The sequence below is a fragment of the Castanea sativa genome, chromosome 3 (assembly GCF_040712315.1).
Source record: "Castanea sativa cultivar Marrone di Chiusa Pesio chromosome 3, ASM4071231v1".
NCBI classification, from domain to species: domain Eukaryota; kingdom Viridiplantae; phylum Streptophyta; class Magnoliopsida; order Fagales; family Fagaceae; genus Castanea; species Castanea sativa.
In genome coordinates, this window is record NC_134015.1 from 679,217 (window position 1) to 751,305 (window position 72,089).

General features: G+C 35.3%; 2 protein-coding genes and 1 long non-coding RNA gene across 3 annotated transcripts; all 3 read left to right on the plus strand.

Moving 5' to 3' along the window:
* The first annotated feature begins 6,674 nt into the window (after positions 1-6,674).
* LOC142626785 (uncharacterized) lies at positions 6,675-10,805 on the plus strand. The gene is made up of 3 exons (XR_012842661.1): positions 6,675-6,899; positions 9,252-9,330; positions 10,491-10,805. It is a non-coding gene; the product is annotated as an uncharacterized LOC142626785 (long non-coding RNA).
* An 11,414-nt stretch (positions 10,806-22,219) lies between these two features.
* Positions 22,220-26,969, plus strand: LOC142627827 (receptor-like protein 7). Its single transcript, XM_075801723.1, has 3 exons — positions 22,220-22,435; positions 26,164-26,228; positions 26,318-26,969. The coding sequence occupies exons 1-3, from the start codon at positions 22,220-22,222 to the stop codon at positions 26,967-26,969; spliced, it is 933 nt and encodes a 310-aa protein (XP_075657838.1).
* Positions 26,970-63,219: 36,250 nt separating this feature from the next.
* On the plus strand, positions 63,220-65,031 carry LOC142627831 (uncharacterized). Its single transcript, XM_075801727.1, has 3 exons — positions 63,220-63,975; positions 64,057-64,615; positions 64,751-65,031. The coding sequence occupies exons 1-3, from the start codon at positions 63,220-63,222 to the stop codon at positions 65,029-65,031; spliced, it is 1,596 nt and encodes a 531-aa protein (XP_075657842.1).
* Positions 65,032-72,089: the final 7,058 nt, after the last annotated feature.

Consider the following 72,089-nt stretch of genomic DNA (forward strand, 5'->3'; position numbering starts at 1 on the left):
TAACTAGAATTACTCATCTTCACTGTACCAAAGTCTCTTGCTTTATTCGTGGTAAACCCCTTCGTATGGATAACATGGTGGGGGCTGCAGTATCAATAACCCACTCAACATCATTATTAGTAGCACGCTCACACTTTTACTCTTCAATAGAGAGCACTACAACATCCTCAGCAATCACAGTAGCTGTAGTATTTTTCTCACTATCATTCTTTTCATATTTTCCTTTATTTTGGTCTTTATCCCAATGCTAACAACTCTGCCTAAGTGACCAATTTTCCCACAATGAAAGTATTCTCTAGTTTCCTTGAACTGAGATCTATTTCTTGATTGTGACCTACCATTGAATTTTCGATCATTAGGTCCTCTACTTCTACCTATGCTCTTATTCTCCATGACAAAAGCTTGATCTTGTGCATTGTCTATATTCGCATCTCTCCTGTGAACCTCTTCACTTAAGATTAAATTTCGAATATCATCATATTTTAGTTTGCTTTTCCCTGCAGAATTACTCACCGCCATTCTCGTGGCTTCCTAACTGTTTGGTAAAGAAGCCAAAAGAATCAATGTACGAACCTCATTATCAAATTCAATTTCCACCGTGGATAATTGATTGTGATTGTATTGAACTCATTCAGATGTTGCACTATAGGATTGCCTTCTTTTTTCTTCAAATTAAATAACTTTTTCATTAGATACACCTTATTGTTAGTCGATGACTTTTCATACATGCTAGACAAAGCCTTCATCAAATACATTGTGGTTAGGGGTGTGTCAATTCAGTTTCGGTCGATTTTCTAAGTGTTGGCCAACCAAAACTGAAATTTTGGTTTGTGAAATTTTCAACCGAAACCAATTGAACTAATTGGAATAAAATCGGTTTCGGTCGGTTTTGGTGGGTTTTTTTCGGTTTCCTTATCATTTATTTTCTAAGAAAGCAAACAAAGAAAAAAACAATTAAACAAACCCAGAATATAAAAAAGAGAGGAAATTGAAAAAATAAACAAACCCAGAATATAAACAACCAAGCACATGGGTTTTTTCAAAACCCTAACTTTATTTGCACATAAAAATTGAAAAACAGCATTGATTCCATATTAAACAAACCCAGAATATAGAAAAGAGAGAGGAAATTATGGAGAAATTAAAGAGAAAGAGAGGGTCACCGTGGCTCGTGGATGTCGCCGATGACGTCATCAAAGACTGGACTCCTCGTCGGGCTAACACATTTGAGAAGCTCTGTCTGTCTGTGGGTTCACCATGCTTTTTTTACTTCAACTTTGCATATTACAGAGCCACGGACTGAGAGAGAGAGAGAGAGAGAGAGAGAGAGAGAGAGAGAGAGAGAGCGTCGGGGCAGAGAGAGGCATGGAAGATGGAAATCAGAGAAAAGAAAAGAAAAGAATGAGGGTAAGGGCGTGAGGCACTGAAGGTTGAGGCGGCTGAAGTGAAATGTAGGGAGTACGGTAATTTTTTTTTATTTTTATGTTTTAAGTTGGTATAAAACAACGTAGTTTTGTGTTATAAGGAAGAAAAAATAAAATTTTTTTTAGCAAGGATCGAACTTGGGCCAAATATAGTCACACGCGTGTCTTACCACTAGACTAGCAGTACATATCTTGAAATATTTTGTACATAGTTATATTTAATACATATCGGTTGGTTTCAGTTCAGTTGGGACTTTTATTTTCTAAACCGAAATCAAAACTAAAAATTTTGGTTTTCATTTTTGCAAACTGAAACCGAACCGCACCAAAATCGAACCGAAATTTTGGACACAGTTCGGTCGGTTTCGGCCGGTTTGTTCGGTTCCTCGGTTTTTTGCACACCCCTAATTGTAGTCCTTTCTTTTACAACATTGTGTGCAACTGATCTTGACAGAATTCTTTGAATAACTCCCAATACCTGTCCATCAAGAAGGTTCCGATCTTCATCCTTTATAGTTTCAGGTTTCATCCTTAAAAGAGGCAGATGCAATTTCTTTATATAGAGATAACCTTCAATCTGCATCCTCCAATACCTGAAGTCTGTTCTATCAAACTTCTTAATTCTTGAAACCTTGCCTTCTTCCCCGGCCATCGCTTCCACTCTAACCTTAGCTTTGATACTAGTTGTTGGGTCCCAAATAATATTATCAACAATATTAAAAATTCAAAATAACAATCACACACAAGAACACAATATTTATGTGGAAAACCCTTTCTTTTTGAAGAGAAAAACCATGAGACAAACTTTGAATAATTTCACTATTATAAAATCAATTACAATAATTCTTGTGTATGTCTCATAGTTAAAGAAAAAAATCTCTCTTATTTTCTTTACTCTCACACACACTAATTATCTTTCTCAAATTGCGACAACACTTTGCTCTCTCTTTTTTATTTTCTTCTCCATGCACAACTCTTTTTCTTGGTTGTCTTCTTTCTCTAAGTGGCTCCCTCTTGGCTTTTTTTTTTTGGTTCGGCACCTTTTTCTTTTTTCTTCACTATAATATGCGGCATACAAAACCTAATAAACCTTATCTATATAAAATTTTGCCGTCTCACGCTCCTTGAAACATATGGATTCCTAAATCAACTTATATAAATGACTTCTTATAGAAATAGAATTCTATTCGTGTCCAACAAGCTGATTACATGGGCTATTATAAAATTTGTGGGCTGTATTTAATTGGTGCCTTGCACCTAACATTAGGCACTCCACAACAATGCGTTGGTTTAATTTATTCATTATTTCCTTGATGTGGATAGAGTAATGAGACTCATGACACACTTGTTAAATATCAGCCATATATAATTTCAATCTAATTTTCACATTTTTTTGACGCATGCCATTTCCTTTCAAGTCAATTAAGATCAATGTGTGGTTGCAAAGACTATCTTATTATTCTCCATTTGTTTTAAAGTATCTCATTTTTAGGTGTTTGTTTGCAGGTAAAATATAGCCAAACTTGTAAAATATTTTCCATTGACCGTAAAATCCTTTATAAAAAAGCTGTAAAATATTTTACTTTAAACAATTTGGTAAAATATTTTTCAAAAACACAAAGTGGCTCCCCTTCTCCCATCTAGTCGATAGGTCATCGGTTTGGTAGTAGAAGACACCACTCTAATGACCGGTGCTGACGGTCCGGTGGCTGGAGACTCCCCTACAGCAATTGGTGTATTTGCATGTAATTTCTATCTTTATTATGTAACTAAAGTATAAAAGTCTAAATGTTGTCATTTTTCTCTAAATTGTAACTAGGATAAAAGCAAGCTTTTATCGTCTAAAACAATGTAATTTGGTTTTTATTCTAATAAAATGTTTTTTTAATATATATTATATTAAATTGTAGTTTTTTCATTTTCTCCATAAGTGATTCCAATATAAAACCATCAATCAAAGGGCTAGTAATTAAACACAGTCAATTGAGTATCCATTTTGATACCCATATTCTGAGCTAGCAATCTTGCCCTAGACCATGATTCTCACAGTGGTGAGTCCATTGAGAATGTTGAGGGCTAAGCTTCAATTAGGAATAAATGATCAAGTTATATTATGTTAGATGCACTTGTTTCATATATACTTTCCACAAATGTCATCCTTCATATATATGCTCATGCATGGAAGCGTATGCTTAATTATTTGGTTTGATTGGCCAGAAGCTCAATAGTAGTAGATCTAAAAGAGTTGGGCATCGATAGGTTGGCACATATTGAAATTTTGTACCGAGTTGACAAGGTCGATATTCCAGATTCTGGAACTGAGGCACACTACTACAAGGGCTTGTCCAGAAAAATATTAGTGTGCGACTTGGTACCTGGCACATTAGAGAACAAAGTTGAAAGCGGATTTTTATTGTTCTGACGGGAAGCGGCAAGATTGCTCTAGTTTTCATTACAGGCCGAATCGTACCTGAATGCTCACATCAGACCTGGACAGGCTACCTGGAGTGTAACATACTCGAAACTGAACTCAGATTCAATTTCTTCTGCGACCGATGAGAGACTTATCAACAGTACTAGTGCTGGTGTCATCGCTCATCATGTTGCCTTCAACAATGTCAAGCCTCTTCCATGAAAGAGGGCATGGGTGCAGGATTTTTAGCAAAGATTTTTGTGTATTCAACGGAAGTGAAAGAGTTGGGTTTTCTCACAAAATAACACTGTTTAGTAATTCTGTCAAGTAGCCATGTCTTAATTAATTTTAAAAGGAGAATCTAAGATACAATATATAAGGTATTGTATTTAAGTTTTATCCATTGTCCTACTCATAATAAACTAAAAAGAGTAGCCATGTCTTAATGTTAGTACATTTTAAATTAAATATGTTGAATCTCAAAATAACTGAAGATGAATAAAGAGATGAGTTATAAAATTTGTTAAAGAAAGAGTTACTTATATGTAAGTTAGATTAAATAAATTTAAGGAAGTTTTCTAAGTTAATAAATAACATGTAGGTTATGTGAAGGGTTGGAAGACTATATATATGGCTATGCTATGGACTAATTTCATATCAAGAGTGAATGAAGAGAAAAAGTTAAAAGTTAAAAGTATTGTGTGAGAGAGTGAATTCAATAATATTCCTTAATACTTGAGAGATTTCGGGTAAAAAAAATGTGTTCTTCTGGTGGAGCTTGGGGCTTGAACACTTTGTGCAGAAGTTGTTCTAGCCATACAACATTTGTTGGGCTGTTGTAGCGTAGGGGAGACAAGTCAGAGAAGGTCTGCACCGGTTACAAAGATTAGCCAACCAAGGGCTTAAATCTCCTTAAAGAGAGCGAGTGCAGCGCCTCAGTCCAAATAATGTTGTGTTTATCTCTTCAATTTAATAATATTCAGCGTATTATTCAGTTTCTCTTTGTGTTGTTTATATTATTATTGTATTTGCATCAACACTTAATTAATTTTAAAAGGAGAATCTAAGGTACAATATATAAGTCACTGTATCTAAATTTTACCCATCATCCTACTCATAATAAACTAAAAAGAGATATCATTGACAGATGGATGTTATGGGTGCATAATAACTTCCTACACAACCAAAATTCTAATTAAACTTGCCATTTTGGTTCAATACTTAGTTTATAATATTTACCAAGAAAAAGAACATCAAAACTTTTCCATTTTCTTTAAGTTTGGTTTTAAAATCAAAATAAATGTAAGTGACCAATCATACCTTAGAATCCTAGTGGTTAGTGACAACTCCAAATTTTTTTTTTTGGGTGCATAAATCCTCATTTTGCCAACTCACTTCCTTTAACGTGCACAAAGCATATACAGAGATCACATATATACACTTTTATCACCTGTTTAACAATCTTTCACCTACAAATTCATATTATTATTATTATTATTATTATTATTATTATTATTATTATTTTGCATCACCGTAGCAAGTGGTCAAAAAATGTCCACAATACATATTTAAATATTATCATTAGTCCCAAATAAGTGTTTCATGTCCTTTGTGTGTGTGCATGCTCGCGTATTATTCTTCTATTCAAATAATTGTTTGCATGTAAAATTGTAAAACAAATGTAATATATTTCAATTTACAATATATGTGACCTGCGTCCAATAAGTTATAAGTTAAAATAAAATACATTTAACTTACATTTATTAGTTATAGAGTTATAATTCAGTCATATGAGAGAGAGATAAGTTGCTAGCCACCTCTTAATCCCATTCAGCCATCGTCTTCTACCCACCTCACCGGGATTTAAAAGGAACTCCTCCCTAGGTTGGAGTCCCTTTTCAATTTTCAATGTGAATTTTAAAATGATTTGTTCTCTAAACTAAATTTTTATGAATATATTATTATTTTTAATAAAGAATTTATGGAATTTTGAGAAGATTTAGTGTTAAAAACAATTGAGTAATAAGTGCAAGGGTTTGATAAATCTCAAACTGCCAAATTGATTTGGCGGTATTTATTAATAGAATACTTTTTTTTAGGAAACTATTAATAGATTGATTTGGAAACTGATTAATTTGGATGTTATATAAAAAAATATTTGAAGAATAAAATCTTGGTCGAAAACTTTCAATGGGAATATATAAAAATTTGATTTTTATTTATTATTATTATTTTTTTGAAATGTTGATTTTGGCATATTGGATGTACTGAATTTAGTTTGGCATAACTCGAAATTGGTGTGGAATTTGGGAACGAATGGGGAGTAACAACTCAACCCATTGGATTGTATTTTTTTAAATTTTCATAATTTTTGTTGCCATTTTCTCACTACAACAAACTTGAGTTTTTTTAACATATTTTTATCTACAGTCATTAAAAAATGTTAATAAAAACCTTGAATTTTTACTGTTATACACAACTATTGAGTAAAGCAAAATAATTCACATATTTATTTCCATAATTGGTATAAATGTTGATACATGTGTTAAAAAAAAAAATCCACAATTGCCATAACCGTTAAAATAGGTGTAAAAAAATGAATAAATAGAGAAAAGTTATATATAAATGTAGGAAAAAATAAATTAAATATTTTATCACCGGTTATAAAACGTTGAAAATAAAAGCACGCAACTTGTATAGTTCACTCTCTCTCTATATCGATCTCTCTATTCCCTTCTCAAAAAAAAAAAAATAAATAAATAAATAAATAAAATAAATAATATATATATATATATATATATATATATATATATATATATATATCGCTCTCTCTTTTCAGGGTTTCTCTCTCATTCTTTTGTCTCTGAATTTTGAGCTTCGCTTTTCTTTTCTTCGAGTCACTTTGAATTCTAATCTCTTGCTTTTCTAGGGTTTCTCTCTCTCTCTCTCTCTCTCTCTGATTTGATTTTTATTTATTTTTGGTTTCAGGCGGATTCCACTGAAGATTTCGAGCCATTGTTCGTTTACTATACAATTTCAGAGTTCAGCCTCTCAATTTCAGGGTAAGAGTTCAGCAACCAAACAGAGGGTAAGAGTTGAGGGTGAGAGTGTGTTTTGGCGTAGTTTATGTGATGAATGGTGGTGTTGTTGTTGGTTTGTCACTAAGCTTTGAGCTTTTAAGCTTTTGAATATTTGACTTTGTTCCAATTCATCTAGCTTGTGCCAATTCATCGCTGGCTTTGTTCCATCTAACATTAATTGGGCTCTGTTGTCATAGGTTTAACATGTCCAGCATAGTAGAAATAATTTAGAGCCATGCTTTTCACTTCTTTACTCAATCTGCTATTTGGTATGACTTGGTTGAAATCTTTAGGGTTTTGATTTAGAAGAAACACTATGATTTGGGGGCGAATTCAAGCTATAATCAGTAGCATATTAGGACTTTTTCTTTGTTGATGTAGTTCTGGATTGGTGGTTTTGTATTGTATTTTGTATATTTGGAATCTGTGTTGGTGCAATTTTGTGGTTTGCATAGTGGTATTGTTGCTGGCTTTTGGTGTTGACCGTGGGACGGGGACGATGGACGAGGGTTTGAGGTTTCTAGTTTCTAGTCTACTCCCCTTGTTTGGATTGTTTTAAGGGGAGGGATGATTTTTTTGTTTTTTTTTTGTTTGAGTTCTATAAGCAGTTTTGACAATGAAGAATAGTTAGATTGATCAAGACGCATAACTCAATCTTTGGCATGTATGAAAAATAAAACTATTACCCTCATACCTGTCCTGCACATGTATGGGTGGAGTGTTCACAGACAGGGGTCACACTTATTAGGGAAAAAATCTGAAGCTCTTGGAGCAGTCTTTAATCCTTGCCTGCATAAGGAGAAATGCAGATCCTTTGAAGGCTTTTGCCCCCTCTTTTTCTAGTGAATTTAATATGTTTTGAATGATAAAAGTGAAGTCAGTAACAGTTTCTGTGGGCTTCAATATATGGTACTTTGATAGATGATGAGAAATGCACAATCATAGTCTTTCTACATACTTAACAACCATCCCTTAAAAACCAGTACTTTGATTGATGGACCTGGCTAAATTTGGATATAGATATTTGTTTTGCCCTTTAAAAAAAAGGAATAATTGGCAATTCACCTGTTGTTGTCTGGTCGAGATCCATCCTTCCATAAAATATATATCATCTTGATTTTGTTTGAGCAGATCTATGATCCTGCAATTTGGTATTATCAAACATTTTATTCTAAAATGTTTTTTTTCTTCAACATTTATGCATATTCCTAGCGAAGATACTGTATAAAGTCTGTATTGATTTATGATGTTAGCATTTAATTTGTAAAGGAACAATGATCATAACAATTACAGGATTTTTTTTTTTTTTTTGAGATTCTAGGGTGCAAGGTAGAAATTTTTTTTTTTTAAATATAGAGCTGGAAAAAAAATTTGAAATTGAATGTGGCCAATGAGCTCTAACACAAATGGCACTTACTCCCCGTAAGAGCAAAGTGGAGGGTGAGGTTATGGGTTCAACACTAACCAAGTGCGGGTGGATTACTATTAAGATCATACACTAACTGATATGGTTTTAGGGTAATTACGTGGGGAACTTGGTCTCCAGAACTAGAGAGAGAGTGTGTCAGAAAGTTAAAGAGATAAACAGAGAAATAAGATGTTTCTTATTGCTAAGACCTCCCTACTAATGCTAGTAACCTTTTATACTTAAGGCCACTCAAGTACATGCCAAGTAGCTAACTATTGCTGACAAACTTATAACTACCTACTGCAGCTTGCTAATTAGCCACATGCAGAATTGAATTAATACATGTGCATGTTACCAATTAGTTACAGGTACACAATCGCTATTACAGGTACTCAATATGGGCAGCTGTGGACTGAATTGTAGGAAAGAAATCACTCGTAGAGTATTCAACTAATAACACAATTGCCAAAGTCAATGTAATTGCCGAGATTAAGCAAATGGTTGATATCATGTCGGGACTTCCATCTATATGGGGATTGTTATTTATGAATATTCAAAGATGGGATTGCTATATCTTTACTTGTCAACATCCCTTGCAATCTGTGTATTGAGTGAAGACATAACCAAAAGAAGTACTATTGATTAATAACTAGGAACACAAATCTTAACTAGGTATATTCAGGAAGAGAGACAGCTGGTTTTAAGTTTTTAATTGCAAAGGTCTCTTATTGATTGGTCTTGATAAATAACCAGGTCATATTGCAGTTTGCAGTTGAACTAAGATGCCGATTACTAGTAAAATTGTAGAGGTTTTACAAATTATTAGTTGTGCTTGCTGGTCATTTTAGATAAATTTTTGGGAATTAATTAAACCATGAATTAATGGTTTATTGTTTGATGCTCTCAAATTATTTTCAATTATGCAGTTTTGGGGGAAGAGGCTTTTGATTCGATCATTTGTAGGCTTCTTGAATTGGTCTAGTGGGTCCAATAATATTCAATTTGGTAAGCAGATTCAACTTTGTTATTTGGTGAGTCCATTGGGTTTGTTGGAGGCATACGGCTTGTACTTGGTGTCATAGGACTTTTACTTCTTAAGATAAACATTGATGTTCCTTCATGTAAATGCAAAATGCCTTTGAGTTTTCTGTCTAAGTTGCTTTTCTCAATAATGTGATTTATATGGTTCATTTAGTTCAACTAGTAAAATTTATTATCATCGAATAAAGGTTGGAGTTCGAATTTTGCCTACACCAAAACAGAATCCATCGGTATCTTTATATATTAAAAATCCTATCATATTTCAAAATCATGAAGTGTCGTCATATGTTTCAAATCCTATCATATTTATATATTAAAAAAATGATATCTTTTGAAACAGGTTTAGGTTTGGGTGGCTATCACTTACTGTTATTCACAGAAAAATTGACAGATAGTGTATTTGAATGTTCTTTATGTATAATCTAATATTGGGCATCTTATGGCTGAATTTCAAAACAAATCGCTGTAGTTAATGATTCACACAGGTTTTAGTGGGCCGTGCATTCAGAGTCTAAAAGAAGAGTTCCTATAATTTATAAAATGATTCACACAAGTTCTCTATAAGGAACAAGCATACAATATATTTCATTTTTGGGATATTTGCCATTATTGGATTAAAAATTAGTTCCTGGTGCTTGAAGAAACACCATTTATATGAACATTGTTTATGGTTCTTTTTTGTTTTCTCCCTAGAGGAGCTGATTGGAGGTTGACATGTTTGCAAAATTAGGAACCATACTACTATTAAGAGGTTTTACATTTTGTTTTGTCACTTGCTTTGCTGTTCTCAACCCTGTTTCTTAATATTCTTTTTTCTTTTTGGGAGATCCCCTTACTGCACTTCATTATTTTTATTGATTAATATGGCGACTATGTGAGATCGGGTTAGAGGACTATTCATTTGTTCTTTTAAGCAGGTATGTAGAATTCTGGGATTTCTTGTAATGGAGGACATAAGCACATTTTTTTAATGTTTATAATGGCGTGTTATTCATTCCAATAAATCTGAAACACTTTTCCTTTGAACCATTTGGCATGTTGGAAACTTGTCAAGATAGTCTTATTTGGCTTTTTATTCAGGTTTGGCACTTTTAACAATGACTAATGGATGGCACTTTTTGTAGGCATCAAAAGAACTTAGTGGTTAATGGGATCTCATGCGCATTGAAGAGGACCTGGTTATAGATGTCTAGATGGCAGATGTGAGTCACCATGTTTTTAAAATTTCCAATGAATTGGTCTTAAAGGTTAAAGGTTATAAGAATCTTCTATTTTGAAAGGTAGATGAACAATGTAAATTTAAGAGTGTGAAGGGCAGTAGGCAGAGTAGTTGAGTTGTATTGATTTTTACCGTTTGTTTCAGGTTATTAAATTTTGATTAATGTGAAAGAGTGCATCCAAAATTATTTATTTTTTTAACAAGAAAATACTTATTTCAACGGTTTGGTGCATGTGGATAAAAATAATAAGCATACTTTAAGCTACATTTATGGGTATATGTTTTGACGGTTATTAAATATTGATAAATGTGTAATACTTTTTTCAACGGTTCGATAGGCCTTAGAAAAATATTTTCGACACGGTTTTTAATGACAGTTCTCTACGGTCATTGCAACCGTTGAAAATATTTTTTTCGACGGTTTTTAATACTTTTTTCGACGGTTTCAATCGTTGAAAATAGCCAATTTCTTGTAGTGTCTGGGTGTCTAATGCTAATATAATTTGAACTGATTCATTGAAAAATGCAATTTATGTGCACTAGGTTGACTCCTTTGTCACTTCACCTAGGAGTGGAGTTTTGAGATGAAATTTTGGGTATATTAGGTAAACATATAGAACTTCTAATATTGCTAAAATTATGATTATTTTTGGGGATTTTAATTTTAAAGTCAAAAGTTGAATGATTTGCCCTAGTAGTCAATGTGGAGTACATGACTTTGAACTCTGTTAGACATAATGAATATTTAGAGTATTCATATTAGTGTAGCTTTTCTAAAATAAAAAAATAAAAAATATTAGTGTAGCCATTTTAATATTTTAGCAAATATATAGCTACCAAAAGCCTTGTAGCTAAATTGACACCTCCCCATGTACAAAGTGCTTAGGAGTTTAGGAGAGAAAGAGTTCGAGCTGCGAAGTTAGCAGCATGTTGTAATTATCTCTCAAAAAAAGCAAACATATAGCTAAAAACTCAAAAAAAAACTACGCATCAATCTCAATATTTTCTCCCACAATTTTAACAGTACAGAGTACTCTCGTCACAACTAGCGTTGTATGGTTCTTTGCTATAGATAAAAAAATGAAAAACCTTCACCTGTGAGTTGAGAACTGAAAAAATTTCTATAAAATGAAAAACCTTCACTTGTGAGTTGAGAACTGAAAACAATTCTATTTCTCGAGAGCCAAAGTTAATTAAAACATCAAACACCCATCTTTTAGCCATTATCCAAACTCCCATTTCCCAAACCCAAGACAAAATCATCAAATCTCTAGAATCAAAAGAAGCAATGGGCGAAAATGGGCAAATGCCCCATTTCTCAAACTAATTAGGAAAATACCCCTCTTTTGAAACTCGATTTTGTCAAAATCGAGTTTTAATAAAAACAAATTTGGAGCCTTATAACGATGTTTTAAGGAGCTTATAGTGACGTTTTAAGGACCTGTAGTGGCGTTTTGTAACTCGACCTTCATGAAAGTGAGTTACTTGCAAGTTTTTTTTTTTTTTTTTTTTTTACCTATAACTCGACTTTAGGGAGCTCGAGTTACAAAACGCCACTATAGGTCCTTAAAAACGTCACTATAGGCTCCTTAAAATGTCGCTATAGGGCTTAACTCGATTTTGAGAAAATCGAGTTTTAAAAGAGGGGCATTTTCTAATTAGTTTGGGAAAGGGGTAACATGCTGATTTTTTTTTTGTGAAAAGGGCAGAAGCCCATTTTGGCCAGAAGCAATGTGCTGGCAATTTGATCTTCACCCAACAACAAATGGGACTTCTTCAAGCTGTGCAAATTGGATCTAGAATTTCTTTTGGGGTTTCTGACATATGTTTGATCTTTGATCTATTTGTTTGATTTGGGTGTTTTTGATGTGATTGTGTTTGGGGTTTTTTTTTTGGTATATGGTGGTGTCGTGGTGTCTTGTTGTGGTGGTGGTTTAGTGCCATGGTGGTTGTGTTTAGTTGTTTTGATCTTGGGTTTTGTTTTGGTGGCAGTGTGCCTTGGTGGATTGGTGGTGTTGGGTTTTGTTCTTCCCCATTCTAGCCTTGTGATTTAAGGTTTATTCTTGTTGGTGGACGGATCTTTTATCTACACCGCATCCATTGGTGGTTGGGTGTGGTGGCAGGGATATGCTGAGGGGAAAGAGAGGAGAGAGAATTTAAAAAAAAAATGAGATAGAGATAAAGTTTTAAGTTTGATGCATATTTATAAAAATTAATAGATAGTGAAATTATAAAAAGTAAAGTATTTTGGATTAGTTTAGTTAAAATTTTGAGAAGAATGATATGAATACTCTTAGTTAACCTAGTTTTGGAAAAGCTAGATAATAATGTATTCCACTTAAGGCAATAATGTAATCTAGTTGGTAGGTTTTTTATGGACTTTTAATTAATGTAATTTATATTATTCACCTTACTCATTAATGTTAGCAAGCAATAGTCGTTGCTTTACCATGAGGTACCCTATAAAATTGGTGAATTCCTCAAGTAGCATTTGAAAACTGCGATTTTACCATTTATAGTCATTTTTGTTTTCCTAATAACTTTTTTTCCAAAAGTTAGAATAAGATCCCGCATATTTTGGGATGACCATTAAGGTTAATAGTTTATGATTTTGTATTTAATTCAATTTTGCCATTTTTTGGTAAATTTAGGTATTTGGTCACCTAATTGCGTAATTAGTGCAAATTAGGGTTTCAAACGTTTCCTAATCGTCCTAGGGTTTTACTTTCTCAGTATTTATATATTTTGTAACCGTCATAGGCAAATCAGATTATTATCAATAAAATTGCAAAGTTTTTCTCTAATTTTTTCTAGTGGATTCTAGTTTCTCACCTTGTGGATTCAAGGAACTCCTATTCGAGGTTTACTATAAAAAAACTAATAGTTTAGTTTCTATTCCATCAAAGAGAGTATTATGTGTGCTTTTTTAGGCTTCTGCGACATCACTCTTAATCTAAAATCTGAGAGAGCGAATATAAAAGATAAAAAGATAAGATGAAAGATGCTACAATGACATGTTTGTGGTGTCAAGTCATTATTTCATATCCATTTCATGTGTTAAAATGTGAACATTTCCTTATCAATCATGGATATGTGTAAAATACGTGTAAAATAGAAGATGTGAACTAATATTTTTCCTATCCACAATTTGACTTTTACCAAAGAATGGGATATAAATGCTCATACCTTTCCTCAAAAAAAAAAAAAAAAAAAATTGGGGCAACAACTCTATCCATTATCTCATATCTTGCTTAAAGTATTTGATGAAATCTTCTTTGTGTTTGCTAACTTTTAAGATTTATGTTCTCATTGGAGTTATTTAATCAAGATATTTATGTTGGTTAAAATGTGAACATTTCCCTATCAATCACGGATATGTGTAAAATATGTGTAAAATAGAAGATGTGAACTAATATTTTTCCTATCCACAATTTGACTTTTACCAAAGAATGGGATATAAATGTTCATACCTTTCCTCAAAAAAGAAAAGAAAAAATAATTGGGGCAACAACTCTATCCATTATCTCATATCCTGCTTAAAGTATTTGATGAACTCTTCTTTGCGTTGGCTAACTTTTAAGATTTATGTTCTCATTGGTGTTATTTAATCAAGATATTTATGTTGAAATCCATTTAGTGGAAGTCTATTCACACTAGACTTTAACTAACATTTAACGTGGTTCAGTCAATTTCATGCCAATACATTATACATGGGTAACACCAAACAAAATTCACAACAAAAAATATTGATTATAACAATATAACCACATGACTAATTAACACAAATCAAACTCTAAGACCCTTAAAATTAAGGTCGGTAACAAACACTAATACAAACTAACCAAAATCACAACACATCCAAATTTAGACAACTGGAGACTAGTTTACTTGATCTTGGAATTGCGACAACAACAAGAAAGGAGAAAGCGTTAATGTCATCTCTAGGAAGTGTGGTTTTATATGGTCAGGTCAAACGCGAAAATGATAAAAATACACTTTCTCATTTCAGAAAATGAGATCATGAAAGTGTTTCGGAGACACATTTAACAAAGGGACTGTCCACAAGGCCCCAGTGCTTAAGATTGATGTTTGAAATTAACTGGAGAGACTGGAATGCAATTGTATATTATTGGCATGTGCATCTCAAATAGAGAATTGAGCATAGGAGATCCGTTTGATACCACAGTATATATATTTATGCAGATAAATGAAAATTTCATCAACAAAAATAAACATAAATGCAACCGATGCAATAAGAAGTATTATCTGCATGTAGAGAGGGAAAATTCCCGACCTATCACAAGCTGACACATCATACTACCAAGTCCACAAAATACACCCAATTACAAAACGCCACGTACTGTTGCTAGGTTTTGCTATCACTATTCAGAAACCAATAGAAATTTATCAAGTGTCATTAAAATAGAGGCATGAAATGCATCAGCACGTGTAAGCGATGACATAAGCAGCCCTGCACGTGTAAGCGATGACATAAGCAGCCTTGCACGTGTAAGCGATGACACAAGCAATCCAGCATGTGTAAGCGATGGCATAAGCGGACCAATCAGGCTGTGACATGTGTCATCAATCAAACTCCACCACGTGTCGCTCACCCACCCCCAAACTCCTATAAATAGAAGCCTTCCTAAGACATTTAGAGGGGACACCAAGCCATATAGAGCATAAGCAGCCTCAGAGAAGATTAAGAAAAAGCACTCAGAAGTACAGAAGCTTTGCCGGAATCAAACCCTGAAGCCTCCAAGAACTTCAAGAACTTCAACCTCGAATACAAACAACATTCGAAGCAAAATCATCCAAACTACTTGTCTAGATCTCAAAGGTCACTGGAATCAAGCTTAAAAGCCTCCAGAATCCTTAAAAAACCATGAATCAGTGAAGCTCTACGGATTCAAGCCTCTAAAGCCCCGAAAAACTTCCACCACAAACCTTCGAGCACGAAGAATATGAAGAATGTATTAAAAACGCGAAGAACAAAGAATTTCTAACAAGCTCATAGCCTGAGATACATTGAAATTCTGTTTCAAAGATCTTCAATCCATTTCTCAGCCAAATAAAAGGATATTTTGTGTTCAAATCAAAATAACATTACTACAATTCCAATCAATAAATCTTTCAAGTAGATCGAATCAGGGGATTACTCTTTTGTAATTACAGAGAATAGTACTACACATTCATCAATACAAATTCGCATTTGTGAAACTATTTTACTTGTTTGATCTATTTCGAACTAAGAAATTTAGTTGTCTACAAATTCTGGCACGCCCAGTGGGACATCTTTTCCTTTCATCTCCTTCTCCTTCAAAGAAAGAAATATTCATCATCTTGCTACCGACTTCAATGGCCTCTAGCAAGAACATTTAAGCTTCAACAATAGCTACTTCAATTAGACTTGCTACGGCTACCACCAACAATTGCATTGGTGCAATCAATCGTAGCCAGCCTAAAGCTCACAATCAACTTCGAGCTCAATCAACCAAGGAAGTTAAGGTCTAGACAATCATCTCCTTAGACCCTCTCACAAGAAACAAGGTCATCAACAAGGACATCTCTACCTTGGAACACCTCAAGTATGGGGGCAAATCCCCTTCTTCCTTCACAAGAAGTTGGTCGCACGATTTCTCTCCCATCAAAGGGAACCCAAAAGATGAGATTTCACGCGCTCATTTCAAATCACTTTCTTCTCCATCATCGTGGGAAGTTGTGTCAGTTATGATGACTAACACCTCTACCATGGAAGAAAAGATGGCTGAAATGGAACAAAGGGTTGTCCTTCTCACAAAAGTAGTTGAAGATAAGGACCTCCAAATTGCAACTTTAATGAACAAACTTGAAGTAAAAGATCTTGGTGAATCAAGCCATGATCATAAATTCACATCTGTGAAGGATGATGAAGGGAGAGAAATTGAAAACACTCCCCAACAAGAACAATCTGCTTCGGTGGCTTCATTGTCAGTCCAACAATTACAAGACATGATAACAAATACCATCCGAGCATAATATGGAGGTTTTTCTACAAATTCTCTCATATATTCAAAACCCTATACAAAGTGCATTGACAATATGAAATGCCAAATGGGTATCAACCCCCCAAGTTCTTGTAATTTGATGGCAAAGGAAACCCTAAGCAACACGTTGCTCACTTTGTAGAAACTTGCGAGAACATAGGGACTTAATGAGGCCTCTTTGTAAAGCAGTTTGTTCGTTCACTAAAAGGAAGTGCCTTTGATTGGTATACAGACTTAGAACCCGAGTCAATCGATAGTTGGGAACAACTTGAGAGGGAGTTTCTCAACAGGTTCTACAGCACACGCCGCACGGTAAGTATGATGGAGATTACCAATACTAAGCAGTGGAAAGACGAGCTCATTGTTGACTATATCAATCAGTGGCGTTCTTTGAGTCTAGGCTGTAAGGATATATTTTCTGAAATATCTGCTGTAGAAATGTGCATCCAAGGCATGCACTGGGGACTTCTATACATCCTGCATGAGATAAAGCCCTGAACATTCGAAGAATTGGCAACTCGTGCACACGACATGGAATTAAGTATCTCTAGCCACGAAAATACAAAATACAAAACCTCCCATACTTGAGGAAAGCAGAAAGGAAGTAAAGAGGAATGACAGGAATGCAAAAAGCAATCTTAAAGACCCAATAACTGTTAACATTGCCATAGTTAAGGTTCCAAGGAGAGAAGCAAAGGCAAATGAAAAACAACTTGAAGGATGGCAAAAGAACGAAGTGTGTCGTCTGACCTTTAAGGAACGTGAGCAAAAAGCATATCCGTTCCCCGATGAAGATGTGCCAAACATCTTAGAACAACTATTGCAATTGAAGCTGATTGAATTGCCAGAATGCAAGCGACCAGAAGACATAGGGAAAGTTGATGACCCTAACTATTGCAAATATCATCGCATCATTGGCCACCCAATCCAAAAATGCTTCGTCTTCAAAGAACAAATTATGAAGCTTGCCAAAGAAAACAAGATTGATACAGACTTTGATGAAGTTGTTGGGTTAAACCATGTGACCGTTGCTTAAGATGTACTTTCAACTCTCAGGCAGGGGGCAAACACCAACAAGGCTTACGAATTGGTTGACAATGATGGCGTATGGATTGGCCCTATCAATGGAAAGTTCCTCAAACGCTTCTATGCTTGAAAAATGAGGATTGCTCCTCAGTAAGAGTTTAAACTGCCCACTGTAGCACTACAGGGGTACATGATGTCTTCCTATTACCTTTGAAAGTGTACAAATAAGGAGAAATTAATCTCTCTCTATGTCACCATTTGTGAGTGTGGCGTAGTGGCTGGATGCCCATGTCACCCTTAAGGATGAGGTCTCAGGTTCGATTAAAGGTGATACCTACTATTGCGCAATTGGTACTCATGAAATGCCGTGGGGTGTAGGGCAAGGATTACATATGTGAGCCCTCCATTTTTGAAAAAAAAAAGAAAAAAAAACACAAAAAAAAAAACACAAAAAAAAACAAAAAAACAAAACAAAGAAAAAAAAATCATCATCAAAACCATCAGAAAAAAAAATCATCATCAAAACCATCAGAAAAATAAAAAACAACAAAAAAAAATCAACAAAAAAAAATCATCAAAAAAAAAAAATGTTGAACTACGTAATGACTTGATCCCTCTCCAAGGTACGTAGGCAGCTTAGTACTCTTCACTAAGTTCGGTCACATGAAAAGAAGAAGGATTGTTAGTCTAGCTTGAGGAGTTTTACAAAGATCGTTGTAGTAGAAAATGAAGACTGTAAGGAACTAACGTTGCTTTGCTTTCCTTGAAATGATGATCAATATAAGTTGTTTATTGGTTGTGGAGTAAAATAGAATCTTAAACTTCTTTTGCAAGAAATGAAGTCTGCATGGCATTTTGCATCTTCTATGGACATTCTCCAACGTTTATGAAGTATGCTTTGCATCACTTATTTCCTGTGGGCATCTTCTTGTACCTTGCAAGTCTAAGCTACATCATCTCTCTTCTAGGTTGTACCACTTCATAGCTCTGAAATTTGAACCACATCATCACCCTTTTGAATGGTGCTGTTTCACATCATGTCTCTGAAATCTAGACAACGTCACCTTCCTCCAACATCTGAAGTTGGTGTTGCATCAACTCTCCTCTAAGGGCATGTTCGTGCAATGTCAAAAACATGGCGACATTCTTCTCACATTTTCAAGGTTTTGTTGGTATCTCTTTGCATCCTCAAAATCTTGATGGGAGCTTCTTGAAACTTCAAGGTTTTGTTGGCATTCTTCTTGCATCTTCAACATCTTGTTGGCATCTCTAAAATCTTGATGTTTGGTGACAATACTATATACCCTCGATGTCTGAACTATGTTGCCTTTGAAAATTCATGCTAATGTAGCTTTATTATAAAGGCCAATATTAGTACAACTTCAATGCAAATGCAATTGCCAATGTGGAATGTTGACGTGGCTTCATGGCAAAGATGAATATTGGCACAGCTTCAGTGCAAATGAAGTGTTGACATAGCTTCATGATAAAGATGAATGTTGGCACGACTTCAGAGCAAATGAAGTGTTGACGTAGCTTCATGGCAAAGATGAATGTTGGCACAACTTCAAAGCAAAAGAAATGTTGACATAGCTTCATGGCAAAGATGGATGTCGGCATGGCTTTGATGCGAATGAAGTATTGACGTGGCTTCATGGTGCAAATGAAGTGTTGACGTGGCTTCATGGTAAAGATGAATGTTGGCACGACTTTGATGCGAATGAAGTATTGACGTGGCTTCATGACAATGATAAATATCGCCATGGCTTCAATGTAAATAAAGTGTCGAGGCAACTTTAGGGCAAAAGAAGAGTGTTGGTGCAGCTTCATTACAAAGGCAAATGATGGTGCGACTTCATAACAAATGCAAGTGTTGGCACAACTTCATGACAAAGATAAGTGGTGACACTATTTCGATGCAAAGAAAAATATGGATGCAGCTTCATTGTAAAGGCAAGTGTTAATATGGCTTCAGTACAAGGACAAATGCTGGTGTGGCTTCATGGCAAAGATTCTTGATATGGCTACATTGCAAAGATTCTTGATATGGCTACGTTGCAAAGACTCTTGTTGTGGCTACGTTGCAAAGATTTTTGATAGGGCTGCGTTGCAAAGACAAGTGTTGGTACGGCTTAATTGGCAACACTAGAGCCAATACGATTCAAAGATGAGTACTAGTAATAGCATTGTTGCCTAGCTAAATATTCTTATGGAAATGTCGTCGCAAAGACGAATATCACTAAAAGATAGTTGATGCAAGAAAATAATGTAACAACATGAAGGCATGCATCACTACAAGAATGTTGCTATCAGTGAAGTACAAAGCCACCAAATGACGGCAAACACTTCTATGAGAACATCAACGTAAAGTTTGATGTCAAAACCCAAAGATCAAGGAAACTGTGCTGCAAAACAAAAACAAGCAACAAACAATTTGTCAGGGAAAAGATCTCATAGCACTTAAAAAAAAAAAAAAATCATTTACAAGAAAAGAAGCAAACAGGCATAAAGAAGTAGAAGCCAAAAAAAAAAAAAAAATCTTGAAAGCAGGAGAAGAAAGCTAAAGGTTGAGCATGTGCCTCAATGATGAAGGCAATAACATGCCTTTATATAAAAAACTACTGAGATAACCGACAAGAAAAATGAATAAAGTTAGCAAACCATTAAATGCTGCCATCAAACAGATATTATTTGAAGTCAGATTTTGCAACTCAAAGGCACTTAAAGTCAAAAAAATACTACACTTAGTACCCATAAGAATATCATGTTGTCAGAAAGAGACTATTGCACTTGGATGGAAAACAAAACTGACATCACAGAGATCTTCTAAGCACTTTGAACAAACAAGAAGATGGCAACAAGTCCAACAATGCCTATCGTCTCCTCTTTTAGATTTATAAAAATTCTAACAAGATGTCACAAAAATCAACCCACATAAATAGTCTAAGGACTTCGAACACTAAGATTAAGAAAAAGACGTCCACGGTGGAGCCATAACGCACCGCCACAAATTCCCAACAACCCGCGGATTTCTCATTCAAATTTGCGTAAATTTGAGAAAAATTTTACAAAACCGATGACACCACTAGATCCATTGGCCCTCGATTCACAAAACCCAGAGAGATCATCAACAACGGGGCTACCACGCATCTCCACGCGTCACCACAGACTCGCGATGACCAATGGCTTAGCCCCTCTAAACTGGAACATCTGTTCATAATTTTACAAAACTGACCCTACAGGGGTCTTCTACGGTTGTAGATCTACAAAACCTAAAAATGTTAGGTTTAGATGCTAAGCCACGCGCCCCCACGCGCCACCAGATGCTTCGGAGATCCTAGCATCAAGTTCACACGCAACCCTCACCTTCCACGCGATCACACGCGCTGGTTCCTCTTTCACGCGCGTACACGTGCCACATGTCTACAGTCCCTCCAGCATTTTCACGCGCTTACATGCGCCCCTATGATGTCATTGATGACGTCATCCTCCACTAAACCGGTTTGACCTGGACCGACCTGGAAATCTGACTCGGATCCTGACCGTCTGAAAAAAAAAAAAAGAAAGAGAAAATGCTTTGACTAGTTTGGACCTTTGACTTTGACCAAAAAGTCAAAATTTTCAAAACAGGCCTGTCCCACTCAGTTTTTTGCGTACTTTCCAATTTTGGGATTCGTTTCTTCAACCGAGACTTGGAAATTGCACAACAGTCCAATTTCTAGAAAATTGACTTTTGCACAAATCTTGACCAAAAGTCAAAATTTTCAAGAAGGACCTGTCTTGCCCGATTTTTCGCTTACGTTCCAATTTTGGGGTCTATTTATTCATTTGAAAATCTAAAATTGCTCAAATATTGTGATTCTACAACTGTTGGCTTTGATGTGAACTTTGACCAAGAATCAAGATATCCAAGCAAAGCTTGTCCTATTCAGATTTTCACAAAGATTCTGATTTTGAAATCTGCGTATTTGTTTTGGACTTGGAAACCACCAATCTGACCCACTTTCCCGAAGTACTAGCAGTGTCCAAAATTTAAACTCTCAAGATCAAAATTTGAGATCCATCCATTTAGTCTAGATTCCTTCAAGATTATCCTCTAGACTTCATCAAGGCTTCCCTTTCAAAGAATAGATGAACTCTCACAAGTGTGTCTCGAACTTGAAATTGCATTGCGTCACTACTCCGACCTACCATTCCCGTTCGGTGCCTACCAATCTCCAACCTACCATTCACATTCGGTGCCTACCGTTCTTGTCCACCATTCTCACCAAAAAGTCTCATTCGCCATTCTCAACTACCCAACTACCATTCTTCATCTCTCTGCTATAAATAGAAGAGGCGGATTCATTGAAAACTCATCAAGAAAAACACACTGAATTATGAAATGAAAATTTGCTTCTTTTAAATTTTCAATTCCTCATTCTTACAACCATTTCTTACTATGGCCTCATCATTCTCAACACCTAGCAACCAAAATTGCTTCATAATCAGTTTGAAATCAACCCTCTCATGGTTTAGTAGAAACCCTTCTCACAACATCATCGCTGTTTTAGGATCCACACAAATTTTGTTTCTCCCCTTAATGACCACATTTGTTCATAAAGTTATTCATAACAAGGTCTGGATCGACGTTCCATGCTTCCTTGGACTTGATTGGCTAGGAAATCTAAGTCTAGCAGAGACACCTATTCCTAAGATCAGGGCTCCCGTAGTCTCTCTCCAACTGCCTGGTCTCCCATCAGAAGCAGCAATTTGGAACAAACAGCAACTTGGCTGGTTTCTAAAACCAAGATTGCAAGTTTGCTCCACCTTTCATTTTGTTGTGCTTTCCCAACAAGTGGCATTAGGTGAAGGTGGTAAAAAGTGTTGGGGTATCCTATAAATTAACTCCTATCCAACACTTACCATGGTCTCCAAGATACCAGCTCATCAGAAATCAACCTTTGGTGTCGGTAAATGGTCACCAAAGCCTCATTCCATGTTCCCACAGTGTGGGGCCCAAAGGTTCTCGTTGCTGGTACCTCAAAACACACTTTTTGGAATTACTCCAACTTAAAATCAGCTTGAAGAATTTCAGAAAATATACTTTTGAAATTACTTCAACTTAATGTTCGTTAGCATGGTCCTATCACACAGGCGCATTCAATGACTTGCTGTCAGACCTCATTCAGCATGCAGTCAGTCCCGCATCCCAAGGTGTACTTCCTAGAAACATCTACTCCAGAAGGTCCCCAACGTACAGGGCCAGCGCCATGGTGTCATATGTTTCACCCATTCACTTTGCTTCATCTTCATCTTCTTCACTACCAACATCAGCATGCCCAAAATCCATAAGCTTTTGAAATTACCTCAACTTAACCTGAGTGAAATAATGACACATGCACATTCAACCACTCTCCCACATGTCCTCGGTGTAATCCAAAGTATATTCTTTGGAAATAACTTCGCCTGGACTTCTTAAAAACGCGAGGCTAGCCCCATGATTCTGCATGCTGTACCCAGCCAACATCCTCGCCTCTTCTCCATCTTCTACACTCTGTGATCACCACCAATGATCCAAAATACTCTTTTGAAATTACCTCAGCTTAACCTCTACTAAAATGATTCAATCTTGTAAGTACATCTAACTTCTTGCAAATAACTTTCAGCCTCACCAACTCACTCCAAGTACCATGGAACACTCTTTTGAAATTACTTCGACTTAACCTCTGCTGAGAAGGCTCGATCATGCAAGTACATTCAAATACTTGCAGACCCCTTCTCAGTCTCATTAAAGCCTTTCATATGGGTGGGTCTACTCTTCTGAAATTACTTCATCCTACTAAAAGCTCCACCACCTTCAACTACTTCACTTGAAGAGTCAAGTATAAAAATCCATTTTCAAGACTCATTCACTCACCACACTCCAAAACTGTGGACATGAACGTGCCTCGAGGGGGCATTTGTAGAGAGGGAAAATTTTCAACCTATCACAAGCTGACACATCATACTACCAAGTCCACAAAATACAACCAATTACAATTCGCCACGTACTGCTGCTAGGTTTTGCTATCACTATTTAGAAACCAATAGAAATTTACCAAGTGTCATTGAAATAGAGGCATGAAACGCATCAGCATGTGTAAGCAATAACATAAGCAACCCTGCACGTGTAAGCGATGACACAAGCAATCTAGCACGTGTAAGTGATGACACAAGCAATCCAGCACGTGTAAGTGATGACATAAGCGGACCAATCAGGCTGTGACATGTGTCATCAATCAGACTCCGCCATGTGTTGCTCACCCACCCCTAAACTCCTATAAATAGAAGCCTTCCTAAGACATTTAGAGGGGACACCAAGCCATATAGAGCATAAGCAGCATCAGAGAAGATTCAGAAGCACTCGAAAGTACAAAAGCTCTGCCAGAATCAAACCCTAAAGCCTCCAAGAACTTCAACCTCGAATACAAACAACATTCGAAGCAAAATCATCCAAACTACTTGTCTAGATCTCAAAGGTCATTGGAATCAAGCTTAAAAGCCTCCGGAAACCTCAACAAACCATGAATCAGTGAAGCTCTACGGATTCAAGCCTCTAAAGTCCCGAAGAACTTCCACCACAAACCTTCGAGCATGAAGAATACGAAGAACGTATCAAAAACGCGAAGAACACGAAGAACACGAAGAACAAAGAATTATTAACAAGCTCATAGCCAAAGATACATTGAAATTCTGTTTCAAAGATCTTCGATCCATTCCTCAGCCAAATTGAAGGATATTTTGTGTTCAAATCAAAATCACATTACTACAATTCCAATCAACAAATCTTTCAAGGAGATCAAATCAGGGGAATACTCTTTTTGAATTACAGAGAATAGTACCACACATTCATCAATATAAATTCGCATTTGTGAAACTATTTTACTTGTTTGATTTATTTCGAACTAAGAAATTTAGTCGTCTACATTGCAAACAAGATCAAAACAATCCAAATGACATAAAAGGAACAAAACTAAACAAAGATCCTTAAACAGGATTTAAAAAAAAAAAGTCATCCTCTATAAGCTGCTAAGAACTCTATTATTTAAGACAAAATTCTAAACATTTCAGCACCTGCAACTATTCAAGCTCTTTCTGGGAGATCCGTTTTGATACCATATTTTTCTGGGCTATGGAAGAAATGCAAATACAAAATCATAATAGATAATCTCACACCTAACCTAAAGGAATCCATCTAAAAGATAAAAAGCAAGAAACTTGCCATCTATTGGAATCCACTGAGAGATTTAAACAAATTTTGATTTTCCTAATTCTCAAAAGTTACAGACCGATTAATTCAAAACAAAACTCACTAATTTTGCAATTGGAGCAACCCTCCAAGCATCATGAGTAACACAACTTACATTTTCAAGACCTGAACGTTTAATTGAATTAAAGAATTGATCAAATATTCAAAATACAACTAACACGTCCAACAAGACAAGAAAAATGGAAATAATAGTTTGGAAACCAAATAGGAAATGAAAACAAAATTTAAAAATTCGCCATTTTCAGAGTGTATTATATCAACCTAGATAGTTGTAAAACAATTATTATATTGCACACAGTTCGGTACATTGAAAACTAGATATTGCACAGCATTTGGCAAAAAAACTTTTTGTTTTTGTTTTTGTTTTGTTTTGTTTTTTTGGTTTTTAAATTTAACAAAACTATTTTATTAAATTTTTTTTAAAATCTTACTTTTATTGTTTTTATTTTTCTTTTCTGTTAAACTATTACTATAAAAGCTAACAAAAACTATATTTTGTTATCTCGTATTTAGCTAATAAGCTTATGGACAACTATGTGATACTAAACGGCAGATAGAATTTTCCATTGATATATGACTTTCTTGCTAATTCTTTTGGGATAATTCCACAATTAATTCTGAAAATCACCTAAAAATACTGATTGAAGTTACATATGTTAATGTTATAACTTCACCAATTTGATGATCAAATTTTGCCAAATTATTTATTTGGTGATGAGACACCCGTGTCAATATTTAATTTCTGTGCTCTTCAAAGATAAGGACGTGCATTAAATTTTGCCAATGAGAAATGATATGTCCACAATATTTTCACAACATTTTTACAACAAATCCTAAGTGACAGGATGTTACTGGTTGTTATTGTTGGGGCAAAAAAATAATCTTAGTTTTAGGTTCAAATTTGAACCAATAACAACTAACCGCCTATGATTTGTTGTAAAAATGTTGTGGACGTAGCACCTCTTTTTGCCAATTAATGTTTTTTAAGCTTACGCTTTTGACATAAGAGGGATTTATGACAACTCGTGGTAGTTGAGCACTTCATATAGTTTGTGTCTATAAATAGTAAATACACTCAATCCAATTTGTATTCAACAACACAGCTAAGGGTGCTAAACATACATAATTAGGGGTTTAGGACATCATCATCGTTTTACTACACCATGTTCATGTTGATGCGCTTGCTTTACATACTCCCTCTGTTTCATCTTATACATTCGTTTCCTTCCAAGCAGCCACTATGCCATGGTGATGAGAGCTCAGCCTTGTTGCAATTCAAGAAAAGCTTTATCATAAACAAGTATGTTTCTTTGTATGATCCTAGTGCAAATCATAGGGTTAAAACTTGGACATTAAAAGGAGAAACAGTGATTGCTGCTCCTGGGATAGTGTAGACTGCGATGAGGACACAGGTCATGTGACTGGCCTTGACCTCAGTAGCAGTCGGCTCTACGGTTCAATCAACTCCAACAGCACTCTCTTTCGTCTTGTTCACTTACAAAGGCTTAACCTTGCAGACAATCACTTTAACTACTCTCAAATCCCGTCCCAGGTTGGAAATCTTTCAAGACTCACATATCTCAATCTCTCACATTCTGAGTTTTTTGGTCAATTCCCATTTGACGTTTCAAAACTTTCTCAATTGTCAGCTCTGGATCTATGTTGCAACTATGATTTGTCTTCGGGCAAATACTTCTTGCAGTTCAAACAGTTGAGTCTAACAAGCCTAGTTGGAAACCTAACGCGCATAGAAAACCTTGATCCAAGTGGGGTGAATATATTTTCTACAGTGCCTAATATCTTTGCAAACTTGTCTAATTTAAGGTCCCTTTATCTCCGTGACTGTGGAATGCATGGGAAATTTCCAATAGGCATCTTTAAGCTACCAAATTTGCGGGTTCTTGACGTGAAGTACAACCAAGATCTCACTGGTTCTTGGCCTGACTTCCAATATTTGAGTAGTCTTCTGGAGGAAATTGACCTTGCAAGCACGGTTTCACAGGTGAGCTACCCATTTCTATGGGAAACTTCGGCTCCCTGATTGCTTTGAGTATTTGGGGTTGCAACTTCTCAGGATCCATTCCTTTTTCCATCGGTAACCTCACAAATATCATTTACCTTAAGCTTTCAAATAACAATTTGGTGGGTAACATCCCATCTTCAATTGGAAATCTTATCCAGCTTGTTTTTCTAGACCTCAATGACAATCAATTATCTGGTCCAATCTCTTTTGGGCTTACAAACTAGACGCAACTGGTTGTCCTTAACTTGGGCGGCAATGATTTAATTGGTCCAATTCCTTTTGGGCTTATGAACCTCACAAAATTAAATGTCTTGGGTTTTTGGGAGAACAAGTTTGAAGGTCAGTTTCCAATCTCCATCTTTAAACAAAATAATCTTTATGTTCTTGATATTTCTGCTAATAAACTTGTGGAACTTTGTTTATTTGCAACATGACTTATCTTCATATCCTTGATGTGTCAAACAACTACTTTAGGGGTTCACTTCTCCATGCTTGCACAATATCTTGGAATTGAGGATGATTAGTTTGAGAGGAAACAAATTCCAAGGATTATTACCAAGATCATTGTCCAATTCCACCATGTTAGAGGCCATTGATGTTAGTAATAATCAATTCAGTGACACTTTTCCCTCTTGGTTAGGAAATCTTCAAAACTTAAAGCTTCTCCTCTTGCGGTCCAACAAATTCTATGGGCAAATATTAGAAACCTTTTCAGTTTGGTCAAATGAACAATATATTTTGGTATTGGTCAATACCAATGTACCGTTTGGAGATTATCTTTACAGTATATATATTCACTAAATTAGTAAGTAATGGTTTAAGTTCATCTTGTAATTTGACAGGTTCTTATGCTTTTTTAACGGAGATATTTAGAATTCAAATTCTCCCTCCGACTGTCGAACATATAATAATAAATTAAAAAAAATTCAATTAAATTTTATTACTAAAAATTTGAAAAAATTAATAAGAATTCTTTATTTTTAGCATCTCTAATAAATTAGGAGTAAGAATGCATACCGTTATCTCTCTCAGACCTCACATAAGTAGGAGCTTTCTGCAATAGGTACAACATTTTTTTTAATAAAAAATAATTCATTATTTAAATATCTTCAATAACTTAACATAACTTTTATTTTTGATTCTTGGATACAGTAAAAACATAATTCTATTCACACCATGCTTCCAGGAAAAATTAATTGCTGGGGATTTCTCTACTACCTAAACCTCCACTTCACCGCCCCATAGAATTTCTACAATTCAACATGATCCTTCTCACTGCATCGCACCAAGCTAATTTAGTCCAAGCCTTAACCAAACTCTTTTAGTTAACTACAAGAGTTTGGCTATTAAAAAACTCAAAAGTGCTGATCATATTAAATTATTGAAAATAAGAAAAACCTCCTATCTTTGTTAATACATGATGAAATTTTTTGATTCTTGGATCGTTCCACATTGAAATTACTAAGACTCTGATGGGAGGAATGCAAATGACCCAATAGTTAAGGGGGAAAGTGTAAATGCACTTTTTATTTATAGAAGAAAAAAAATACTTAATTTAGTAAAAAAAAATTTTAAGAACATAAAAAAATAATGTAAATGTAAGTTATAATTTTTTTTAGTATGTGCCTAGTTTCAATTTATTTTTTTGAACCTAGTATAGGAGTTACTACCATCATTGTTACACTTAAGGTTACTCATAAATTAAGTTAACTAGAAATATATATTTCAAATAAGTAAAACATAGTAGGTTCCAGTTAGCTCAACTGGTAAAGTCTCTGATAGTTGAATAAGAGATCTGGGGTTCAATCTCTGCCTACGCCAAAAACTGATTAGTGTCTTGGCCTGATGATAAAGAGCATTATTAGAGAGCATCATCAGGAGCTGACGCTATAGGTTGAAACTCTCTAAAAAAAGAAGAAGTAAAACATAATACAATAAATAAATGATCATTGATATATGAAGTTAAAAGATTAATACTAATATATGATATTCTAGAACCATTAAGGTCGAACCTGAGACCTGGAGGTGCTAGGTGCCATCAAACCATTAAGGTCATTGGTAGCAAGTTATTTTTTTAATAGTATGACATAATCTAGAACGCACGAACACTTTATTTGATGTGTTATACCCGTGTTGGACACAAGACAGGTCTAGAACACAACTACACACATGTCCCAACCATGTCCTTTTTTTTTTTTGTTGAAAAGTTGCGGGACATGGTTGGGACATGGAAGCACTAGCAGCTCCAGGTAAGAGTTAGGGTGGTCTTGGTCTGGAAAAAAAAAAGTCATTATTATATATAAAATTTAAAAATTTTATGATTTTTTTACTTAAAAAAAAATGTGTGACCATCCTAAATTTTTTTAGGTTCAATATAATTAAACTTTGGATAAAATTTAGTAACAAACTTGGTTGTAGATTATGACTATAACTCCACTCAATATTTTTTTAATAGATATTAATTTTAACTGTGGTCCCCGATCCTGGCAGAGTATGATTTTGACTGAAGGATTTGAGCCCCCAACTAATTTATTTGTGGGCTTTGTTACAATCCTACTAATTGGGCTTCAAGCTATCACTAGGTTTTCCCAAAATATGCTTCCTTGTAGACCCTTTGGCCTCTAAGCCTTACTTTCCCTTAGATTTTCCTCCTCTTTCCTTTCCCACACTACCCTCCTCCTTTGAGCTCTAGTTACTCACTCTGTGTCTTTTCTCTCTCTTCTTTTCTAGTGTTTTCCCAAACTGTTTTTCACACACCTTCTCTTATGCCCATCCCTCCACCTTATATAGCCTCTCCTTAATGGGGCACTAATCATTATAGTCTCACCAATTTTCATGCATTTCTGCTTCTGTTAGAATCCTAAGGAATCATCATTCCTTCTAAGGATTCTCTTGAAACTTATTCTAGATGACAAATACCGTTCGACAGCGAGTTCCCCAAAAGCAATATCAATTCTCGGTGACCGACTTTATCGTACTATATTCTTACCCAGATTCCCTTATCTTCAATCGGTATTAAACCGACTGCTAAAGGATTATCTCTGAGCGATTATTTGTTGACCTAACACATATGTTTCTTGGCTGAGCCTACTTTGGCAGGGCCTAAGGTCCACTTCCTTCTTACGGGCTGGGCTCAGCTACTCAAATTGACCTTGGGCCTTAGGAGGATGGGTTGGCAAGTATTTTATAGGCCTAATTCCCCCACATTAACAATTCCACAATTAGATTACATTTTTTTATCTTATGTCCTCCATGCTTGCAAAACTTCAAGAAGATTAAAGACATATAGCTTATGTCATCAATCAAATATTTAATTTTCAAGTTTTTGTAGTCTAAAATTATACGCAAAAAATAAGTTTATGGATTATATAATAAATAACATCCGATTGACATGAAACTTGACATGTGTTTTAAGAACATAAAAAACATACAATTCAACGGTTAGATTTTCAAAATATGTAGTTATATTAATTTGTTTAATGAAAATTGTAGTCTTAAGCTACAACTATGTTTGTAGTCGAATTTTGGTCCTTTTAACAATATATTGGGTTTTCACACACATATATACTTAGATTAGGCTAGATTAGAAATTCTATCTTGTATAATATATATATATATATATATATATATATATATATATATATATATATATATATATATATTGGGTCTTTACAAACAAAAAGAAAAATCCAAGAAAATTTTTATTTAACCAAAATTTTGAAAGAGATAAGCTTGTAACATTAATAATGAGATATAACTATCTTTTTTTAAAAAAAATATTGTATAATTTAAATTTCTTAATGACCACCCTGGAAAAACTTTCTGGAGCTACCATTGCATGGAAGGGTACTTATCTTTTATTTTTATTTTTTTTTAATTTCAATCTTGAATGCTTATATAGTTATTTTTATTTACTCTTATGGTTCTTAATTTTTATTTCTATTTTGAATTCTAAACATCATCTATTGGTCATGAATTAACTTTATTATTCATTATTACTCTTAAATTGATATATGTTTAACAATATATGAAAGAATAAATACTTAAAAATATTTAAAAATAAAATTTAAAATATATTTAATAATTAAGTAGTAGCTTATTGTCGCTGAGTCTTGTCCTATTTTTTAAAAAATTATTGTATTGCTGTGTTATACTTGTACCCATAATTGAATTCATGTCCATGCTTCCTAGTCAAGTAAGGTACCTTCAAATTCCTAGTCACATAAGGTACCTTTAAATTTGACATTGGTCTTATTTGAAGCAAGCAACTCTGCGCCAACCCATTCCGCGATGCATGTTGTATTTAAGAAATTCACTTTTTTTTTCTTATGTTTTTAGTATCTGAAGCAAAAATATATTTCAATTAGTTAATTTTTGACATGAACTTCCATTAGTCTTTATATTCTATCCTCAAGACTACGTCATTTGAATAGAAAACAGAGAGGATCATTTACGTAAAATATTATGTTTTATATTCGTCCAAAATTCCAAATTAGCTTCAACCACACGGCCACTGTGAACAACGACCATAAAATTACGTGAGTAATGCTAGAGACACAACAAAAATCACAAAAAATTTCCAATATTTCTAAATTAGCATTTCAACTCATACATGGGCTACCATAACTTCCAATTTTTTAATTTTTTTGATATGCTAATTTGGATAAAATTAATTATTAAGTTCATAGCATTACTCAATCAGCACAAATCCACTTGACATTAAAAGCAATATTGATCCCACATGCCGCCAATGACCACCCCTTATACTCCTAATCAAAGAGCCGAGAGGACCACCCCTTATATACTCCCAATAAAAGAGCCGAGAGAGAGTATAGAAAATATAAAAGATAAGATGAAAGATGCTACAATGACTTGTTTATGGTGTCGAGTCAATGTAGCTTTTTTAAAAAAAAATTTATTTTAAGAGATTGGAATGTAATGGGATTTGAAAGAAAAAGAAAAAGAATTTGTGTCGAAATTTATATCTACAAGGGCTTTAATTATCTCAAATCCACTATTTCACATCTAGTTTTATATGTTAAAATGTGAACATACATTCTCCTATCAAATCCATTATCCCAAATCCACTATTTGGAGTTTATTTTATCACCAAGATAGTAGTAAAATAACTATTCTCATTCCAAAAGACCATATTGCACACCGTTTGGTACATTGAAAACTAGATATTGTACAACATTTGGCAAAAAGCTTTTTTTTTTTTTTTTTTTTTCTCAGTTTATATATATATATATATATATATATATATATATTTAATTTAACAAATTTTTTTTTTCATTTAAAAAAAAAGCTAACCTTCATCTTTCTGTCACACCTTTAGTATAAAAGTTACCAAAAATAATATATTTTGGTCTTATATTTAGCAAATAAGCTATCAAACAATTGCGTGATACTAAACAAAAATAGAGTTTGCCGTTGATATATGACTTTCTTGCTAATTCTTCTGGTATAATTCCAAAATTAATTTTGAAAATTACCTAAAATACTGATAGACCAATTTGATGTTCAAATTTTGCCAAGTTATTTTTTTGGTGATATGTCACCACCCTGACCAATATTGTTGAGCACGTCAAGGATAAACTTATAAAGACGTTTAAGGTTACCAATGAAAGTTCACTTTGGACATAAGACGGAATATTTACAACAACCCGATGTGCACTTCATAATTCATATAGGTTGTGTCTATAAATATTGATAGGCCAAGAATGTATTGACTCTTGTGATAAATTAACCAATTAATTAGCCAAGATAATTAATTAAGTCAATTAACATGCAATACGCGTGGTAGCACAAACAAATCATCAACTAATTTAAATGCAGCGAAAAATAAAGTTGACATGATGATTTGTTTAGAAATGGGAAAAACTTCCAAGACAAAAACCTCATCAGGTGAATTTAAGGTCACTACTCCCAAGAATCCACTATTATTACAACAAACAGTTACAAGTAAAGGAATCACAATACCTTATACCAACCTATAGTTGAACCCTTATCCCAATACACAATTGGACTTGTTCTGTAATAACAATCTCTCTTTTTCAATGCACGAATCTAAGTACGTGACTAACACACCAACTTGTGAAAGATGTTGGCTGTAAAGTTGTTCAGTTCATTAACACGATGAAGATCACGAAACTCCTTAGTTACAAAACCTTAGGGCGTACAAACGCAGTAGCTTTTTCAAGAGAAAGATGAACTAGGGCATGTCTCCGGTCACAATATGCTTGAACAAAACCTTTGCATCAAGTTTCATCAACTTGCACGCCTGAGACGACCCTTAAAATAATACTTATATATGTCTGGGGTTGTGAGAAAAGAAAGCCTAAATATATACACATGGATATGCGTGATGAAAAACTGATTATCGTAATTCTCGATAGATAGGGTATTTGTTGAGCAATTGTCGAGCATCGGGCTAAAATTGCCTTTTAAACCTCGATAAATACAATCTGTCGAGCTTTAAAATACAACATTTCTTCACTTGATTTTTGGTCTTTGCATGGCTTTAATACTTGGACTTGAACTCTTGTTCCTTGAAGTATTAAACACATTCTAGATCTACCCAATTACAAGTAAAGTGTGTTTTGTCGAAGGATTAACAAATTCTAAATGACATATGTTCTTAAAATAATTCACATATATCTTAACAATCTCCCCCTTTGGCAATCCGTGACAAAACCACAACAACCAAATGAAATGTGAGAGAAGTCATAAATCACTCAACTTATAGTCACCTGTTGAATATAATAAAATCTAATCCTAATACAAACTCTTGAAAAACTTTGCAAGAAGAGAGTTCATGGCAAGAAAAACTTTGACAACCTGTATCTCTGAAGCACTTTAAACAAAACTCATCACGGTATCTTAGTGTGAAGCAGAAATAAAAGATTGCATACAATAAATAAGAAGCATGTGCATAAAGAGAGAAAAGAAACAACACATAAAGAGATAAGAAACAACACATAAAGAGATAGGCGAAAAAATGTAATAACAACCTCAATATATATATCAATAGTGAGTACAAGGTTTGCTATCACATGTAAGAACAATCTATCTAGAAAGTAATGAAAAGAAAGGATACAAAAAGTCCTCACTACATCTCTCAAAAGATAAACACTCCCCCTAACAAAAATCTCTCCTATACTATATCTCCCCCTAAGTGCATGACTATTTTCATACCCAAAACTACTTCCCCTTTTTGTCACGAATGACAAAGGGCAAGTCACTAAAAAATAGTCATCTCATCATTACCGGAAGAGCTAGCATCCTCATCGTTATCAGCATCATCATCACCATTGGAGTCACCATTGGAGTCACCATCATCATCCTTACCTCAGAAGTCTTTAGAGAAGGAGAAGTAGACTCTACGAAGCTACCAAGGCGAGCCTGTCGTCTTGCAATATGACCGACATGAGTGTTCACTTGATACAACTCAACAGTGAGTGTATCAAGGTGAGCATCTATGCGTAGAAGTTGCGCCATGACTGCCTCGAGGGTCACACCACTCGCTGAAGTGGATGGAGCGAAAGAAGCTAGAAGAGTCGTTGTCTCGGTCAGTGGCCATTAATAGGCCAAAAATGTATTGACCCCTTGTGATGAATTAATTGATTAATTAGCCAAGTTTATTAATTAATCAAATTAACATGCAATGTACGTGGCAGTACAAACAAATCACAAACTAAAAAAAATGCAGCGGAAAATAAAGTTGACAAGGTGATTTGTTTTCGAATGGGGAAAACCTCCAAAGCAAAAACCCTACTGGATGATTTTAAGGTCACCACTCCCGAGAATTCACTATTATCATAACAAGCGGTTACAAGTAAAGAAATCTCAGTACCTTATACCAACCTACAGTTGAGCTTTTACCCCAATACTTAATTGGACTTGTTCTATAGTGACAATCTCATTTTCAATGCATGACTCCCAGTACGTGACTAATCAATCGATGAGTGGATCCTAGTACACGGCTTACTCCTTTGCACGAATCCCTATACGTGACTAACTCCACAATAACCCTTTGATTGTTGAAATTGATTTGCAACAACTTCACATAAAAACACCAATAAGATCTTCAATATTGGTGCAAGAGACTTTGCTTGGTTACAAAACTCAAAGGCGTACAAGAAACGTAGCAAGAACTTTTTTTTTTTTTTTTTTGTAGGAGGAGGCTAGGGTTTCAAAAAGAAAACCTTATGAAGCTCTTTGGGGGTTAGGTTTTTCTTTTTCCACCTCCTTTTAAATAGGAGATTAATGGGCTCTCCTATTCCAAATAGGTTTGTACAAATCTTGGGCTTTCCTAGTCCAATAAGGATTATACAAACCCACAAACTTTGAGTTTTCCTAGTCCTATGAGGATTAAACAAACCCATAGACAAATAGTCTTTTAGAATAAAAATGTTGCTGGCTATAGTTTGAATCTCGTAAGCTCAATAGATCGAGATATTTGTTGAGCTTTAATAAATTTTGACAGATTGAGTTTTTGTCGAGAAGGTATCGAGACCTGTAGATTGTACTTTTCTTGAGCAATTCTTAAGTAATCTTCATGTCTTCAATTTAGCCACTTGTAATGATTATCTTGAACCAACTTAGATTTATCCAAATACAAGTAAAGTGTGTTTTGTCAAAGGATATGCCAATTAAATAAAAATATGTACCTAACAGTTTCCCCCTTTGGCAATCTGTGACAAAATCACAAGAGTACATTGAATGTCCTAGAATACATTCTACTCAAAATTATAGAATAATAAGCCTAGTCTAAAAGATCTGAACCTTGGAATTTGCTGCAAGAAGAAGGTTCAGAATCTCAACTTGGCTTTAACTTGCCTTTCCTAAAAGGCACTAAAAAAAACACATTAAGGTACCATGTGGAAAATAATGACAAGTTAAATAACCAAGAAATATGTGTATAAAGAGAGAAAAGAAACAACACATGTGAGATAAAGAGTGAAACACATACATCATCATCAAATATAGAAGCAAAACATGATGTATATAAACGGTTACAAAACCAAAAGATACACAACACAAAAAATATATCAATATCCATGTGTATCAAACTAACTCTCCCCCTAATTTAGTTACATCAAAAACTTTCTTCCCTTTAACATGAAGTTCTTCCCTTAATTCTATTACTCCCCTTAAGGAATGACATTCAATTCCCAAATTTCTCCCCCTTTTTAACACAATTGTCAAAGGGCATAAAAAGCCAAAAGACATGACCAAAGATAGACAAAAAACTGATATAGAGGGAACAAGGAGAATAAGGAACCATAGACCTACAAGAAAAGAAAAACAAGATGCTATGGACACAAAGGAAAAAAAATACAAAACAAAGAAAAATGAAATGCATGCAAGGGTATCTCGATTGATCGAGAGGTGTCGAGCTTTAAAGGTTCAACAGATATAGCTATTAAGCAGCTATCCAGAGGTTTCCACAGCAAAGAAGCTTGAAGGATCGAGAAGCTATTGAGCATCTAATGAGGAGACAGAAACTTTCTCGATGGATCGAGGAGCTATCGAGATTGCGATAAAAAGAAGCTGAAGAGCTCAATAGATAGCCTAGCTGTCGAGAGGTGTCGAGGAGTTGTTAAGATTGCTTAAAACAGTTTTTCAAAGAAGTGAAAAACACAGACATGAATGCAATTAAACATGCTACTCAACCAAGGATCCAACCAATATTTTAAGCTCTCAAAATCATCTTTTAATCAAAAAAAATTTCATGCATTTAGGTCCAAAACACACACACACACACACACATACACATACTAACCAAGTATAACCAATTTTATATTTCAAAAACAAGTTAAGACAGTTTAGTGAGTATACATTAATTCAAGTAAACCTTATGATAGCTAAATCACATTGTACCTGCACATGTATCAAAAGTAGCAAAGAATATTGCGTGTGAAAAACATCGCAAGATTGCAGAAGTATTTCTATGTTATGACGATTTGAGATATGAGTAAATCAATTTAACTCATACACGATTATAACTGCTTGATGGGGATTATTACCTAAGAGGTACATCCTATAACTCCCATATCTCCTAGAATATACGCTTGCAATCATATTTCAAAGTATTTTGATTTATTTGCTTCAATTTTCTTTGCATATTTTTCTTTTATTAAGCATATCATTCATGAGCATATAAGAGAGATAATAGAAATATCCAATGATGTTAAGCTTTTTGACATTGCACTTTTGCTATGTCGAAGCATTAAGATGTTATTTCATGATTGCGTGGGCAACAATGGTAAGATGGTTATTTATGCCTTTCTCTTAGGATTTTCTAGTTCTTCCCGTCAAAGAGAGTGATACAAGTATTAAGTACAAGAGACAATTTAATCTTACTCATCACAAACAAGAGCCACAAAACTCACTTGCTTAGTTATGCATGGAGATGCTCATCTAAGCTACAAGTGATACAAAGTTTAGAATTTTTTTTTTATTGGCCATTCAAGGTACACAAGTACCAATGTATAGAAAACACACATTGTTTTTGTATTTTTTGTATTTTTCTGATTTTTCAAAAATTTTATTTTATTTTTTATGAAAAACAAAATAAAGCAAAACTGAAAACAAATAAAAAAAAAAACATGTTAAACAAAATAAAGCATAAAACAAGATGCATATGCATGAAAGCATGATTCCAAAAAGATAATAAAACAAGCAATAGAGTCCTACTTTAGACAGAAAGAATTAAAGTAGAGGACAAACAGAAAGACAATTAAGTTTTAGAATCCTTTATCGCCCACACAGCACAAGTCTTTGGCTGTGAAGATGAAAAGACATTTGTCCTAGTATGACTTCTAAAGGACATAGAGGAATTAGGATTTTCCTAAAATTGAGTTAAAAAGCTCAAAACTTTTAATAACTCACCAAGAATAGGTATAGAGCCTTTAGAAAAAGGATGAGAACTATTGGACACTCACTTATGAGGAAACAACTTGAAACAATTTGGACAAGTGTGGCTAGAAACACCACAACGGTGACAAACATGAGTAGTTTTCGAACTACTATGCTTCCTAGAAGGAGGTCTAACGTTAGAGGTTGACAAAGACCTTAATTTAGGACAATTTGGCCTAATATGACAAACAATATGACAATGATCACAAGTGAGGACAAATTCAGAATTTTTATTCTTCCTAGGAGGAGTTTTAGACATAGTTTTAGAAATTTCAGCATTAACGTCATAATTTTTATCTTTGTCTTTCTTAGCAATATTAGCCTTCAACTCTTCATTATTCCTTTTAAATGGAGGAATATAAAAATCTTTTTCTTTTGAGTTAGGCTCAGCAACAAGTTCAGCACTAGTTAATTTTCAATTTCAGTTTTAAATTCAACTAGTTGCTCTTTCAAACTCTTAATTTTGTCCACCTGAGATGAAATTTGATTTTTAAAATTCTAATTCAAATAATTGGCTTCATCTAATTTTGCAATCAAATCATCTTTTTCAAGTTTGACCTTTTAAATTTAGCTTTTAATTTTGTAGAACATTCAAGAGATTTCATTCAAAAATTATAAAGCTTGCAATAGGCATCTTGAATATCATCATCATCATTCAAAATAAGATCATGCAAATCAAAACAATCAAGAGTTTCCATGACAACAGGGGTTAATGGATCACATTACAATGATTAAAACCTAATCAAAGTGTGTCTGCTCTAATACCACTTGATAGGTCAAGAATGTATTGATCTTTTGTGATTAATTAATTGATTAATTATCCAAGTTTATTAACTAATCAAATTAACATGCAATGTACGTGGCAGCACAAGCAAATTACCAACTAAAGTATAATGCAACGGGAAATAAAGTTGACACGGTAATTTGTTTATGAATGGAGAAAACTTCCGAGGCAAAAACCTCACTGGGTGATTTTAAGGTCACCACTATCGAGAATCCACTATTATCAAAACAAGCGGTTATAAGTAAAAGAATCTCATTACCTTATACCAATCTATATTTGAAACCTTACCACAATACATAATTAGACTTGTTCTATAGTGATAATCTCTCATTTTTAATTCACATCTCCCAATACGTGACTAATCAATTGATGCGTGGATCCCAATATGCGGCTTACTCCTTTGCACGAATCCTAATATGTGACTAACTCCACAACAACCTTTTGACTGTTGTAGTTGATTTGTAGTAGCTTAACATAAAACACCAATAAGATCTTCAATGTTGGTGCAAGAGACTTTGCTTGGCCACAGAACCCAAAGGCGTACAAGAAACGCAACAAGAACTCTTTCTTCTATAGGAGAAGGCTAGGGTTTCATAAAGAAACCTTATGAAGCTCTCTAGGGTTAGGTTTTTCTTTTTTCACCTCCTTTAAATAGGAGCTTAATGGGCTCTCCTATTCCAAATAAGTTTACACAAACCTTGGGTTTTCCTAGTCCTATGAGGATTATACAAACCCATAAACAAATAGCCTTTTAGAATAAAAACGTTGCTGGCTATAATTTAAATCTTGTATGCTTGATAGATCGAGACATGTGTCGAGCTTTAATGAATCTCGATAGATCGAGCTTTTGTCGAGGAGGTATCGAGACTTGCAAATTGCACTATTCTTGAGCAGTTCTTGAGTAATCTTCATGTCTTCAATTTAATCACTTGTAATGATCATCTTGAACCTACTTAGATTTACCCAAATACAAGTAAAGTGCGTTTTGTCAAAGGATATGCCAATTACATCAAAATATGTCCCGAACAAGCCTTTCGCGACGTTTGTTAAAAAACGTCACTGTAATCCAAAACAATAGCAGCTTTTGGTAAAACGCCGCAAAAAGTATAGTTTTAGTGGCGTATGCTTTGTTTATAGAAATGTTTTTAGAAAACGTCACTATAGTTGTTAAAGAACATCCAACATATAGTCCAAATTTTTTTTGGAAAACATATAGCAACGTTTTCAAAACGTCAGTACATGTTTCCCCAAAATTTTTTGTCTTTTTCCCACACATTTTTTCCTTCTTTTCTTTCTTATCATTCTTTTTTTTTTTCTCAGACAAACAACTTCCCTTCATCCCACTTCTATATTCCCCCCTATCACTTCTTCACACTTAGCCACTGCCAGCCATTGCCGCCACTAGCTGCCACCACCCTTGCCGCCGCCGACCCACTGATCTACAAGCTCTTCCCTCTCTAGCCACCACCCACTGCCACCAACATAGCCACCGCAACCATCGTCGACCTCCACTACCACCCACTGCCACCACCGTATTTTTTCCCTCTTTTTTGGTGTTCAAGTTTCTTTAAAGTGTAAGTCTTTGTGTTTTAGTTTATGGATTTTCTTTGATTTGGTTTTTCTTTAATGGGTCATGGAGTCTTTGTGTTTTGGCTTATGAGTTTGCTTTGATTTAGTTTTTCTTTAATGGGTCATGGAACTTTGGTGCTAATTTTTGTTGTTTGCTTGTTTTGATTGGATTTTGGTACAGAAAACTCTTATTCAAATTTGGATTTTTGAGCAAAAAGACCTGAGCATCAAAAGCTGAATCATTGTAAGTTTATGTACAAGTTTGTAAATCTTGTATTTTTTTTTTATTTCTACTTAATTTTTCTATAGTGTGTAGATTTTGAATTTTTTTGTTATTAGTTTTGTGGTTTAGTTAGCTTGAGATTAATTTAAAAAAAAAGCCCACTGCCCACTAATGTGTACAAGGAGATTCTTCCATTAGATGAGGATTTCTACTTAAAAATTATATCTTCAATGTGTTATAATTATTCTTATTTATATATATATGCTTGCTTTAGTTTTGATTTTTTCATTAAATGTAGAGAATGAGAATGAGAGAGAATTAGTTATGGTTGAGAATGAAGGAGAGGGAAGGCAGTGTGAGATGAAAGTCACTATAAAGAGATGGTGTGATTAGGGACCATTGGACTCATACACAATGAGCCATTGGATTATAATCATTACTATTGTTAATGACAAATAATATTATTTCATGTCATTTCTCTTCAATTTACAAGGACAATAGATATTAAGAGTTTTTGTCATGTTAGGTAAAAGTTGCTAAAGAAATTTGTCTTTGGGTTTTGACATATATTATTAACAAAATATATAACTACAAGTTAGTGTATATTTATGGAAAAATAAACAGACATTTACATTGTAATATTATTTCATTTGTTTGTATAACTTTTTTGAAATTCTAATTATATATATATATGGTGCATAATTCAAAATTGTATCTGCAAATATGAGATATTAATGTTAATGAATGTGGGTTCATATTAAGCTTGCCCCCCATAGATTCAAATTCTGTCTCCGTCCTTGTTGGCTGGCCTGCAAAAGCTCTTGGGTAAATAGAAATTGAAACACAAATATGTTAGTTACTATGGATGTGTCCCAACATAGTCCACTAACATACTCTTACCAATCAGAACTCACTATATGGCGAGTTGTGACAAAATGTTGTGCCAAAAGTTGTGTCCCTAACATAATTCATTGTTGATTAGATTAAGGAATGGTTCAGCCAACAGTGTGGTGCCATGTGGTATTCATGCTTATTTATATATTATGATAAGATTTTATATTCTATATATTAAACTGTGTTTGTGTGTGTGTGTTATTATATTAAAAATTACAATTATTACTTTATATGAAATTATAGTAATTTCTTTATAATCTTGGAAAATTAAGAAAGTTGTGGCTTTTTTTTTTTGGCAGGTTTCATTTGGTGTTATTGGCCTAAGTGTTAGAGTTTCACTCTTATTGTGAGTAAATAATCTCAACTAAATGCTCTTTTTATATATATATATATATATATATTGTTACTAAATTTTCATGCACCATGACTCATTAAAATTTTCTACAATAGCATTCTCATATGCAAAATTTGGATGATTTGGAGCATCCTTTTCAATTGAGACATTTAGGCATAATGGGTAAGTTTTCTTACGTGTACCAAATAACAAAGTTTGGATACAATTAAATTTCAAATATTTTTTGCAAAGTGATCCTTAATTTTTTTGCCTAATTGTTCCAAGTCCTAACTCATAAAAATTTTCTGCAATGACACCTTTATTTGCCTTCCACACCATTTAATTGTCCTCTTTTATTTGCAGGTTTAGTACTCATTTATTGTGATAAGTTTGGTCTTTTTCCCAAAGGTGTTTGCTTGGCTTGAGCATAGTAAGTAATTTTTTCTTAAAACTTTGTACTTGAAATGTTAATAATTGTGATAGGGTGGATTGTTGAGTTGGAGCAAGCGGGTGGCTTACATGGTGCTATAAGTTGGTTTACATTCATATTGGAAGTGTTTACTTTTTTTTTTGAAAATTTGGATGTTGTTGAGTTATGTTTGTTGATTACTTTTTGGATTTCAATACTTGTAAGCATTCTATATTGTTATATTGATAATTGTATTGGGTGGATTGTTGTGTTGGAGCAAGCGGGTGGCTTGCATGGTGTTATAAAGTTGTTGCAATTGATATTAGGAGTGTTTATTAAATTTGGATGGATATGGTTGAGTTATATTTGTTGATTACTTTCTGAGCTTCAATACTTAAAAGCATTTTATATTAGTGATTATCGTAATTACGTTGTGGTGGATTGTTGAGTTGGAGCAAATGGGTGGCTTGCCCATTGCTATACGGTGGTTTATATTCATATTGAAAGTGTTTATTTTTTAAAAAAAAATTGGATGTTATTGAGTTATATTTATTGATTACTTTTTGGACTTCAATTCTTGTAAGCATTCTATATTATTGTATTGAAAATTGTATTGGGTGGATTGTTGTGTTGGAGCAAGCGGGTGGCTTGCATGGTGTTATAGGTCGTTACAATAAATATTGTGAGTGTTTATTAAATTTAGAAATTTGGATGTATATGGTTGAGTTATATTTGTTGATTACTTTTTGAACTTCAATACTTATAAGCATTATATATTCATGATTATGATAATTGCATTGGGGTGGATTGTTGAGTTAGAGCAAGCGGGTGGCTTGCATGATGCTATAAGGTGGTTTACATTCATATTGGAAGTGTTTACTATTTTTTAAGAATTTGGATGAAGTTGTTGTGTAATATAAGACAAGTTTATTTGTAATCCTCCTTAGATGGTTGTTGCTTGTTTCTTAAGAAGTTAAAGACTTAGTCCATTTGTGTGAATGAAGACATTATATGATTTGTTTAGTATATTTAAGATTATGTGTAATCCTATTTGCATGTTTATGAAATTATGTGGTTTTGAATATGTTGTGCACTATGTTTAATTGTATGTGTAATTTTACTTCCATGGTTTTTGCTTAAGTTTGTAGAGTGACTTAGTCCATTTGTGTGAATGAGGATATTGATAGAATTTATGTGGTTTGTTTAGTATATTTTAAGATTATGTGTAATCTTATTTGCATGTTTATGAAACTAAGTGGTTTTAAATTTGTTGTGCACTATATTTAAGTGTATGTGTAATTCTATTTCCATGGTTTTTTATTAAGCTTGTAGAGCTTTAAGACTTAGTCTATTTGTGTGAATGAGGATATTGATAGACTTGATATGATATATATAGTATATTTAAGATTATGTGTAATCATATTTGCATGTTTATGAAACTATGTGGTTTTGAATATGTTGTGCACTATATTTAAGTGTATGTGTAATTCTACTTCTATGGTTTCTACTTAAGTTTGTAGAGGGACTTAGTCCATTTGTGTAAATGAGGATATTGATAGACTTGATATGATTTGTTTAGTATATTTAAGATTATGTGTAATCCTATTTGCATGTTTATGAAACTATGTGGTTTTGAATATGTTGTGCACTATATTTAAGTGTATGTGTAATTCTACTTCCATGGTTTTGGCTTATGTTTGTAGAGATTCAAGACTTAGTCCATTTGTGTAAATGAGGATATTGATAGAATTGATATGAATTGTTTAGTATATTTAAGATTATGTGTAATCTTATTTGCATGTTTATGAAACTATGTGGTTTTGAATATGTAGTGCACTATATTTAAGTGTATGTGTAATTCTACTTCCATGGTTTTTGTTTAAATTTGTAGAGATACAAGACTTAGTCCATTTGTGTGAATGAGGATATAGATAGACTTGATATGGTTTGCTTATTATATTTAAGATTATTTGTAATCTTATTTGCATGTTTATGAAACTAAGTGGTTTTGAATTTGTTGGGTAAATGAAGATATGGATAGAAATGAATGTCTTATAGATCATCAATTTCCAACTCCTAATAGATCACAGGCTTCATCCCATCAAGAAACTAGCATATAGTGGTACATGCAGTGTTTTAAGGACTCCATGAGCTATTACATAGTTGGTTTGAACAACCACAATTATTTTGGAATTATTGTACTTTGTTTATAATATTGTCATAGTTTGGGTGTTTTTTTTTTTTTTTTTGTATTGGTAGACAAGTGTTTTTTTATAGCCACATTTATTTTGGAAGTATTGTACTTTGTTTAATATTGTCATAGTTAAGGTGGTTTGTGTGTGTGTGTGTGTGTAGGTAGATGAGTGTTTTGTTCAATTCAAGATGATACATGTATTGAATCTATGGTTAATGTGTTTGTGTGTTAGTTTGGACATTTGATATTGTGGAATATTGATGATAGGTATATTTCATCTCTTACAAGCTTATTGCAAGCTTCTGTTAGTTATCGCTGAATTTTAAGCAAGTTTATATAGCATTTTTAATATTTTAAAAGAAAAATAATGAGTAGGTTTTCAACGTTTTAAAAATGTCGCTAAAAAATGAGAGGAAATCCTTTTTAGTGATGCCTTTAAAATGCCGCAAATGATAAGTCCTATAGCAATGTTTTAAAAACGTCACTATAAAGCAAGAGGACAAATGCTTTTGCGACGTTTTTGAAACGTTGCTATTGGTGTGATCATTTGCGGCGTTTTAAAAACGCCACAAAATGTATTTTCCTACATTATATACGAAAATGCTATATTATTTAGTGAAGTTTTAGAAAACGTCACTAAAAGTTTTTGAATGCCACTAAAGAGTCACATATACTGACATTTTTCAAAACATTGCAATAGACCTATAGCGACTGCTCTATTGCGACATTTTTGAATGTCACAAAAAAGAAACATTGTTGTAGATCATTTGTGTCTATAGCAACGTTTTTTGTGCTTTTAGTGATGTTTTACAAACGTCGCCTAAACTCATACTTCTTGTAGTGTATGTTAACTATATTCACATTACTAATCTAATTCTACCAAAAATAGTTTATTTAGGGGCTGTTTGGATTGAAAGGGTAGAGAAGGAGAGTAGAGTAGAGTTGGTTGAAAATAGACTAATTTTAGGCCAATTTTACCTTACTCTACACCCCCTCTCTCCCTCAATTCAAATTGACCATTAATCTTTTATTGCTCCACTTGTTCAACTTTTGCAAGAATAGTCACAGTAGCTTTTTCATTAAATTAATAAACATTGGAAGCTAGTGGGATGTAAAAGAGACTTTGTCTGATCCACAATTTGACTAAAAGGTGTATGAAGAAAGAGTGGCATATATGTTAATGTCCGTTTACTGAGAACAAATCCGTCCATTATCTTCTATAATATTAATTGCTTAAAGTATCTCATTGCGTTCTTTAACTTTTACTAAGAGTCTAAGACTTAGGGCTGTGTTTCTTTCACGCAACCTATTTTAATAAGCTTAAAAAAAAAAAGTTGGTAAAACCTTGTGCAAAAGAATTTTTACCCTAAGACTTATATTGGAATGGAAGACTAGTGGAAATTTATTCACAAGAGAGAATCCTAAGAAATTTCAAATTAAAAAAAAGGCATAGGGATAAGAAGTTAAGAGCAGTTAAAGCTTGAATTGAAATCACCATGAGAAAAGGAATCATACATATATTTAAAAACCAAATTTAATTTCAAATTGTATTTTAATTAAAGTTTAATTTTGTCCCACGAGTCCATCTAATTTTTGGAGAAATTACACTTTACCACTTTAAATTATACACTAGATTACACTGTGCACCCTAAACTACTTGAATACATGCCCTAAACTATTTGAATGCATGCTTTGCACCCTAAACTATTTAAATGCATGTTTTGCGCCCTAAACTATGACCATTGTTATACTTTATACCTCAATGTTAATTTTACTGTACTGTTAGGTAGAAATTAATAGCACATGACTTGCACATGATTTTTGCTCAGGTGGCATGTTGATTAAAGCCCAAAACACTCTTTTCACTTATAAATAAATAAAATCAAATTTGCAGCGGCCTTTATCATCCCTATTCTTCCTCTATAAATTCTCCTCTACTATTGAAAATTTTAGGTTCATTCTCTATTTGTTGGACTTAATCTGCCGAAGGTTTTTAACTTTTTTATCCTTGTTATACTTCTGGAATATTGATCCAACCAACAAAGAACTATCATTCAATAATTTTTTGAGCTATTTTAAAGAAATAGTTTGTCAAATTGGCCTCCATGAGAAGTAGTACAAAATTTGAGATTGTTTTATGCCATAATGATTTTTTTTTAGAACATGGTTGCTTTGATGAGTTTTTAAAATGAACTCCATTAAAATTGATTCAGACATATGCTATTTTAAATTATGAGTTTTAGGACCAACAAAAAAAAAATTTATAGGAATTGATGAGTCGATATTCATTGAACGCATACAGCGCCGTAACCACCATGTCGTTTGCGTCGTATCAGGGCTCACCTTGTTGTATTGGGCTGCAGTCACCGGTGCTGGGCTCACAGGCCTAGTCCAGCGCCATCTGCAAGGCTGTGTCTTCCGCGTTGTTCTTCACCACGCACCATAGCTCCTAACCCACGATGCCGGTTTGGGCCCTGGAAACTGATGTGCCAGCAAGAAGTGGAATATCTTAGAGGAAGAAGAAGAAGAAACCAAGAAATATTTTTTCCATTTCGCTTTTTTGAGTGACCTAAGAGAGAAAAATAGGGAAGGGAAATATTTTTAATTCTTTGTGAAAATGGTGTTTTGGTCTTTAATAAGTGTGTCACCCAAGCAAAAATCATGTATATGTTATGTGCTATTAATTTTTCGTCTAACTTAACAGTAAAATTAACATTGGGGTTCAAAGTATAACAATGGACATAATTTAGGGTGCAAAGTGTTCATTCGAATGACTTATGGTGCAAAATGTAATCTAGTATATAGTTTAAGATGGTAAAGTGTAATTTCTCCCTAATTTTTCTTTAAAATTTTTATATCGAATGAGTTAATTCAGTCTAATAACATCGTATCAAACACCTATCATGTATCTAACTTTAGAGGTAAAATTAACAAGATGAAAAAGTCAACTATGTTCACATTACTAAAAAAAAAATTCCTAATAAAAGAATCCGTACCTCACTACCTTAATTATATTCACATTACTAAACTAATAATTCTACCAAAACGAGTTAATTTAATCTTTTGTTGTTCCACTTGTTCAACTTTTGCTAGATTAGTCACTGTTGCTTTTTTCATTATAATAATAAACACTGGAAGCTAGTGGGATGTAAAAGAGACTTTGTCTGATCCACACTGGAAGCTAGTGGGATGTAAAAGGATTGTATGAAGAAAGAGTGGCATATATGTTAATGTCGGTTTACTGAGAACAAATCCGTCCATTATCTCTTATAATATTGATTGCTTAAAGTATCTTCCCTGCGATTGCGTTCATTAACTTTTACCAAGACTTATTAGGGCAGTGTTTCTTTCATGCAACGTATTTTAATAAGCTTAAATAAAGAATGTGTGAAAAACGACATATCCTCATTGTGTCAAGCAATAAAGAAATTTATATTGGAATGGAAGACTAGTGGAAATTTATTCACAAATAAAATAAAATAAAAAATATATACAGAATGATATTTAATGGAGTTTGATAATATGCAAATCAAACTCTCCTAGACTCTTATTATTAATATTAGTCTTATCGCATGCGCTTAGTGCGTGGTCTAAGATTTTTTTTTAATATGTATATATTTTTTTTATAATTTAGTATCATAATTTTATGTGTTTATCAAATAATATTATACATTTGTGAATTACCGATATAGTCATGAGTGTCATGATGCTAATTCCAAAATATCAACATCCACACAGAAACATAAAAGAGAATCCTAAGCAATTTAAAATTAAAAAAAAGGGCATAAGGATAAGAAGTTAAGTGTAGTTAAATGTTGAAATCACCATGAAAATAGGAATCATAAATATATATTTAAAACCAAATTTTAATTTCAAATTGTATTTTAATGAAAGTTTAATTTTGCCGTACAAGTCTCATCTAATTTTTAAAATTTTTGTACCAAATGAGTTAATTTAGTGCAATGACGTTGTATCAAACACCAATTATATATTTTTGTCAAAGAAAAAAAAACACCTATTATATATCTAACTTTATAGATAAAATTAGAAAGAAGAAAATGTTTGAACGCTTTTACTTTTATTAGCCAATTTTTTTGCGCAACAAAATTGTACTGGCGCACATGCATTTGTGTGGTGGGAAGTTTATATATAGGTAGAAGCTGTGAGTATTTTAATTTTTAATTTTTGAAGAGGTTAGTTAAAATTTAGGAAAATGAGGCAAGTTTTGTATTTTAATTTTATACGCAATTTTCTAAATGACTTTTATACCCTTAGTTGTTTAATCGTTTGAAAGAATATTAGGTAAAAATTATGGATAGTTTAGAAAGTTCAGAAAACAAATAACTTACTCTCCATATCCTCTAATTAAAGACAACTAAATCTAACCGAATAACAACACCTCCAAATTTCCACAACTGGAGACGACTTGACTTAGGAAGCGTCCTTTCATATGGTCAAAAGTCAATAATGACAAAACTATATTTTTACATTTCATCACAAAATGAAATCATGCATGAAAACGTGTCTGAAATTGCCTACACAAACTGGAATTCAATTTTATAATTGCATGTGCGTACCAAAACTTCGACAATTGATCAGCATTCCAGCATGAAGTTTAAAATATTGGAACTCTAACATAGTATCTATCATTATACTGATATATAAATGAAAATTTGGTTAACCAAAATAAACGTAAATGCAAAAGATATAAAATGTTCACCACTCTGAAAATACACCTAAAAGTCACAAAGCAAGAAACCTGATAACTATTAATTGGAATTCACCAAAAGAAAGGAGTTAAACAAACAAAAAAAATTATTTATTCTCAAAAGCTAAAAAACAAATTAATTCAGAACAAAACTCACTAATCTCTTTTTTGCTGAGAACACTCACTAATCTCATTTCATACGTGAGATAGAACTTTTATAAGAATAACTTGGAACAATACTTCAAGCACGAGTAATGACAACTAGTACTTAAATTTTTCTAAACATAAACATCTATTTAAAATTAAATGTTCGAAACTCAATTAACAATATGATCAACTAAGAAGTTAGGTATGCTTATACTTAAATATTCATTGGTCATATACGTTGGGTTGAATATGACCAATAAATAGTAGTTTAAATTCTACGTATATTAGGCTATATTCATCATTATTTTTTATCCTTCTATAATGGCCCAATCCATTACATATAAATCTAAATTATCTAATCATTATATTTTAAGAAGCAAGTGTAAAAGGGTCAAAGAGTCAAAGAAAAAGAACCCACCTAAGAGCATCCACATTGGTGGAGCTATTTTTTTTAGCTATTTGGCACCACCAAAAGTTACTTTATCTATTTTACCTTCTTATTTTACAAAACTTCCAACATCAATAGTTTTATTTTAGTTTTGAACACAATAAAATAATATAAACAATACAATAAAATAATATATATCTACTACAATAAACAATTCATTTATTTATTTTTATTTTTATCTATTCTTCTATATCTCACTTTTTCTCTCTTTTCAATCCACAGCCAATCCTCACGTCAGATCGGAAAACACTACCCACAATAGCCACATCGAAAAACACTGTAAACAAAATACCCCTCGAAAATTTCATCAATTGCACCAAAATGCCCACAGATTGGAAAACACAATCCCACTGCCCACAACAGATCGAAAAACACAAACACAAACCCACATCGGCACTGGGCATGAGATAGCAGAGAGACGGTGGAGCTCGGAGGTTCGGCCGTTGAGGTGGAGATCTAGAGAGAGAAAATGCGAGATAGAGACCCACATTGGCAGAAGGTATGAGATAACAGAGAGAGAGAGGGGGTGAAGTCGTGGAGAACGAATAGAGTGGTCGGCACTAGGCCAGGGCTTCGGTCGGCACAGGGCAGGGGCTTGGTCGGCGACAATGGGCAGAAACGAAGAGGGTGAGGACTGAGTAGAGAGGAGCCACGGGCAAAAATGGAAAAGAGGAGAGAAGAAAAGAAAAGAAAAAAAAATCTAAAATATTCTAATCAGTGTGGATGCAACATAAAAATCAAATTAATGTTTTAATTTGATTTTTTAAAATATTTTTCTCACTAGTACAATAATTTGATTATCTCAGGTGAAAGATATGGTGAGAACAAAGTAGATCCTTCCTCTGAGGTACCATTTTTGACAAAAAATAGTAGAGATGAACATGAACATGAACCTAATCAATCAAATCACAAAAGAAATAGAAAGGGGATTCCCTTTAGATCTCCTTTCTTTTAGATTTTTCATGATGCAATATTCTATATTGTGTAATACTTCCAGTACCGAGAGTGTATTCTAATCTATAATCTATATGCCTATCCACAAAGGTATATTGCTATTTTTTTTTAACCTTTGAGCTAAAGATAGCTGTGCACTGTAGCTAAGAAGCCAAAATTTTTGGCTTTAGCTACACCAATGCAGCATTATTTTTGTAGTTGGTGATGCTAAAAATAGCAATATAACTTTTTAGCACCACCAATGTGGATGCTCTAAATTAGCCTCACAGCCCTCCAAACATGAGTAGTGCCAAATTTTATTTTCAAGGCAAAAATATTTAATAAGAATCAAAGATTTGATCAAATATTCAACACGCAACAAAAAAGACTTAAGAATTGGATAGGAAGTTTCGGAAACCAAAGAAACATAAATAAAGGCAAGAAAATTTAAATTGCTACTTTACAGAGTGCATTTTTTGATGTGTTGGAAAAAAGAGACGCAAAACTATAATGCACTCTACAAAACTCCAAACTACACATTTTTTGATATGTTGGAAACTAGAGACAGCTTTCAAATATTATATGCGTTTTTGGCTAATTATTTAATTTTGAATAACTCCAAAAGTAATATTAATAATAATAATAATAATAATAATAATAATAATAATAATAATAATAATAATAATAGGTAAAGCTGAGAAAATCCAATTAGATTTCAAATTGGAATTAAATTTGTCTAATTTTACGGCATGTGTCCCATTTAATCTAAGTTTTTAAAATTTTGTGCTAAGTGATCGAGTTAATTCAATGTAAAAATTAGATTTTAATTAGAGTTTAATTTTGTGTCATGTGTCCCGTCTAATTTAAGTTTTTTAATTTTTTTTAAATGAGTTAATTTAGTGAAAAAAATGAGGAGTCCAATATAAGTAAATCATAAAAAATATATTTTTTGAATGATTTTATATTTATGAGCATTTTTTTTTTTGTATAACTAAAAACAATTCAAGTTTATAAGTCATATATATTAATAGCCAAAACTTAGGGCCCATTTGGTTGGAGGGGTGGAAAAGTGGGAGGATAGAAAATGGTAGGAGGATGGAAAAGTTAGAGGATAGAAAAGATTTTAATTTCTCCCTCTTTTGTTTGGTTAGGAGTGGAAAAGTTGAATGATGGAAAAAGTGAGTTTATATAAATTTACTCATACACTCTTATTAAAAAAATGATGGCCAATTAAAAAAAAAAAAGTGACAAACAACCAAAAAAAAGAAAAGCATCACCCAAGTTATTAAAAAATAAAAATCATGTCCCAAAAAAGAAAGAACAAAACAACTATCACACCCACAGCCCAGAAAGAAGGAAAAAAAAAAAAAAAGGCAACGTCTAGGAAAGAAAAGAAAAAGGAAAAGAAAAGGAAAAAAAGAAAAAGAAAAAAAAGAAAGAGGCAAAGTGCCCACCCATAGCCCAGAAAATCAAAAAATGAAAAAAAAAGTCTAGAAAAAAAAAGGACAAAAAAAAAGAACTGGACATGGGCATTTTTGTCCATTAAGCAATCCTATTTTCTCCCTTCAGTTTTTTCTTCATTTTAGGGAGAAAACTTTTAATGGACCCGGGAAGAAAACACCCGGACCTCACCATTTATTTTCCTTCCTCCCTATCCAACCAAACACACTCTAAAAAGTTTCCTTCCCATTTTCTCTCCAAAGCTTTCCATCTACCCTATTTCACCTCCAAACAAACACATCCAAAGAGAAAATCCAATTAAATTCTAAACTGGAGTCTAATTTTGCGCCACGTGTCTCATCTCATTTTTAAATTTGTGTTTCAAGTGAATTATTAAGTGCAAAAATTAAAGAGTCTAAATTAAATCGAAATTGAACTTTAATTTAATGTATTTTATCTAATTTTTTAATTTTTGTGGCAAGTAAATTATTGAATGCAAAAACAGAAGAGTCTATATTTAATTAGATTCTAAATATTATATATATATATATATATATATAATTGTGATTGTTTTTAAATGTATCCATATATATGCACGGAGTTATACGCTAGTTTTCATAATAACTCAAAAATGCCGATTGTGATTTTGTTAAAACTTCATTTTTATATTGAGTGTTTGCGTTTGCTAATTGTGAGACACTCTAGCGTCACGGTTGTTGTGTTCATCATGGATAAAGACGTCCATTATGCTTCTCATAAGTCCTTCATTTCATTCTTTTTTCACGCTTGCACTTTTAAGTAGTTGGTCAATGCAAATAACAAACAAAGGCCTAGATAGAGTATACGACAAGTTTCAAGAATTCTTTAGAGCCATTGATTTGTTAAGTAACAGGTTTGTTGGAGAGATTCTAGAATCTATTGGAGATTTAAAGGGCCTTAATATGCTCAATCATTCTAATAACATTTTCACTAGACACATCCCATCATCTTTAGAAAATCTCACAAAGCTAGAATCATTGGACCTTTCTTGAAATAGGCTTTAGTGGGAGATTCCACAACAGTTAGCAAAACTTACTTTTCTCGAACGGTTTAATGTTTCTCATAACAATCTCAATGTTTCTATATCACATGGGAAACAATTTGACACATTTGAAAATAGTTCGTTTGAGGGAAATTTAGGTTTTTGTGGGAATCCATTATCAAAGATGATAAGCCCGATGAAATTGTTCGTCTAGACACAGCTAAGGATGAGCGCTGGGCCATAAATGTTGCCATTATTGCCAGAACCGTTACAGTTTGGACGAAGCAAGGCGACTACTCAAAGGCTCCTATACTCGCGCATTATGTATCAAGAAATTCCATTTCCCCCACATTAAATGCCAAGAACGTTACCTAGAATTAAACCACCATTAATGGTGGTTCCAACAGCTAGGAGAAGGAGGACCTATAAATATCACACTCCACCAAAGGTAAAGGGTACAAAAACTGAGTTATTTTACCAACCAGTAATACCATAATTCTCACCCTCTCTTTCTGACTTTATCATCGGAGGCAGACACCACACCGGTGACCCATTCTTGCTATTTTCTCTTGTATTCTTGCAGGTTGCACTGAGGCTGTTTGGACGACTTCAATGACTGACGACTTTAGCTTCATCAGTTTAGCACCGTTTGTGGGAATAACTTTCTGACTCCTAATCCTAAGGACAAAAGCATTGCCCTACCCTTATTATCATCCAGATGAAGTCTAGTGCACAACCAGAATTAGCCGTTCTAACATTGCAAGTCCAAGCTCTCATGGCTAGTGTGGAAGAGCTAACAAAACAAAACCAGGAGATGAGGTAGCGATTGCAAAAGGAAGAAAACCACTCACCAAGAAGGATCGAAAACAACAGGAATGAAGACAAAGTGCAGGATCCAGAAGGTTGCCAAGGAAGAGAAGGTTGCCAAGGAGAACGGAGCGGTCTGATGAGGCAAGCAATGACCTCCTGAGGAGTATGAATAAAGAGATGGACGAGTTCAAGAATGCGATGAAAGGAAAAACAACAAAGAATTTGGATGGGATGGTAAGAAGGACATATTCTCCATTCACACAGAGAGTACTTGATCACCCCCTTCCACCCAAAATCTGACGGGTTGAAAGATCCACTGGATCACATCACCACCTTCAAGATGACCTTGAGCCTGCAGCAGACCCCAGATGAAATAGTGTGTCGATCCTTCCCGACCACCCTCAAAGGAGCAGCCCAAGTGTGGTTCAATAAATTGGCACAGTCTTCCATTGACAATTTTGATCAACTCAACAACCTATTTGCACGTCATTTCGTTGGAGGGCAGCATCAGAAAAGACTAGCAAAAAATTTACTGACAATCAGAAAAGGAAAAAAAGAGTCCTTAAGATCCCACGTGAAGCGATTTAACAGGGAAGTGCTGAAAGTAGACGAGGCAGAGGATCAAGTGCAGTTGACCACATTCAAAGCAGGATTGAGGTCCAAAGAGTTCGTATCGTAGTGGCACTCGCTAAGAGTCCCCCAACATTAATGACAGATTTGCTTATGAAGGCTCAAAAATACATGAATGCAAAGGATGCTTTGGTAGCAATCGAGGTAGGTGGACCTCGAACATCAAAGACGGGCCCTCGAGATGACCAGAAAGGGCAAAAGAGGGAAAGGAGAGACCATCCCTCCAGCAACGACAGAGGCAAGAGGAGGGGACGACAAGACTTGTGAAATGGTTAATTTCACAACCCCAGTAATGCCCATTGACCAGATCTTAATGTAGATTAAGGATGATCATCAGCTGAAATGGCAAAGGCTGTTGAGTGGCTCACCCAATGCTCAGAACAAGAAAAAGTATTTTCGCTTCCACCGAGATCACAGATATTATATTAATGAATGTTGAGACCTCAAGGAGTAGATAGAGGAGTTGATCCAGAAAGGAAAACTGCAGAAGTTCGTCAAGAAAAACATATACGAATGATTAAAGTAAGAAAACCGAACTAGGTAAGAGGAAAAACTGAAGGACGAGGATAAACCACGAGAAGGGCCAAAGAATGCAATAGGCGACGGGGGACTCCTTCAAATCCCTCAAGAAGTCGCAGCAAAGGCAACTCAACTGCGTCTTTATGATACCACCAACAAAACACAGGAGGAGAGAAGCTACAAACATAGTCTTCTCAGAGGAAGATGCTAGAGGAGTAAAACAGCCGTATGACGACCCTTTGATCATCATGCTAATAATAGAAGGGTTTAACACCATAAGAATATTAGTAGACAATGGGAGCTCCGTCAACATCATTCACTTCTCCGCCTTCCTACAGTTGAAAGTAGACTTGGGCAGGCTTCGTCCATTTGAATCCCCGCTAGTTAGTTTCAGTGGGGATAAGGTGTACCCAAAGGGAATAGTGACCTTAACAGTAACAACAAGTGCATACCCCTAGCAAATAACGAAGCAACTTAATTTCCTAATGGTGGATTGCCCATCGTCCTAAAATGTCATTATTGGACGACCCACTCTTAACCGTTGGAAAGCTATGACCTCGACATACTTTTTAAAGGTAAAATGGAGTGGGAATTATTAAGGGAGACTAGGTTCTGGCCTATGAGTGTTATTAGGGGGTGTTGGCGTCGAAGGAAAACCACACGTGGATCATCGAAGAAAAGAGTCTAGAGACGATGGAAACCCTAGAGACGGTAGAAGGGGAACCTACGAAGGTGACTAATATCGGGGCAAATCTTGGTCCAGATATGAAAAGGGGGATAGTGGAGTTCCTGAAGAGAAACCTGGATGTATTTGCATGGAGCCATGAGGACATGCCCGGCATCTTAAAAAATGTCATTCAGCACCGGCTAAATGTGGATTTAGGGAAAAAGCCCGTCCAGCAAAGGAGAAGAGTCTTTGCACCGAAGAGGAACAAAGCCATCATGGACGAAGTTAACAAGCTCCTGGCAGCCAAGTTCATCCGTGAAGTGTACTACTTGGAGTGGTTGGCTAATGTCTTCATGGTGAAGAAAGCAAACGAAACATGAAGGTGTATGTAGATGATATGCTCGCCAAGAACAAAGAGGTAGAAAGCCATTTGGACAACCTTAGGGAAACCTTCGAAACTTTGAGGCGATACGAGATGAAGTTGAACCTAGCAAAGTATGCGTTTAAAGTTTCCTCGAGAAAGTTCCTTGGCTTCATGGTGTCCCAATAAGGCATAAAAGCTAATCCCGGAGAAAGTGAAAGCTATATTAGAGATGACTTCACCAAGGAACATTAAGGAAGTACAAAGGTTGATGGAAAGAGTACCAGCGCTGAACCGCTTCGCCTCAAGGGTGACGGACAAATGTTTCCCGTTCTTCAAAACCTTTAAACAAGCCTTCACATGGACTGACGAATGCGAAGCGGCATTCTAGGAGCTAAAAAAATATTTGAGTAGCCCACCATTATTGAGTCCGTCAAAAGAAGGCAAAGACCTATTCCTGTGCTTAGCTATCTCCGCCATGGCAATAAGTGCAACCCTCATTCAAGAAGAATCAAGAATCTAGTGCCCTGTATACTATGTAAGCCAGGCCTTTCAAGGAGCAGAGGCGAAATATCCACACATTGAGAAGATCGGTTTTGCTCTGATCGTTGCTTCTCGGAAGCTACATCCATACTTCCAAGCAAACCCAATCCTCACCATGACAGACCAGCCAATCAAGAAGGCAATGAACAAACCCGATGCCGCAGGGCGAATGGTGCAATGGGCAGTCGAGCTGAGCCAGTTCAACATTGAATATAGGCCACAAACAGCAATAAAGGCCCAAGTACTAGCAGACTTCATCGCCAAATTCACCATGCCTAAAGAAAGCCCGACGGACAAAGTAGAATCGTGGATGGTGCAAACTGACGGATCAACAACCAAAGGTAGGGGTAGAGTCGAAGTCGTCATAACCTCACCTGAAGGAGATGCCTTGAAGTATGGGGTCCAACTCCAATTCCTAGCCACCAACAACGGGGCTGAATATGAAACGATACCGACGAGATTCAAATTAGCCAAATCCATGGAAGCCAAAAAAGTACTCTTAAAAAGTGACTCTAGGTTAGTAATAGGGTAGATTAAAGGGGATTATGAAGTAAAAGAGCAGAGGACGATGAAGTACTTAAAGTTGACGAACTAGCTTGCCAAAGATTTGGAGCAAGTAGAATTTGGAGCAAGTAGAATTTGTACAAGTTCCAAGGAGTTTGAACATGGAAGCAAACGAAGGGGCGAGACAAGCATCGTCAGAAGCTATGGATGACCCGATGGGAGTCAAGATGGAGGTACAAAAATTCCCCAATATAGAAGAGTGTCATACATTCGCTATATAAGGGAGCATGAGCTAGACGACACCCCTCATTTCTTACCTAAAGGACGGCTATCTGCCATCAGATCCAAACAAGGCAAGGAAGACAAAGAAGCAAGCTACCAGATTCACACTTCTAAATGACGCACTCTACAAAAAGGGATTTTCTCTCCCCTACTTAAAATGTGTCAAAGAAGATGAAGCTAGATACATCATGGAAGAAGTCCACGAAGGCATTTGCGAAGATCACTCAGGACCAAGATCCCTAATATCCAAGATTGCCAGAGAAGGATACTTCTGGCCATCAATGCGGAAGAAAGCGAAGGAGTTCGTCAAGAGGTGTGACAAGTGTCAGAAGTATGGGAACCTCTAGAGAACCTCAAGAGAAAAGATGACGATCATAACCTCTCCATGGCCATTTGCGCATTGGGGGATCAACATAGTGGGCCCTCTGCCTCAGGTTAAAAAATAGATAAAATTTTTACTCGTGGCAATTGATTATTTTACGAAGTGGGTAGAAGCAGAGGCTCTAGTAGCGATCACAGAGGCAAAGGTACAAAGCTTTGTGTGGAAGAACATTGTTTATAGGTTCGGCATATCGAGGACGATCATATTAGACAACGACAGACAATTTGATAACCAAGCATTTAGATTTTTTTGCTCGGGACTTGGGATCAAAAACCACTTCTCATCACTAGGACACCCATAGGCTAATGGATAGACAGAAGCAACCAATTGAACCTTGCTGAAGGCCATCAAAGTTCGACTAGAGAGGGAAAAGGGTGCATGGCCTGAAGAACTGCCAAGTGTCCTTTAGGCCTACAGAACCACGACTAGAACCCCAACGAGAGAGACGCTGTTCAACTTCACGTACGGCAAGGAAGTTGTAATCCTCGTCGAAGTGGGGGTCACTAGCATAATGAGGGAATTTTTCAATGAGGAAACCAACAACAAGCAGCTGAGGATGAACCTGGATTGCCTAGACGAGATAAGAGATGATGCGTCTAGAAGAATGGCAAGGTACCAACAGAAGATGTCAGGATACTACAACCAGAGAGTAAAGCTTAAAAGATTCAACATAGGAGACCTCGTCCTAAGGAAAGTTACACCTGCAACGAAGAACCCAACTCATGGAAAATTGGGCCCTACCTGGGAGGGCCCCTACAAAGTCACCCACTATTCAAGACAAGGAAGCTACCACCTGGAATCTTTGGACGACAATAAGTTACCTTGTCCTTGGAACGTCGAACTTCTGAAGAGGTATCACCAGTAGGAGGATAATCACTTGTAATTGTTGATTAGATTCTTGTTATACTCTAAAGCAATGCAATAAAGGAATTATTCAGAAGTTATTCAGCCCATAAAGTTTCCTCCAAATTACTAACAACTCACACTGACATAAATCCTTCAAAGGATATAAGTCTAATGACGAGGCCAAAGACATAAATCCTTCAAAGGATATAAGTCAAATGATGAGGCCAAAGACATAAATCCTTCAAAGGATATAAGTCTATTGACAAGGCCAAAGACATGAATCCTTTAAAGGACATGAGTCTAACGGCAAAATCAATTACATTAGTCCTCCGAAGGATTTATGCTTAATGACTAGTTTAGAAACATGCAACCCCTCAAAGAAAATCACAACAATGAGGTTAGTACAGCAAAGTAAAATTTCTACGAAAGGAAAGATAAAATTCACAAGGCCAACTAAAGATGACATTATTTGAATGTAGTGTTCAACAACATAATGTGCAGAAACAAAGGCCCAAAAACAATACGGCACCTAAAAACTTAAAGTGTTCAAATATAAATGTAAAGGGCCCCAAAACAGATGGGGCAACCAACCAAAAAAAAAAGAGTAAACCTTTTTTGGAAAAGCTCAAGTATCTTGATCGTCACCACCACCACCAGCCCCCTTGTCAACAGTATCTCCAACAGCAGCTTCCTCAACTTCCATCTTTTTCTCAATGGCCTTGAGGTCCAGATTGTCCAAGTCCACCCTAGGGTTAGGCTTGGCCAAGTACCTCTTCAGCAGCTCAAACCCCTTGAAGTACCAGCCAAGAAGGATGCCGTTGTACTCGTTGGTTGCTGAAAGGACTACACAACCTTGTCCCCAGCCTTAGAAGCCTCGCACTTAGCTACTTGGAGCTATTCGTCCTTTTGCTCCATCAGTAGCTTCCTTGCCTTCAGCTCATTAGTCAAGGCCTTGATTTGCTTCTTCATCTGGTTCCCGCCGTCCATTGCCGCTATCAACTTCTTCCTCAAGGGGGAACCTTCAGCTTCTAGGGCATCAACTTTGGAGTTGGCCATGACGACCTTCTCCTCACTAGTCAAGTACTCAATGGTAAAATGGATGGCTTCTCCCAGGACCTTAAACAAAAAACACAGCTACAATAAGGAACAGGAATCATTCCAAAAAAGAAAGTTTTTATGACAAGGATAAAGTTCAAGAGTGTACTTGGACGAGCTTATGGATGTGACGACTCACAAGCTCGTGAGAAGGGACAGAGTTCAGACCCTTCAGTTCCTCTAGAGTGATGACAGTGTGAGCCCTCCCCATGGCAGTGGCACCATCATCCCAGACGCTGGAGCCAATCTTGCTCTTTCCCTTGTTGCTACCACAAGCCCTCTTAGGACGAGGAGTGATCTCCTCTATGGAAGCAACAGGAGAAGCAGTGGTCTCCACAACCTCCTTCACCGCCCTGGGATGTTTCTAAGCAAGGCTGGATAGGGGTACGTTCTTTTTGGCCCTTAACTTAGCATACAATTCCTAGTTAAATTTGGTCGTCATTTTTGCAAAAGACCACCATAAACAGGATGTTAGCAATAAAGTTGGAAAGAGAAGAACGAGGGTACCAAACGACAAGCACTTACTTTTCTCTTCTCTAGCTATTGCACGCAAGACGTAAGGGGAAGGTTCAGGACCAAGAAATGATGAGCCAACGTCCTGGGGTCAATTAGTTCATCGAAATCGTCAATAGTACTCGCGTACTCTGTAGTACTCTTGACACGGTTCTTGTACCTGCTCTTCAACTTTGGATGAGTCTTGGCTGCAAGAAACAAACAAATACAAGGCGTTAGAGTTAGATGAACTAAAGGTAACTACTTAAAAAAAAAAAAAAAAACAGAAATGAAGGAAGATGCACCAAGCTTGGGTGTCCCCCACCTACGCAGCAACCTAGGTACGTCTCCCTTAAGGTCATCCGAGAGGATTTCCCAGCCATCTCCAGAGACGAAGAAGTATCTAGACTTCTAATTGTGAAATGACGAGGGTAGAATCGCGATAAGACGAGCCTTCCAATCCTAGGGCACCAGCTCATAGTACCTGAACTCCTTTGACTTTTCAGACGATACAGATATAGGAGTTCGTTCGTCCTAATCATATCTCCCTCCATTACAATCATCCATATCTTTATGCAACTAATGACGATCCTCCAAGAATTTGGCATAATTTGCCCTGGTGCTATGCCTAGGTGGTGGAGGAGCTCCATGATGAAAGGATGGGCAGGGAATCTGAGGTCACTCAGAAAGGTAGCCTCATAAAAACACACCTCCCTAGGATTGAAAGCGCAAGCCTTCTCACCTAAATGAAGGAGACAAAACCTGGTCTCGTCAGGAATTTGGAACCTATCCCTAAATCTAAAGAGTGTATCCTTGTCTAGAGAACACACTTCCCTAAGGGCATGGAAAGCCCTCAACACAATGGGTGAGAAAGACAAAGGGTTTAAAGACAGAGATACCAAGACGACGGTATCAACTTCTAAGGCTTCGTCATTAGACAACAAACCTGTATCCAACTAACTTGATCTCACTTCCGTTGACATTGCCCTCACTGACCTAAACCAATCCAAAGGCTGACGCAGCAAGGGACTAAGGTCAGCCAAGACTAAACCTAGAGCACTACTCTTAGAAGCAAAAGGCCCAACCTATGGACAGCCACTACCCGAATCAAGAAGCGCCTCTAAACGAGCAAAAGAAAAGAAACAAAGGGGCAGTGGCGCCTAACCTCGAAATACTCATGCATTAAAGAGAAAAGAAAGAAAATACAGAGGAAGAAGCTCCTATTCGAGGCAAAACGAAGCAAAATTAGGAAAGGAAGAGTATCGTACTTGAAGAAGGATGAACAGAGTGACCGGAACTTGGAGAAGGAAAAACAGAGTGGCCGGAGCTCAAAGAAGGGAGAAATCACAAAAATCACAGAAAAATAAACACAATACAGAGGTGAGAGAGGCAATCAAAGTGAAGAAGGGAAAGAAGAAAGGAAAAAAGCTTTGAAAACCTCCCCATAAAATTGAGATGCGGGAAAACCAAACGTCTCGTTGAGGAATGCGCGCATGTCCAGCCAACCAAAGCGTGACACGTGGCCACCAAGCCTGCCACGCCATCACGTCGCCAAAAATGCAATGAAAAAAAAATCAATAGGGGAACACGAAACGTTGGGTGACCCTCTAGATTCCCAAGTTCGTCAAGAAACTTCCAAGGAATGGGGGGCAACTGATAAGCTCGGTGAAATCGTTCGTCTAGACACAGCAAACTACGAGGGCTAAGCCATAAATGCTGCCATTATTGCCAGAACCGCTATGGTTTGGATGAAGCAAGGTGACAGTTCAGAGGCTCCTATACTCACGCATTAAGTATCAGGAGATTCCATTTCCCCCACATTAAATGCCAAGAATGTTACCCAGAATTAAACCACCATTAATGGTGGTTCCAACGGCTAGGAGAAGGAGGACCAATAAATATCACACTCCACCAAAGGTAAAGGGTACCAAAATTGAGTTATTTTTACCAACCAGCAATGCCATAATTCTCACCCTCTCTTTCCGACTTTATCATCGAAGGCTTGCCGACAAGCACCACACCAGTGACCCATTCTTGTTATTTTCTCTTGTGTTCTTGCAGGTTGCACCGGGGTTGTCTGGACGACTTCAACAACTGACGACTTTAGCTCCATCAAAAGAAACATTGGAATTCTGATTTTTCACCACCTTTAGCAACAGTTTCTGAAGAAAGTCATGATTCTACTGCATCTCTCTTTGAATTTGGTTGGAAAATAGTTTTTTATTGGACTGACGAGACCTTTTTACTTAGATGACCTCATGAATTACCCTCGTCCACCTCAATACGGCATGGATGAGGGTAGGCAAGACATTAATAAAAGGATTCAATACCTCAGAAAATTACCAATTAGCTGTCAAACCGTTGGAGCCTCATTAAGACCTACACTAATAAGCCTTAAGGCGTTACAAGAAAAGCATTAAAACCACAGTCAAGGCCCCAACGGCTAGAAACCACACAGTTATATATACATACACACTCATCAAAAGCAAAGAAGGTACAAAATTCTCACCCAAAAAAAATACTTTTACGCAGATACCTTTGATCTTTAGAACTTTCTTATTCCTTTCAAAAAATTTCTATATACTTTGGCATCGGAGACGTTGTGCTAGGCACCACATCGGTGACCACCTTAGGAGGGCCTTTGTCCCATTTTGCAGGAACAGTGCCGAGGGTTCAGCACCATCTGGATGAACCAACTTGACTGACGATTTACACATCATCAGTTTGGCGCCGTTTGTGGAAACGACATTTTCACACTAAGGTTCGAGAATATAGTTCTAGCCATTCTCTAAGTTCAGATGGAGTCCAACCAAGACCCTGCGACATTGGCCCTACAAATCCAAGCACTTACAACTAGCGTAGAAGAACTCACTAGACAAAACCAAGAGAGGAGGCAGCGGCTCTAGCAAGAAGCCAATCGGTCTAGAGACAGTCAGGAAGACGAGGGGGATAGCCAGAGACAAAGCTATAAAAGGCCAGCCATTCCAGATGAACCGAGCTCAGAGCTTCTTCAGGAAATGAAGAAGGAAATGGACAAACTGAGGAACGCTATCAATGAAAAAACGGATTGAAGCTTGGACAAGATGGTTAGGACGACATATTCCCCCTTCATGGCAGCAGTTCTTGAGTGCCCAGTACCGTCAAAGTTTCACCTGCCACAGCTTGAACAGTTTGATGGGCTTAAGGATCCCTTGGACCATCTCAACACTTTCAAGACGACACTAGGTCTCCAACAGCCCCCCGATGAAATAATGTGCTGCTCTTTCCCTACCACTATCAAAAGGGCTGCGAAGGAATGGTTCACGAAGCTACCCACCTCGTCTATTGACAACTTTGAACAGTTAAGCAATTCCTTCCTACGCCACTTCGTCAGAGGACAACGCCTGAGGAGGCTAGTAGACCACTTACTCACCATCAACCAGGGAGAGAAGAAGACCCTAAGGTCGTACATGAAGCACTTTACCCGCGAGACTTTGGAGGTTGATGAAGCTGATGACAAGGTGCAGCTAACAACCTTTAAAGTCGGATTGAAATCTAGGGAATTCGTGGTCTCACTTGCGAAGAATCCTCCAAAAATGATGGCCGCGATGCTCTTGAAGGCACAAAAGTACATGAACGCCGAAGACGCTTTAGTCGCGATAAAAGATGAAGGGAAAACTAGTGAAAAAGGAAGGAAAGAGGACTACCGGAGAGGACAAAAAAGGGAACGCTCAGATCATCAAACTAACGACGAGGGTAAAAGGAAAGACGAGAAAGCTCGATTGATAAAATTCACTCCTTTAGTTATGCCTGTTGACAAAATTTTGGTGCAGATTAAAGATAAGCACTACCTCAAATGGCCTAGGCCATTACATTCATCACCTAACGTACATGATAGGAAAAAGTACTGTTGTTTCCATAAGGATCATGACTATTACACAAAGGATTGTAGAGACCTGAAGTAGCAGGTAGAGGAGCTCATACGAAAAGGGAAACTGCAGCGGTTTGTAAAGAAGGGAGAGCTCAGTAGGAGCAAGGACGATGACAAGGGCAATCGTGAAGTCTCACCAAAGGATGAGGATCACACGTCCCAGTGTCCACCAAGTGTGATCAGGGAGATAAAGGCAATCACAAGTGGGCCATCCACAAGAGGGTCGTTCAAATCCCTCAAGAAGTCATATCAAAGACAGGTGAACAACGTCCACAGGATACCCCCCTTAAAACAGAGACGAACGGATAGGAATATGTTTTTCTCTAAAGAAGATGCTAAAGGAGTGAAGCAATCTCATGATGACCACTTGGTCATAATGCTTACGATAGAAGGGTTCAACATCAGGAGGATCCTCGTGGACAATGGCAGCTTTGTGGACATCATTTACCTCTCCGCTTTTCAAAAATTGAGGCTAGATCCAAAAAGACTGTGCCTTTTTGAGTCCCCCCTTGTCAGCTTTAGTAGAGACAGAGTGTATCCCAAAGGCATAGTAACGCTAACAGTCACGGTTGGGTCTTATCCACGACAGTTGACTCGTCAGTTAGATTTTCTGGTGGTAGACTACCCCTTTTCATACAATGTGATCATTGGGAGGCCCACACTCAACCGCTAGAAGGTAGCCACTTCCACGTATTGCCTAAAGGTGAAATTTTCGAGGGAAAATGGTGTAGGCGAAGTAAAGGGAGATCAAGTACTGGCCAGGGAATGCTACCAGGCCATGTTAGTTGCAAAGGAAAACCATACATGGATGATCGAGGAGAGGGAAGAAGATAAGGTGGAAGCCCTGGAGACAGTGGAGTTGGTCAAAGAAGAAACAACAAAGATGACCAGGATAAGGATGGCTTTGAGTCCCGAGATGAAGACGAGACTCGTTCGGTTCCTTAAAGAAAACATGGACGTCTTTGCATGGAGTCACGAGGACATGCTAGGCATATCCCCGAAGGTCATCTAGCATAAGCTAAATATGGATCCCGAGAAGAAGCCAGTTTAACAAAGACAACCGGTCTTCACTCCACAGCAGAACCAAGCAATTACAGACAAAGTTAACAAGTTGTTGTTAGCAGGCTTTATTTGGGAGGTCTACTACCCAGATTGGCTCGCCAACGTCGTCCTAGTAAAGAAGGCAAACGAAAAATGGAGTATGTGCGTGTACTTCACGGACCTAAACAAAGCCTGTCCAAAAGATAGTTTTCCTCTGCCTCGGATAGACCAGCTAGTGGATTCTACAGCAGGGCATAAATTACTGACGTTTATGGATGCATTCTCAGGATACAGTCAAATAAAGATGGCTTAAGAAGACCAGGAGAAAACTGCTTTTATCATGAGCCAAGGGCTCTATTGCTATAAGGTAATGGCCTTTGGGTTGAAAAATGCAGGGGCAACCTACTAGAGATTAGTGAATAAAATGTTCAGCAAGCAAATCGAGAGAAACATGGAAGTATACGTGGACGACATGCTCATCAAGAGCAAAAAGGAACTCGCTCATTTAGATGATCTCAGAGAAACGTTCGACATACTCAAGCAGTACCAAATGAAATTGAACCCCAGCAGGTGTGCCTTTGGAGTAGCCTTAGAAAAGCTCTTGGGATTTATGGTGTCCTAAAGGGAAACAACTCTCAGTCTACTACATCAGCCAAGCTTTTCAGGGAGTAGAATCTAGGTATCCAAGGATTGAAAACATTGCGTTCGCGTTGATAGCAGCCTCACAAAAATTGCGACCTTATTTTTAGATGAACCCCATCTTAGTAATGACGGACCAACCCATTAAGAAGTCCATGAACAAGCTTGAGGCAACAGGTAGAATGATCTAGTGGGCAATCAAGCTTAGCCAGTTTGACATTAAGTATCACCCTAGGACAGCTATTAAGGCGCAGGCACTGGTAGATTTCATCTCTAAATTTACAGTCCCCAAAGAGGATAGTCTGGACAAAGTGGTAAAATGGACAATTCAGACTGACGGTTTGTCAGTCCAAAAATGAGGCGGAGTAGGGGTCATCATCACTACCCCCGAAGGAGAGATGCTTAAGTATAGAGTTTAGTTAGCATTCCCGGCCACTAACAACTAAGCAGAATATGAGGGAGTACTGACGGGTTTAAGGGTTGCGAAGGCTCTAGGGATAAAAAATATACTCCTCCAGAATGATTCCAAGCTCGTCGTAGGTAAAATAAAGGGGGAGTTCAAAGCGAAAGAGGAGAGGATGCAAAAGTACCTGAAGTTGACAAAGCTTCTGGTACAAGAGTTCGACCAAGTGAAATTCACACAAATCCCCATAAGCTAGAATATGGGGGTAGACGACCTGGCAAAGCAGTCATCGTCAAAAGTAGGGCCAACAGATACAGATTTGAAAATTGAAGTCTAGAAGCACCTCAGCATTGAAGAAGTCTCTACTTTCGCAATCTAGAGCACAAGCAACTGGATGACCCCGACCATATCTTTCCTTCAAGATGGACACCTTCTGCAGGATGTCGAGGAGGCCAAAAAAGTCTAGAAGAAAGCTGCTAGATTCACTATCCTGAACATCACCTTGTACAAGAGAGGCTTTTCCATGCCGTCCTTGAAGTGTGTCAACAAAGAAGAGGCCAAATACATCTTGGAGGAGATCCATGAAGGGATTTGCGAAGACCATGCAGGTTACAAGAAGAGCATTAAGGCGTTACAAGAAGAGCATTAAAACCACAATCAAAGCCCCAATGGCTAGAAACCACACAGCTATATATACACACTCATCAAAAGCAAAGAAGGTATAGAATTCTCACCCAAAAAAATACTTTTACACAGATACCTTTAATCTTTAGAACTTTCTTATTTCTCTCAAAAGATTTCTATATACTGACTTTGGCATCGGAGACATTGTGGCAGGTACCACACCGGTAACCACCTTAGGAGGGCCTTTGTCCCATTTTGCAGAAGCAGTGTCGAGGGTTCAGCACCATCTAGACGAACCAACCTGACTGACGATTTACCCATCATCAGTTTTGATTGGGGATGGATTTGAACTAATTGTTGGAGTGATAATTTGCAACATTGTGGCAACAAGAGAGCGGGATTGGTTGATGAAAACCTTTGGAATCGGGCAACGGGTACAAAAAAGGTGAGAAGCTATTTAACCCAACTAATAAAGAATTGACAATATAATTCTACTATATATCTCAAGATGTCACAATATATATATATATATATATATATATATATATATATATATATATATATATTGGTGTCAATATATGTTGGCTACAATAGAGTACAATAAGTGAATAACATATCCTACGATGCACAACATTGGTAGTGATGTACTAGCTGGTAACAAATACCATGCTTCCTTCTCTATTTTGTTAGAATTTGTACTTCTATTAATTAGATATTTGGTTTCAAACATGTTAGGATACTTTTAAAGTTTAAAATTCGGTTACTTATTTTCTAATTATGAGATAAAATATATAAATTTTATTTTGTGTCAAATATCTAAAGCTATCAAAAAATGATATATTTACTAAAAAAAAATGAAATGAATTTTTTTTTTAGATAAATAATTTTGAACAGATGGTCAAAAGACTCAAAACGTGAATTTCATAAATAAAATAATTAAATTAACAATTTGTAAATAGACTTCGAATCATTACGGGACAACAAAGAATGAATGATGATTATTATAATTGTTATTTCTTTATAATCTCTTTATTGTTATTATTTTTACTGAAATGAACCAGATATTTCGAAATGGACCAAAATTATTTTTACCAAAATAATCTTTTTTTAATTGCTATAACAATTATATCATTTTTTTTTACTAAGTATTAATACAATAATACAATCAGAACCTGGTCCAGTTTGACTAGACTTTGCTAGTGCTAATTTACCCACAAAATGATAGCTTTTGCTAGTGCTAATTTATAAAAGTGTCCATATCTTTTTTATTGTTTTGAGAATCAAAAGTGTCCATATCTAGCTATACTGTCCTCGCAAAAATAAAACCTCTACCTTTAGTATTATAAGTATTAAACAATGTCTCCAAGCTATTATAAGCCCGACTATAGAATAGCGTTATGTACCTCATCATATACTCTCAAAATGATGGTTTTTTCACATCATAATTGTATTATTTGATTAAGAATTATAATCCTTTATAAAGAGAGATACAATTGTCCAAACTCCAAAGGTTGTGACTCTTATGAAAGGATGCATGCAAACACTTGTCATATTTTATATATATATATATATATATATATATATATATGTCATTCTGAATTCCCATGTATTATAACATTTCTATACATTCTCAGCATTTCGAATCTTTATGCATTTTGCGTAAACATGCAATATAATACTTCGAATTAATTCATAATCTAGGATTTGTGTGCACTTTCAAATTTGATTATCTCTCTGGCTACTGTTTTTGTTTTTGGTTATCACAAGTTGCTTGTTCATTGTATAATTTCCTCTTTATTTCCCATCCTATTCTTTTTGTTACTATCGTCGATGTTTTGAGCTTTTGATCAAAATTATTAATCAATGGTCTCAAAAATGAAAAACAAAACAAAGAATCCCTCAAGATCTATTCCAAATCTCCCGGACAAATCAATGTACATAGAATATATTCGTCTCTAAAGCTCTTCTATTTTTTGGGTAAAAGTTACATCCATTATAAATTGAAAATATATATTTTTTTAAAAGCATGACATAAGGTACCTTCAAATTTGACATTTTTCTGCACCAACTATTCCGTGATTCATGTTGTATTTAGGAAATTCTGATTTTGTTCTTTTAAACTTAATATTTAAATCCTAAATGTTTTTAGTGTCTGGAGCAAAATATTATTATTATTATTATTATTTTAAAATATTTTAATTAGTTAATTTGACCTCCATCAGTCTTTTTATTCTATCCTACATGACTACATTATTTAAATATTTGAATAGAAAATAGAGAGAATTATTTTCCTTAAATATTATATCTTATATTTTACCTATTCAACAACAATGTAACCACCAACCACCATAAAATCCACACAATCCACATGAACAATGCAAGGGACACAATAAAAAGCCACAAGGATTTTACAAGATTCTTAAATTAGTATATCAATTCATATATGGACCCACCACAATCTCAATTTAAATATTTTTTTTCACGTGCTAATTTGAATAAAATTAATGTAACATTTTGTTGTGTTCATAGCATTACTTAATCTAGACACACAAACATACTTGACATCAAAAGCATCATCGATCCCACATGGCGCCAATGGCCGCCTCTTCTATTCTACCAAACTAAGACCCAAGAAAGAGAGTAGAAAATATAAAAAAGATAACATGAAAGATGCTATAATGACGCATTTGTGGTGTTTGAGTCATTATTTCACATCTCTTTCATATCCATTTTTATGCGTTAAAATATGAACATTTTAATATTAATCGTGGATATGTGTGAAATAGCTAATGTGAACTAATATATTTCCAATCCGTAATTCGACTTTTACGAAAGAATGGGATGTAAATGCCTATACCTTTCCTCAAAAAAGCAATTGGGACAACAACTTTATCCTTATCTTACATCTTTCTTAAAGTATTTAGTGAAATCTTCTCTGCGTTGATAAAATGTTAAGACTTATGTTCTCATTGGTTATTTAATCAAGATATTTATGTTGTAATCTATTTAGTGAAGGCCTATTCACACAAGACTTCAACTAACATTTAAGAGCATCCACATCAGTAGATGCAAATTTTTTGTAAATTTGCACATCTAAAACCTACTATTTCTGTTTTACACATCTATTTTTACAAAACACCCACATCAGTCTATCTATTCTATACATTTATTCAATAAAATATTCATTCTTTTACCATTTTTTATTATTTTCTCACTCATGGCCTCTCTCTCTCTCTCTGCTCTCGCCAAACAAATCTGCAACTTCACCATCATCTTCGAAGACAAATTGAAAAAATTTCACAGTAGAAATTGAAAACCCAAAACCCACCATTTTAGCCAAACTGAAATCCTAAATTACCTACCACCACCACCAGACAGCCCAAATTTCCACCATTGTCACCCACGTTGCCGTCGATCTACAACTCAAACCCGGACCCGCAACACCACCACCCAAAGCCGGTGCTTTTGACCTGAGGAGGTGGACTGTGATCTGAAAAAGGGTGGGGATCTCTTTGTTTTGTGGTTCAGGAGGTGAAGTTCATGGCCAAGAAAGAATTCTTTAATCTTTGTTTTGGAAAATTTTATTTTATTACCTTCTCGCATATTCATGCTCTATAATTTTTTGGGATTTCAATTTGGCTAATACGATGGGAGAGTGAGGTGAGAGCAGAGATAAGGAGAGAGTCAGGTGAGAGTGAGAGCGAGAGCAGAGACAAGGAGAGAGAAAAAATTATTAAAATATCAAATACACATGTTACAGTAACCGTGCAAAAAAACACCCACATCAGTGGGTGTAAAATTATGCATTTATGCACAATTGCTACAGTAACCGTGCATAAATGTACAATTTTACACCCACTGATGTGGGTGTTTTTTTTGCTCAAAATGTGTAAAATCAATTACTTTTTCCATTTTGCACATACTGATGGGGATGCTCTAAGGCTGTTTAGAAAATTTCATGCCAATGCATTATACATGGGTAACACCAAACAAAATTCACAATAGAGAATATCGATTATAACAATATAACCACATGATTGATTAACACAAATCAAACTCTAAGACCCTTAAAATTAAGGTTCGTAATAAATACTAACACAAACTATCCTAAATCGCAACACATCCAAATTTAGACAACTGGAGACGACTTGACTTGATCTTGGGCAACAACAGCAAAAAATGAGAAAGGGTTTATATGTGTCATCTCTAGGAAGTGTGGTTTTATATGGTCAGGTCAAACGCGAAAATGATAAAAATACACTTTCACATTTCAGAAAATGAGATCATGAAAGTGTTTCACAGTGCTTAAGATTGATGTTTGAAATTAACTAGAGAAACTGGAATGCAATTGTATATTATTGGCATGTGCGTGTCAAACAGAGAATTGAGCATGGGAGATCCGTTTGATACCATAGTATATATATTTATAAAGATAAATGAAAATTTCATCAACAAAAGTAAACATAAATGCAACAGATGCAATGAGAAATATTATCTGCAAACAAGATCAAAACAATCCAAACGACATAAAAGGAACAAAACTAAACAAAGATCCTTAAACAGGATAAAAAAAAAAAAAAAAGACAGTGATCCTCTATAAACTGCAAAGAACTCTATTATTTAAGACAAAATTCTAAACATTTCAGCACTTGCAACTAGTCAAGCTCTTTCTGGGAGATCCGTTTGATACATATTTTTATGAAGGAACTGCAAATACAAAATCATAATGAATAGATAAGCTCACGCCTAGCTAACCTAAAGGAATCCAACCAAGAGATAAAAAGCAAGAAACTTGCCATCTATTGGAATCCACTAAGAGATTTAAACAAATTTTGTTTTTCCTTCTCAAAAGTCACAGACCGATTAATTTAATACAACACTCACTTATCTTGCAATTGGAGCAACCCTCCAAGCATCGTGAGTAAGGATGACAATTTTTATCCATATCCATGAATCCATTCATTACCCACTTAATTTGGATAAGTCTTAACCCAATACATTTGAATATTTGGGTTAAATGGGTAAAGACCCATTAGGTTATTTATTTATATGGGTTTTAATGGATAAATCCACTAATCTCTCTCTCTCTCTCTCTCTCTCTCTCTCTCTCTCTCTCTCTATATATATATATATATATATATATATATATATATAAATCGAAACTTCTAGAACTCCCATAGTTTTTCACGTCACCACTATTTTCTTTTTCTTTTTATTTTAGACTTTATATCTTATATATTTATTATTTCTTTTCAACGTGTAATTATCTTATCAAGTGTTATAATAGTTAAGTTTAAGTAAAACTTTACTAGATATTTGTTTCAAGAGCTTGAAAAATTTACTTCAACTAAAATTCTATAACA

Bases quoted from the DNA above. Each gene is read 5' to 3' on its own strand.
- LOC142627831 (XM_075801727.1), top strand. From the start codon at position 63,220: ATGGCAGCAGTTCTTGAGTGCCCAGTACCGTCAAAGTTTCACCTGCCA. The intron at 63,976-64,056 runs GTACATGATAGG...CTGAAGTAGCAG, and splicing joins CATTACATTCATCACCTAAC to GTAGAGGAGCTCATACGAAA. The intron at 64,616-64,750 runs GTCAGTTAGATT...AAAATGGTGTAG, and splicing joins TTATCCACGACAGTTGACTC to GCGAAGTAAAGGGAGATCAA.
- LOC142627827 (XM_075801723.1), top strand. From the start codon at position 22,220: ATGACCACATTTGTTCATAAAGTTATTCATAACAAGGTCTGGATCGAC. The intron at 22,436-26,163 runs GTTTGCTCCACC...CCTTCCAAGCAG, and splicing joins TTCTAAAACCAAGATTGCAA to CCACTATGCCATGGTGATGA. The intron at 26,229-26,317 runs GTATGTTTCTTT...CTCCTGGGATAG, and splicing joins AAAAGCTTTATCATAAACAA to TGTAGACTGCGATGAGGACA.